This window comes from Agelaius phoeniceus, chromosome 19, assembly GCF_051311805.1.
Source record: "Agelaius phoeniceus isolate bAgePho1 chromosome 19, bAgePho1.hap1, whole genome shotgun sequence".
Taxonomy (NCBI): Eukaryota; Metazoa; Chordata; class Aves; order Passeriformes; family Icteridae; genus Agelaius; species Agelaius phoeniceus.
This window is the reverse complement of record NC_135283.1, coordinates 11,435,642-11,506,957: the sequence shown is the minus strand read 5'-3', so window position 1 is coordinate 11,506,957 and position 71,316 is coordinate 11,435,642. Positions and strand designations below refer to the sequence as shown.

At 47.6% G+C, this 71,316-nt stretch overlaps 2 protein-coding genes across 2 annotated transcripts; both read right to left on the bottom strand.

Annotated features, from left to right (window-relative positions):
- Nucleotides 1–4,785: 4,785 nt before the first annotated feature.
- KCNJ2 (potassium inwardly rectifying channel subfamily J member 2) lies at nt 4,786–13,407 on the bottom strand. Its single transcript, XM_077188298.1, has 2 exons — nt 13,270–13,407; nt 4,786–8,544 (listed from the first exon to the last, which is right to left on the bottom strand). The coding sequence occupies exon 2, from the start codon at nt 8,326–8,328 to the stop codon at nt 7,045–7,047; it is 1,284 nt and encodes a 427-aa protein (XP_077044413.1). The 5' UTR covers nt 8,329–8,544; nt 13,270–13,407; the 3' UTR covers nt 4,786–7,044.
- An 18,345-nt stretch (nt 13,408–31,752) lies between these two features.
- Nucleotides 31,753–56,451, bottom strand: KCNJ16 (potassium inwardly rectifying channel subfamily J member 16). Its single transcript, XM_054645184.2, has 3 exons — nt 56,332–56,451; nt 37,618–38,088; nt 31,753–35,797 (listed from the first exon to the last, which is right to left on the bottom strand). The coding sequence occupies exons 2-3, from the start codon at nt 38,031–38,033 to the stop codon at nt 34,933–34,935; spliced, it is 1,281 nt and encodes a 426-aa protein (XP_054501159.2). The 5' UTR covers nt 38,034–38,088; nt 56,332–56,451; the 3' UTR covers nt 31,753–34,932.
- Nucleotides 56,452–71,316: the final 14,865 nt, after the last annotated feature.

The window sequence follows — 71,316 nt, the reverse complement described above, 5'->3', positions numbered from 1 at the left end:
TATTTAGTGCCTCTTCTGCCGGTTCTGTCAAACAGGGCAGAAAAGGGAAAGCAGTGAAAATTATAGAAAAGTCAGGAATAAGATTATAGAAAGGTCAAGACTAAAATTAAATGAAAGTCTAGACTAAAATTATAGAAAAGTCAAGAATAAAAATGATAGAAAATAGCATAAAAATTCTTTTTTAAAAAATTCTTTACAAGTCTTGAAAATATGTATTTTTTCCTCCTTCCAAACTTTTCACTAAAACACAGATTATAATCCAACACCACGTTTTCAGCTTGTTTGGGTATGTAAATCCAGGGTGTCACATAAAAACAAAATGCAGCTTGGAGTTTTGGGTGGGCAGGACAAACACACCTGTTTCAGCAATTTCTGCATTTTACATTATCCTTTAAAAATAAAAATGCTGTCCTTACCTTTCCCTTCCCTACTGGCTTGGATTTCAACCCACAACAGGTTTTATTTTAAAAAAATCTCCACTGGGGCTTGTGGAAATTGATATATCATTGGATATATTGAATATATCATTGTACAAATGATAAATTCATTAAATTGAGACATCCCTGCTGAATCCCTCTGCTTGGGAAGCTGTGTCAGGATGGGGTTGGATCCCCTCCTCCTTCCACCTCCCAGCTGCAACAGATTTCAGGATACCTCAGGAACTGAGGTCTAAATGAAATTTTAGGTCTCATCTGACCAAACCTGGCCTAATTCTAAGGTTTAAATTTCATAAACCTAAATTTCATAAACCTAAAATTTCATAAACCTAAAATTTCATAAACCTAAAATATTCCTGGTTTAATATACCTGATTATTAAGCCAGGAATAACCAGGTTTAATAAAACAGCCTAATTCATATTTAATAAACCAGCCTAATTCTGGTTATTCTTTGGAGCAGGAACGACCAGATTTAATAAACCTGGCCTAATTCTGGTTATTCCTTGGTGCAGGAATAACCAGGTTTAATAAAACAGCCTAATTCATATTTAATAAACCAGCCTAATTCTGGTTATTCTTTGTAGCAAGACCAACCAGATTTAATAAACCTGGCCTAATTCTGGTTATTCTTTGTAGCAAGACCAACCAGATTTAATAAACCAGCCTAATTCTGGTTATTCCTTGGAGCAGGAATAACCAGATTTAGTAAACCTGGCCTAATTCTGGTTTGTCCAGTGTCACTGGAGAGGTGGCACTGTCACCCTCCAATCCACTGTCACTTTTGGAAATCTATGAGCGTTGGAGTCAGCAAATAAATAATTCCCTTTTTTTTTTCACCTTGAGAACAGCGGTGTGTGCACATCTTTGTGTCCTATAGTGACAGGAGAGGGTGCTCATGATTTAGGGAAGGGCAGGGAGTGGTCCCCAGCCTGTCCCTGAGGGAATCCAGGGCAGGGCACTGAGCAGCTGTGCCCCAGGATGCCTTTAGCAGCAGGGAGAAGAGGCAGATGCAGGCAGTGGCAGCTAATCTGTGCCTCTAAATCCAGCCTGTAATTATGATGATAAGCTTTCCATTGGATTCAAAAAGTAAATTTGAATGTATAAATAGAGTCCTGCTCAGCAGGGTCAGGGCTCCAGCCCAGGCGTGGATAAATGGCATTAAAGGCTGATAAAAGGGTTGGAAATCAGCAGAGGGGTCAGAGCTGCACTGAAATGTTCCCCTCAGCTGGGGCAGTAGTGTTTGATCCCAGCTGGATCAAGCTTGGCAGCTGAGTCATGGTTGTGCTGATGCCTCAGGTTTGAGCTTTTCTATTTTTCAAAAAAAAATGTTCAGGTTCTGTGCTGCTTTAGTGTGTGGGGCTGGACTCACATCAGGGGATGCTGAGCTCTGTGCACAGAGCAGGGACACAAAACAATTCCTGCTCCAGCTGGGCACCAAGGACAAATGATCCAAATCTCAGCCCAGGAGCACAAACCCCGTGGGCTGCAGAGAGAAAAACAAGGATGGGACTGCAGGGGCTAAAGCTGGGATGGGACAATGAACTGCAAGATGTGCCCCCATCACCCTCACAGCTCCTGAAAGGGGCCTGTGCTCAGCTGGGGCTGGGCTCTGACACAACCAGAGCACACAGCCCCGAGCTGCACCAAGGGAAATCCAGGTTGGAGAGCAGGGAAAAGTGTTTGACACAAAGGGGGATAAAGTTCTGGAATGTTCTGCCCGGGGAGGTGGGGGAGTCCCCATCCCTGGGGGTGTTTAACAAAGCCTGGATGTGGCACTGGGGGCCAGGGTTTGGGTGAGGGGCTGGGGCTGGGCTGGACTCGATGGCCTTGGAGGTCTCTGACAACCTGGGGATTCTGGGAATTCTGTGAAATGGAGCAGAACTGATCAAAGTGAGAGACCCCGTGCCCAGTCGTGCATTTTGGAACCATTTTGAGTTCATCTTGGGTTCATTTTGGATCCATCTTTAGTTCATTTTGTCACCATTTTGGGTTCACCTGGGGTGCAGCCCTGGCTGGGCTCTGGTGCTGCCCAAGGTGGATCCATGGAGGAGATGCTTTGAATAAATCCCTGCTTTATTCTGGGACTCTGCCCAGCCTCTGCTCCAGCTCTGCCTCCTCAAGGCATCAGTGCAGCCTCAATATCTGCCCTGGAGGCCACATAAATCAGGATTTCACAGCTCCTTGAGGCTGCTGGAGGCTGCACTCCCCTGTCCTGGTGACACAGGGCTCAGGGAAATGAGGGATGCAGATTACACCCAGCCTCGTTGGAACTGAGCGTTTCAATAAGGAGATGTTCCAGGCAGACACGAAACACAGGGATTTCAAGATGATTTTCCTGCTTAATTTTTTAATCCCTTCCTGATTCTCTGGGTGCTTTCAGCCCTCCCCCTTTCCCTGCTTTGGAGCTTTTCTTCCATTTCCACTCGGAGCAAGGAATGACCTGGGGCTCTGCAGTCCCAGGTGTGACCTCAAGAAAGCTCCTGGGGCAGATTTTCCCTGTCCAAGTCTCATCTGTGTCCTCCCCTGGGAAATAACGATGGGATCACCTTTCCTCCTGCCTTTTGTGGAGGCAGAGAAGGAGCTGTCTGTTCCTCAAGAGCTCCAGACAATGCCTGTGCTCAGACAACCATAAACACAGCTCAATATCCCCCTCCAGACCCATCTCCCTCCTCCTTTACACACGGGCTGCACACACCGAGCTCATCCTCAAATTTTTTTTTTTTTTTCATTTTTTTTAATTATTTATTTAGAAATAATAAAATAAGACATAATATATAAAAATCTGTACAATCCACAATTTGTGCAGTACATTAGGAAGACTTCGATACAAAAAGGCTGCAAAACAGGAAAATAGTCATGGACAACTGTCAGATGCCGAGATTGTTCATCTCACAAGAGCTGCAGGCCAAAAAAAGTCCTTACAAAATCAGCTTCTGATGGGCTGTGGGGTGGTAACTATGCAGCACCTTCTACTCCACAATGTGGTGAGCAGCCAGAATTAAAGACATTACAGTACTTCTCAGTTTTACCTTGTGTAATCCATCATGACAAAGGAAAACTTCGAGAACAAATTAAATATCTGAACCCTTTGTCTTTTTCCGAGGGCTTCCCCTAACACAGGAGTGTTTTCACGGCTGGGAGAGCCGTGAAATTCAATTAATTAAAGCCAGCTAATGAGGGAGGATCCCTACCCTGGCCACTTAACCCAGGAGAACTCGCACGGAAGAGACGGAGGGAGGGAAACATCCCCAACCACCTCTGCTCCTGTCACTGTACACAGAATTATGGGTCAGACAATGTGTCTCATTCAAGTATTTTCAGGGCAGGGCAGAAATAACATATTCCCCCCCAGCCCCTAAGCAAAAGACAGGATAAAAGCTTCCGTGTGAGCCGGGTCAGCCAATTTATCCTGGATAAAGAGGCTGAACCAAGGCCTGGGGGAGGCTCTGGGTAGAGCTCCGGCAGTTTAAAGTTTCAAATGTTAAGGTTTAAAATGTGAAGTTGAAAATGGAAAGTTTAAATTTCAAGGTTTAAAGTTTAAATTTCAAGGTTTAAAGTTTAAAGTTCAAGGTTTAAAGTCAGCCTGAGCTTGGCCCACGATCAACGGGAGCTGAAGGAAAGCTGTCAGTCATTGTCTAGTCCTTAATAAGAATATTTTTTTTTTTTTAATTATTACTCCAATTTGCTGGTGAGAAAGCCAAAATTGACGGGAAAAAGAGGAAAGGGACCACTTGCAGGGCTCTTCCCAGCAGCTTCCCAGAGCCAGGGCTGAAATGTGGGATTCCCTGGGCAAAGACAAAGGGTTGGGAAAGCAAGAACAAGCAGAGATTAGCAGTGGATTACACCTGCACACCCCCCTCCACACGGCTCTGGGAGCTCTGCAAAAACGCCAGGAACCAGAACGTGTTCTCAAAGGAAAAGTCCATGCTTAAAAAATAAATAAAGAGAAGTTCAGAGCATTAGGAATCCTATAAGGCTTGCAAGTAATTTGCTAAAAATCATGCTAACCTGTAGCATCTAGTCCTAGAGAGCCGAGACTGCTGAGCTGAATTGATACTTTTTTTTTTTTGTGGCCTTTTCGTTGTCTTCTCCTTGTCCTCCCTTACAGACTTCTATTTACATTTGGCTTTAAATATGAAAATACTTGATAAACTTTATAAAATGTACAATTTTTTAAAAATATTTCTGAAAAACCGACTTGAAAAACAAAACAAACGAACAAGAAAGAAAAAAAAAAAAAAAAGAAAACAAAACCCAAAACCTCTGCACCAGAAATGTTAAAGGGGAGGGGATTTTTTTTTTTTTTTCTTTTTAACTCTCTGGATTTCTTGTGTGTCAAAGAAATCCTGCATTTTCCATCCCCCCCATCTCTCATCCCTCTCTCAAATATCTCAAGTCTCATTGAGTGGGAGCGCTGTGCAGCCGGGGGATGCTGATCTGACACCAGGTCCCCTTCCTGCTGCCCAGCCTCCCTTTCCCCGTTGTGTTTCCTGCCCTCTCTGTGTCACTGAATACTCTTTGGTTTGGTTTCTCTCCTTTTGCAGGAACGTCACCCTTAGCAGCACTAGCAGCACCCTGTTGTCTCCAGCGCTGTTGACCCAGAAACTGCAACCAGACCATCTTTGAATGTCCACCCTTCCCTTCCTCGTCCATCCTCCCACCCCAGAAACAGCCTCAGGACTTGCACTTTGTCCTCTGCCCTCTCCAGGAGCCCAATCTGTGTTTACACCACGGAATTCCCCCAGTTTCCAACCCTGTAGACAGCATCTTATCAGAAACCAGTTCATTGCAGGCATTTCTTCCAGGCAGGGCTGCCAGGGCCCAGAGGCCTTCACAGATACCCACGTGCAGAAGACACCAGACCTAGAACAAGCTGTTTTTTAATGGCATACAGTGATCCAATACTGCAAGAGTCATCTGGGATTGCCATCCCCACCGCCCCCACGAGCAGGGGCCAAGCACAGCTTTGCTGTCTCCTTGAGCTTAGAGGCACAGAGAATTTGAAGCCTTCTGGGTGAAGGAGCCAAAACACCGCCAGAGCTTTGCTGAAGGTGACAAAATCTGCTTGGCCATGAGTGATGGGTGAGTGTCACCCGCTGAGCTGGGGTTTGCTGGGGAGGGAGGCAGGAGATGGAGCAGCCTCGTGCTGCCCACAGAATCCCTCTCTCTCTCCACCAGATGGAAACCCAGCTCCCTCACACCCTGCCCTGCTGAAGAGAAGCATTTTGCACAAAACATCCCTCTGCCACTCCTGAGTGCTGTGCTGCCAAGGCCCTGTCCTCCTCTTCCTTCCTCCTCAAAAAACTCCTCTGGGGGCTTCTCTGCTGCTTGGCTCATCCGTGGCCAAGCTCCAGCAGCCTCTGGCATCAGCCAGCAGCTCCACAACGTGTCCATGGCACAATTTCAGGGAGAGCTCCTCTGCTCAGAGCTGGGGAGGCCGGGGAGGACACGCAGATGACGCTGGTTTGCTTCCCCCAACTGAGTTTTTTCTCCTACAAGAAAAGGGGGATTTTATTCCCCCCACAGAAGAACAGGGGGAAAGAGGAGGAGGCCCAGCTTGCTTTAGATCCGAGCCTTAAGCCTTTAGAATAAGGTGCAAAATCAAGGTCTTAAAAAGAAAAGGAAAAAAAAAAAAAAGAAAAAAGTCAAAAACCAAAAAAGTGTCTGAGGTTTGATTTTTTTTTGTTGTTGTTGTTTAAAGCAGCCTGTTCCTTTTTTTTTTCCTTTTTTTTTTTCTTTTTTTTTTAAATAAACTCCACTGTGCAAAACTGTGCATTTTCTTTGGTATCCACTTAGGTAGTTTGAACTTAGTACTTTTTCCTATGTATACATAACTTTTGTCTCATTTTTTCCTTTAGACAGAGAATTAAATTCTCCCCCCAAAAAAATCATAATTTTGCTGGAGGCTACTGATTGGCCTGATATTACATAATGCCCCTTATGTAATTGGAAAGAGAGAAATTGATTCTAGCTATCAACTACTGGCCTCAAAAGGAGTTTAAACTTTCTGGCAACATTGGCCTCTCTGAACTGATCATGAGCTTTTCAACCCAAAAAGTTCAACACTGACTTTTTTTTTTTTTCTTTTTAAATTACACAAGAGAAAATAAAAACTACACTGCAACAAAAATAACCATTTGTGTTCATGTAGTTAGCAGCAGCTTTTTAAAAAATAATTATAATAATAATAATAAGGCAGATTCTTGCCTTTGTTATGCCATTAAAAACATTCTTGTTCCCTAGAGAGAAGCATTCTGGAAAAAGTTGAAAACAAAAAATAATAATAACCCAACCAAAGCTTGCCTGCAAGTTCAAGTTTTGTAAAAAAATATATACATAATTTATTCTACAACATATGTGCCTTCTGTTCATACTTAGACATGTTTAGTGCTTTGTGTTTAGAGTTCATTTCCTGTCGTCCCTCCTCTGAGGACAGCCCTAAAACCAGCCTGGGTTCCTCGGGTCTGCTGCCTTCACACCACTCTTCCACAGTACCGTTGTCTGCAACCTCTTCTGGGCCAACTTCTCAGGCCAAGGAGCCCTCGCCCGACGGACACGGTGGGCGTTTGTCCTTCCAGCCCCGCGGCAGAGGCAGAGCCTGGCCAGTCATATCTCCGACTCCCGCCGCAGCGGCCGCGGCTCCAGGGGCACCCCCGCCTGGTTGTGGTGCTCCATGTCCGGGTGGGTGTCCGTGCTCATGCTCTCGGGCACGCCCGTGTCGATCTCGTCCTCCTCCTTGCTGCTGAGGGCCACCTCGTTCTCGTAGCAGAAGGAGTTGGCATTGGAGAGGATGTATTTCTTCTCCGCTAAGTCCCTGGCACTGCAGATGGGTGTGTTGGGCACTTCGTACGTTTTGTGGAACCTCGAGTAGTCCACCTTGTAGTAGTTCTTCTCCTCGAAGAGCACGGGCTCGTAGCGGTGGCCCCAGAGGATCTCGTTGGCCAGATATGAGCTGCGGCACTGCGTGGTCATGGCGGTGGCCTCCACCATGCCCTCCAAGATGACCACGATCTCGAAGTCAGCATTGTCCATGTCCTGTTTGCTCAGGTCGTACAGGGGACTGTCCTCGTCGATCTCGTGCACTATGGTAATGGGGGAGACCAGGAAGATGCGGTCGATGCCGCTGTCAAAGCCCACGTTGATGTCGATCTGATCCAGGGGGATGTACTCCCCTTCCGACGTGATCCTGGATTTCAGGAGCTGCGCCCGCACGTGCGCCTCCACCAGGTGGCTTTTCCTCAGGTTCCCCACGCGCCACATCAGGCACAGCTTCCCGTCCCTCATGGCCACCACGGCGTTGTGGCTGAAGACCAGAGTTTCGTTCCTCTTTTTTGGCTTAGCCATCTTTGCCATGACGGCGCCAATGATGAAGGCATCAATGATGCAGCCCACGATGGACTGGAAAACCACCATGAACACGGCGATGGGACACTCGTCGGTGACGCACCTGAAGCCGTAGCCGATCGTGGTCTGGGTCTCGATGGAGAACAGGAAGGCTGCGGTGAAGCTGCTCACCTGAGACACGCAAGGCTTGCTGTTCTCTTGGTTCTCCAGATCCCCGTGCAACAGCGCGATCAACCAAAACACACAGCCAAAAAAAAGCCAGGAGAGGATGAAAGTCAGGCAGAAGATCACCAGCATCCACCTCCAGCGGATGTCCACGCACGTGGTGAAGATGTCGGCCAGGTAGCGCTGCCCCTTCTCGCCCACGTTGATGAACTGGACGTTGCAGTGCCCGTCCTTCTTGACGAAGCGGCTCCGGCACTGCTGCCGGGTGTGGACCTTGCCCTTGCCGTTGCCGAAGCCGTTGGCCACGGCCATGGTGGACAGCTTCATGCCGTCCTCCTCCGAGGACACGATGCTGTAGCGGTTGGTTCGCACGCTGCCCATCACTACTGCCGGGGACTGAGGTGCTTCTGCTTTAGAAAACAGTCTGAGTTTCTGCAAAACCCTTTGGAGAAACAGTTTTGAAAGTTCTACAGGAACACACACACGCGGAAAAACCGGGCGGAGGCCGGAGTCCCCAGAAGCCCTCGGATCAACCAAGGACGCTCTTCTGGCATGCAGGGTGGGCTCAGCAAGCCACCGTCATAGAGAGGGCATGGTCTGCAAGAGAAAGAGAAATTGCACTTTAGATCCTGGAGGAAAAGCATGGGGGATCAAGGAGAATGGCACCTGTGGGCCTGCAGGAAGTTTCCTCTTTCTTAATGACATTTTCAGCGATGCTCAACATTCACAGCTGTGCATGGACAGGGGTCACACGTGGTTACTGCAAGGAAGGAATTGCCCTTCCCGAAGGAAAGCACTGAAGGGAACGTGTCACACCAGCCTGAGCAATATTCACTTTAAAGCTGGGCACGCAAAGGATCTCTCTGCTATTTATAACTGTGATTTCTGCTTATTTTGAAACAAACAACTCCCTTGAACATCCTTCTGCTGTTCAAACACAAATGCTGAAGTGGTTTATAGCGACTAATGATGTGTCTCGTGGACTGTCTGACCCGTGACAAAGCAGGGAGCGAGCAAAGGGGAAGGTGGAGGCAGGGAATAAACTTGGGAAGCACAGATAGCAGTGATTACATGAAATTAAAGCACATACAATTGTTTTAATTAAGCTAACAGAATGAGCTGTGCATTCTCAGCAAATTTCAAGAACAAGGGCTGCAGTAGCTTCTCTCTAGCTCCATAAACCCATCGGGATCTCTGCAATTTTCACGCTCAAGTTTGGCCTGAGTTGACAAAAACAATTAAACCTTTCAAACCTCTCATCTGCTCCTGCTAAAGCCACCAGTAAAACCCAGCAGGATCAGCTGAGTGCCTCCCTAACACCTTTAGGAGCAAGTCCCAGCACCTTCCCCTCCGGAGCCCCTTCCATCTCCACTGGGCCACAGCCCTGAGGGTCCCATGAGTCTGAAATGCCACCAACCAAGACTCAGCAGAAAAGCTACAAAATCTCCTTCCTGCGGGGAGAAGGCACCAAAAACTTGTTTCAGGGAGGTCTGGCTTAGGCCCAGGTCTAGCTTTTAACAAGTGCGTCATCCATTAAGTCATGTACTGCATATCAGGAAATGGAATTGAAATACTGCAGAGGAGAGGAGATGCATTAAAGCAACTGCTCCAGCCACACATGGCCCACGGAGGGAATAGAGCTGAACCTGGGTGGAGAGGAATGTCTGCTGTCCCTTTGGCACGGCACGGGAGGCTCCAGAACCATTTACAGTAGCAGGAGATGAAATCACGGCGCTCTTCCCAAATTAATGTTATCAAAACTCATCTGAGTCTGTCCAAAAGCCAACAAAACTGCAGCCACTGCGGAGCACAACCCCTGCCCGGCAGGACCTCTGCTCTTCTCTGACTGGAATCTCTCAACAGCTGGAGATGTTATCTCCTTTCCCAACAACAGCAGCCCCTAAAGCCCAGCTGATGTGCTCCAAACACTCGAGAGCGATTTCAAACAACTCCTCAAGCCCTCCCACATCCTTCAGCCACATTACAGAGGCTTGAACTCAGCAAACACTTGTTAGGAAAAGAGCAGGTGACAAACAGCAACATCATCAGCTGTGTGTGCAGGCTGCTTTTCCCTCCAGGATCTCCTCAGGGTTTACTTTCACCTCCTCTTTTCCCCTCGCTCCTGTTTGTTATGCAAGAATGTGTCCCGCTGCCTCCTTGCCAAAGATTAGTCATCTGTGACTTCAGCTCAGACAAGACATTTTGGCAGCTCCTGGGTTCTGTAATGCCCCTTTGAGTGCAGCTCTCAGCACTGAACGCTTCTGGTGGAGCTGCCCTCGTGCTTCTTCTGGGCACTTGTTCTTACTTTTACAACTGTCTCGCCTCCACTGTGTAAGGATCCACTTTTTCCCCCCCCCTTACACCTTTTTTGTTCCCAGGGTTTCTCATTCCCGCCAGGATATCGTGCTCAAAAATACAAAAGAATTCTTTAAACGCTCACTTAAATGATTTGTTTTGGCCATGACCCCACTTTTATTAGAAACCTGAACACAGCAGGGAAGTGAAATTACTGTTAATACATCCCACATAAAAAAAACTTCTTGAAAAGCCATTGCACTGCTCTGCAAATCGATCACTTTCACAAACCACATCCTATAATCACAGTTATATTCGACTGCCACAGTCAAAGCCTGGAGTTTGCTCCAAACTGATGGAAACACACAGCCTAGGAAACAGTTTATTCTGGAGTTTGCTTTTTTCCCCTTTAGTTTATTCTGGAGTTTGCTTTTTTCCCCTTTTCTTTCCTGGATATAGATGAAAACTTTTGGTGGAAGGAAAGATAAGCTGCAACATTTAAAGTGTCTGAATACACAGCTTCTCCCACGAAAGTCTCAACCTGAGGACACTTGTTTGGAGCCCACAAATCCCTGAAATCCTAACACCAGCGTCCTGTGGCTGCATTTAGAAGTTTGGGACCTAAATTTGTCATATTCCTCCCCTGCAGGACTGAGCACCTCTTCCCTCCTGTCCCTTGCCTGGATCCCTCCTCGCTGGCTGTGCTGTGGGAGTGCAGCTTTGGTTCCCAGGACCCCAAAAGCCGGGGGTGAGCCTGGGGGCAGCTCTGGAGCCTGCTGGAAGTTCACAGCACAAAGTTCTGGCACAGTGCAGGGCAGCAGAGCTGTCTGCCTGCTTTTCCAACCCCAACTGCCTCTCTTCCTGTGAGTGCTGGGGCAGGGAGGATGGGATGGGTGGGATGGGAGCAGGAGCAGCACCACACACAGGGATCAGCCACGGAGGGGTTGATCTCACTCCTGCTCGTGGAAATGCAGGTCCTGTGAAATGCCCTGTGCATCCACTGGCTGTCCCAGCACCTGCTCCATGCTCACCCTGACCCTCACCACCGCTTCCACCAGAAGTTCCCCAAAAAACTCAGGAACAAAGCAGCAGGAAAACCAAATGCTATTTCTCCTTGTGCCAATCCACCTGCTGCTCAAAGGCTGCTGCTCCTCATTCCACCCCAGCATCAGCTGCTGGTGGCACCAAAAATTCCAGGCTGGTGTGGGAGCAGCCCTGCAACCCTCACTGGGCAGAGGGAGCCAAGCCAGCACCAGCCCAGGATTCCCAGTATTTGCCTAACTGGGCCCAGTGAAGTGCAGCCAGACACAGAGCTGTAAATTCAATCATCACCAGGTGCGTTGTCATGGTTATTATTACATTCATTATATTTATTATTATTATTATTAGTCCAGGTGACCTTTCCTCCTGGAAGGGAAGATAAGCAACTCAGCTTGGAATTACCAGCAGCGGCAGGGACACGGGATTACTGGGCAGGGATGAGATGGGACGGGAGAGCCTGGCTCTGCTGCGAGGGGATGCTTGCAGGAGGGAGAAAACGGGGCTGGGCTGCATCTGCAGCACTTCTGAGCCAGCATTTGGGGAAATGCCACCATGAGGAGCCCAAACCTTCCCCTGAGCATCCCGGGGGAAGGACGCTCGCATCGCAAGGCACAGCAGGAGGGGAATTCGGGAAAAGGTTAAAGACCTTCGGAGGGATAACTCCGGAGCGCAGAGGAGCGGGGGACGGGGTCGAGAGGAGCAGCAGGCAGCGCTCGGAGCGCTTATTCCCCGGCTGACGCCACCGAGCCCTGCGGAGCCAGCCGGGCACATGTTGCCAAGAGAGCACCAGCAGCACCTCGGCCAAGCACACCCGCCCTGCTGCCCTCGGAAAGCAGAACAAAGCAGCGGCCAAGCCTGCTCCCACATTCCTGCTCCCTCGCAGCCCCTCCGTAACCTTTCTCCTTAAAAGTCATTCCCCAGGGCTCCTCCGGCCGCGACTCAAGTTACGCGGAGCTGCCTTGGGGAGAAGGATCTGACCTTCAGCGACAGGCAGAGGGGGGTGAGGGGGGGAGAAAAAAATTAAAAAAGAGCACATGATGCGGGGAAATGGGTGCGAAGAAATAGGAGAAAGGGAAGGACAAGTGGCGCTCGCATCTGCTGTCCTGCCAGGGAGACGGGCGCGGGGCGTTTGGAGTGGGGACAGAAGAGCTCCGAGCGGAGCAGCCATCACCAGGGGGTGTACGCGGAGCACCGGCTGCGAGGATGGAAAAGCAAACAAGTGTAAAGGTAAGGCTGAGCCACGGAGACAAGTGCGGGGTGGGGACAGAGCTGCGGGCACAGAGCTGCGGCTCAAGCCGGGCCAGCGGCACCTGCGGGTCCCCAGCGGCCCCGCCCCGGCCACTGACCCCCCAAACCCATCTGCATTCGCTTATCAGTATTTTTTCCTTTCACTGTCATGAGCTAAGCTGAAACAATACAGCTCTTCGCTGCCTTTCCAAATGCTTTTTTTGGGTTTTTTTTTTCCTGCTTGCCATTTTTTTGGCAGGACGGTCAAAAAGAAGGAAGCCCTCCCGTTTGCACCGTGCCGATGAATGAAGCTACAGGTTCATTTCACACCCCTCCAAACCATCCCGGGCGCTCAAACCCACACAGCCGAGCCGAGACTCGCCGCTTCTGCAGGAAACAACAGGCGAGAAGAAGGCGAAGGGATGGAGCGGTGCGCTTTGTGCGACGCGGAGTTGTCATGCGAACTTCCAGCCCTTCCCCAGGATAAAATATCCCGAGGGGGGCGAAAAAAAGGGGGGGGGAGCAGCTGGTGCATGGAAAGTTATGAGCACAAACAGATGCTGCAAGCAGATGCTCGGGCGCTCCAGCCATACCTATCGAATTATTTTAGGCGCTGAGAATAGCTCCGTGAGAAACGCAGAGGAGTTCCCCCCTCTCCTCCAAGCCGACGCTTTTATCGCGGGGGTATCGCGACAGCGCGCGCGCCGCGCATCGCCTCCGCTGCTCGGGGAGAGACGCGGGGAAGGAGGCGATCCTTACCTGCGGCGGCCGCGAGGGAGGTGCCGGTGCGGAGAAGGGGTAAGAAAGATCCGTGGCGAGGCCGTGCCCGGTGCCCGCTCCGCTCGCACTGCGCTCCCGCCCGCCCGCGGCCCCTTTTTGCGGGCGGCCATGGCACGTTTAATACGGCCCCGCCGGACACGCCCCCCGCGCGGCCGCAGCCAATCACGGCACGGGGCGGGGCTCTGGGGGGCGGGGCCTCGCAGCCGGACCGGGCAGCGGGACGGGGAGCGGAGCTGGGATGCTCCGGAGCGGCGCACGGAGCTGTGGGTTCCACTGCCAGGAGGGGCTCGGGAGAAGGCGCTGGGTCCCCCGGTGCCCGCTGAGGAGGCTCCTCGGGTTCCCGGGAGAAGGCACCGGGTGCCTGGATCCCCGGGTCCCTGGATTCCCGGGATCCCCGGTGCGGAGGGTCCTGGGGAGAAGGCACCAGGTTCCCGAGTCCTCTCTGCGGAGGGTCCCGGGGAGAAGGCAACAGATCCCCGGATCCTCGGTGCAAAAGGTGCCAGGAGAAGGCGCTGGATCCCTGAATCCCGGGATCCCCGGTGCGGAGGGTCCCGGGGAGAAGGCACCGGGTCCCTGGGTCCCCTCTGCGGAGGGTCCCGGGAGAAGGCACTGGATCCCCGGGTGCCCGGTGCAGAGGGTGCCAGGAGAAGGCACCGGGCCCCCGCTGCGGAGGGTCCCGGGAGAAGGTGCCGGGTCCCTGGATCCCCGTGCGGAGCGTCTCCGCCGGGTCCCCTCCTGGCACCCTACACCCGGGACCCGCGGTGTCCGGTGTAAAGGGTCCCGGGAGAAGGCAGCGCGTTCCCCGGTGCAGAGGGGGCAGGAGGAAGCGCCAGGTCCGCGAGTTCCCGGTACGGAGACTCCCGGAGAAGCCGCGGTGCCGAACGGGCACGGCCGCGCTGCGGGGAGGCAGCGCCGCTGCGGGTTCGTTCCGCGGCTCCGGGACGCTCCGGTTGCGCTCCCGGGCAGCCGGCACCTGCCGCCGGCCTGCCCTCACCCTCCCCCGGCAGAGATAAAGGCTTTGCGGGACTTCACCGGGAGTTTGGGATGGTCCCGTGCCGGAGCCGGCTGCCCGCTCGCTCCCGTTCCCGGCTGATGGCCGAGGCCCCGGGCAATGAGAAAAAATAGCGGAGACGGAAAAGTTTCGTTCTTTTTGTCCCTTTCTTTATTTTAGAGAAGGGAAATAAAATGCTACGGTGCAGGGTTCCCATCCCAAACCCCCGACCCTAGCAGGCAGAAGCCGGGCAAGCACAGCACAGCACCGCTCCTAAACCGAAAATCCTTCTCTTTAACCAAATGAAACATCCCTTCCAAAACAAGAGCTTTGATCCCCGGACTAAGATCTTATGGAGCAAGGCTGGAAGCAAGGGAAGGACGAGCCTGGCTGCAGTGCGTGGGATCCACGGCTTTGCTCCCCGAGTCACCTGTGGCAGCTCGGTCAGGCTGGCCAGGGTTGAAATATGCAGAAATCCAAATGGTTTTTAACAGCTTGTCCTCCCTACGGTGGACGTGGCCTAAGACAAAGAAAATAAGGATGAAATGCCTGGCCGGCAGCCTCGCAGGAACAAAAACAGCCTTGTAAGCACAGCCTGAAGTTTGGCAAGCCCCGGCTCTGCTGGACAGTGCAGGGGTGTTGGGTTCCAGGGCAGGTGTCCGCAGCAGGACGCTGTCCCTGCCCTGGGGAGGGACAACAGCTGAAATCCACGGGGGAGCCCGTGCTGTGCTGGAAAAACAAGGTGACCGCTGAATGCAGCGGGGCAGAGCCCCCCAGGCTTTAGGAATTGCCACAAACGCCTTGAATTGCACCCAGCGCTGCTGCAGCAACCCCTGAAACACCCAAAAAAAAAAAAAAAGAGCTGGGGATGCTCCTGGGAAAGGCAGCGGCACCAGCAGCAGGTCAGCTGGAGCTGCTGAGGGATGGACTGCCCCGGAGAGCTCCTCACAATGTCCAGAGCAGGCTGTAAATACGATTCCTTGCTTCCTACATCAATGCCAGCGCCCTGCAGTCACTCCTCGTCGCTTAAACTCTCCTCCTCCTCCTCCTCCTCCTCGTCCTCATTTGTTTGCTAAGTTTCCAAGTCTGCCATGAGCTCTGGGTGGAAAAGCTTTGCCCAAATGCTCTCTCCTGGCCTGGCAGAGGCTCCGGAACAGCCTCCCCGCGCTGCTGCTGCTCCATCCCACCGAGTGCCGCTCCTGGCAGCGCCGGTGTTTGCCGGGTTCCCGCAGCCCCGGTGAGGAAGTGCCGCATTGTTGCAGCAATAAACACAACGGCCGAGGGCAGCTGGTTCACCAGAGCCACTTCTGTGAGCGCAGGAGGAGCAGAACTGGCGTGCTGGGGAGGGGGAAGCAGGGACAAGCGCTTCTGCTCCTTGGGCAATCCGGAGAGTTGGGCAATCACTGGTTGTGAGTTGTTCTTGGGTGATTCTGCTCGTCTGAAGGGGGAAGAGAAGTCCAAAACTTATGGGTGATGGGTATGTGTCACAGACATCTTTTAGGAAGGATTTCTCCTCCTGAGAGGCCTCAGGAACAAAATGTAACCAATGGTTATCTGCTGCTGTGGAATGCAACAGGTGCATCTGGGATTAATCTCATGTGGTTGTTTCTAATTAATGGCCAATCACAACCCAGCTGGCTCGGACTCTGTCGGAGATACAAACCTTTGTTATCATTCCTTTTCTATTCTTAGCCAGCTTTCTGATGAAATCCTTCCTTCTATTCTTTTAGTATAGTTTTAATAAAATATATATCATAAAATAATAAATCAAGCCTTCTGAAACATGGAGTCAGATCCTCATCTCTTCCCTCATCCTCGGACCCCTGTGGACACGGTCACAGGTATGGGAAGTGAAACCTATAAGGGGGATAACTGCAATTAATTTATCCATTTGGTAGACGAAGATAATTAAATCCACAGGATTTGAAAGGCACAGTCACAGTTCATGTACCTGTATCAGAGAACAAATATCCCTCATGTTTCTCTTTGTGTACTTCCCATGAACTGCTAAAACAGCAACAATGTGAAGTATTTGCCTGTTGGAATACCAGGAGCTGGAACTAGAGCTCCAACATTTGCCCATCTATGTGTCAGTGAAATAAAGAGCTGTGATGCCCTCCTGCTAAGAGATGCTCTGCTGGAGGGTGGGTGCAGCAATTCTCTGTGCAAAACCTCCGAGATATTCCAGATTGCAGCACGGCTTTGGAGCCTCTTACTCAGCCTTTACTCATGATAAAAAACCCAGCCCTACTACAGATTTATCTGCCCAGATGAGTAAGGCTTACTCAGCCATTCAGCATTTCACACCAGGCAGGGCAGAGCAGATCCATCACCGCAGTTTCACAGCTTTCTCAGAGTCGGGGCAGCTCTGCCCAGAGAGCTCTTCTTTGAATGAAATATCGATTTAAAACCTATTGCACAGATAATGAAAACCATAACGGAGCTGCCTGCCTTCCAAACTTCCAAACAGGGAAGCTGAAGTTACAAGAGAAGTTTCTAAAAAACCCTTTCCTGTTGTAACAAGCCAGGACAAAGAGGGTGAGACAGCTGAAAATTTAACCCTCAGCGCTGAGCGAGGGGTTCCTTTTCCTTCTCTCCATGAATGGTTTTCCAGTCTGACCCAGCCTTGCCTCAGAAATCTCTCACTGAAACATTAGAAAAGCCAAGTGAAGTGGTCGTGGGCTGAGAGATTTTCAAGGTCTTGCCTTGAAAATCTCTGCAGGGAAAAATGGTACTGAGGGAGAGGAAGGGATTTGGGAGGGACATTCGAGAATTTTTCTCCCCTTTTTCTGTCACAGTTCTCCCCTCACTTGTCACCACAGCGAGGGGTTCTTTTTATTTCTCTCCATGCATGGTTTTCAGGTCTGACCCAGCCTTGCCTCAGAAATCTCTCACTGAAATATTAGAAAAGCCAAGTGAAGTGGTCATGGGCTGAGAGATTTTCAAGGCAAGATCCTTTATCTGCAGGGAAAAATGGTACTGAGGGAGAGGAAGGGGTTTGGGAGGGAAGAACATTCGAGAATTTTTCTCCCCTTTTTCTGTCACCATTCTCCCCTTGTTTGTCACCACGGCCACCCCTGTCCCCCAGCCTGCAGATTCCCCCAGGAAGGAAATTTGGGAGTTGTGCTGCAGGCCCAGACCTTGGAGCAGAGGCTTCAGCCCCTGTCTCGCTCCAGGGGAGACGTTATTAAATTGCTTTTTCTGTCTTGGCGCTGAAAGGACCTAATTATCAGATTGCATTAGTCCTCATCTCCTCAAGTGGCCAAATCTGCTTTGGTTCTCAAGGATTTTATTGCCAGCTGAAAATGGCTTAATTGTATTGTGCTTGCAAAGAAAACACGGGCTGGGGGAACCAAAGCTTTCCACAAGAGGAGAAGAAATGCCATAAATAACATGCTGGGCTTTTATTTTTTTGGGTCTCACCATTTCCATGCATGTAAACTGGCATGAGTTTGCCTTTCTTCCCTAACCATGAAGTCAACTGGAAAAAATTCCTCAGGAAAAGGTGGTTTCCCCATTCCCAGTAACCTCCTGGGGCTTGGGCATGAACTGGAGCTTTATAGGTCGAATGCTGGGATCTCCAAGGGAAAATGAACCCACCTTGGGAACAGAGGGAATGGGCAAATCCAGGGGAAATTCCACAGAGAGAAGCCTGCACGTTTGATAAGGCTTGAGAGAGCAAATAAATAGATTTGCAAGCAAATGGGATCTACAGATGTGCAGTTCTGCTCCAAAAAATAAAAGAGTTTGTCCATGGGAGGGATAAATTGGACAGAGGAAATTGAATTTAGGCTTTATGTACCTGAGAAGAGTGGAATTCACACTCCCCAACCACATTTGTAAGTGTATATTTTGTGTCCAAAATCTTCATTTAAGATTTCAGGCTGGCTTAGTTGGGTTTATCCTGAAGGCAAATCACCAGCCAGTCACTGTATTTTGGAAAAAAATAAATATATTTTCATATATACATGAAATGCTTGCTGCTGCACGAGGGGGATACGGGGAGAAAGGCGAAGAAATCCCGAATTACTGAATTCCAAACAGAAATCCACTTCTAGCAGGACCTGTATCAAACTCCCAATCCAACAGCAACCCACAGATTCTGCCAAGGAAAACTCCTTTCCAAGGCTGGATTCCATGTGGCTCGCTTCTCACCAAATTAAGGTGCCTAATTTAAAGCATCTTTAGCTCCCAGCTGAACTTTCAGACCCAATAAAATGTGGTGTTGGTAAAAAGGGAGCTCTGAGCTCTCCGAGCAGGGTCAAAGGCCTTCGGATGTTCAGGAAATGTTCCTCTGATATTTAATGTACACCTGGCACATTCCCTACTTCCTCCAAGCAGGCAGGTCCAGCACCATGCAGGGACTCAGGACTGGGGATAATGTTCCAGAAATGTCAGGGACATCGATCTGGCATTGGCTGTGACACAGCAACATTCCATGGTTTCCTTCTCAAGCCATCGGGCAGCTTCGAGCTCAAAGACAGCAGCGGGGAGGAATTTCCAGATTAACGAGGAGGAATTTTCAAATTAATGAGGAGGAATTTGCAGATTAATAAAGAGGAATTTGCAGATTAATAAAGAGGAATTTTTAGATTAATGGGAAGGAATATTCAGACTAATGAGGATGAATTTTCAAATTATTGAGGAGGAATTTTCAGATTAGTGGGAAGGTATTTTCATATTAATGAGGAGGAATGTTAAGATTAATGGGAAGAAATTTTCAGATTAACAAGGAGGAATTTTCAGATTAATAACAAGAAATTTTTAAATTAATGGGGAGATGGTTTCAAATTAATGGGAAGGAATTTGCAGATTAATGAGGAGGAATTTTCAGATTAATGGGAAGGACTTTTCAGATTAATGAAGAGGAATTTTCAAATTAACGAGGAGGAATTTTCAAATTAATAAAGAGGATTTTTTAGATTAATGGGGAGGTGGTTTCAGATTAATGGGAAGGAATTTTTATAATAATGATGAGAAATTTTCAGAGTAATGGGAAGGAATATTCAGACTAATGAGGACGAATTTTCAAATTATTGAGGAGGAATTTTCAGATTAGTGGGAAGGAATTTTCAGATTAACAAGGAGGAATTTTCAAATTAATGAGGAATTTGCAGATTAATGAGGAGGAATGTTCAGATTAATGGGAAGGATTTTTCAGATTAACGAGGAGGAGTTTTCAAATTAATGAGGAGGAATTTTCAGATTAATGAGGAGGAATTTTCAAATTAATGAGGAGGAATTTTCATATTAATGAGAAGGAATTTTCATATTAATGGGAAGGAAATTTCAGATTAACAAGGAGGAATTTTCATATTAATGGGAAGAAATTTTCATCTTAACAAAGAGAAATTTTCAAATTAATGAGGAGGAATTTTCAAATTAACGAGGAGGAACTTTCAAATTAACGAGAAGGAATTAGTGTGAGTGATCAAAGTGACCAAGCAAGGACATTTTCCCAAAGCTGAAATTTTCCTATTCATCTCCCAGTTATCTGCTGCCCTCCCACAGCTCCCGTTCTTTGGCTGTCTCCAGGGAAAGGGAGTTCATGGTTAATAAAAGTTGCCAGAGGTGTGAGAACTTCAGGAGCTGCCATGGGGATGTTGACAATTCCTGGAAGGAAAAGGGTTAAGAGCCAGCAGCTCTCACACACACACACAAGTGTGGGGCTGCACTTTCATTCTCTCCCTTCCAGCTCCTGCTCTTCAGTGCCAAATTTCCCAAAATCCGGATGAACACAGCAGGGTGAGGAGATATTGGTGGTTTTAAACCAGGTTTAAAACATCTGGTTTTTTTAAACCAGGTTTAAAACCTCTGGGGTTTTTTTTAAACTTAGCTTAAAACCTTTTCTGGTTTTAAAACCTTTTCTGGTTTTAAAACCTCTGGTTATGGATCTTGCCCATGAGCAGGAGGCTCTCAAGGATGTCCTTTGGTTTTTTAGTGGGCAGTTCAGATCAGAGTGATAAAACCCCAGAATTTGGGTTGAAAGGGACCTTAAAGCCCCATCCCAGCCCTGCCATGGGACACCTTCCACATTCCCAGGCTGCTCCCAGCCCTGCCCAGCCTGGCCTTGCACATTCCAGGGATCCAGGGGCAGCCACAGCTGCTCTGGGAATTCCGTCCCAGCCCCTCCCCACCCTCACAGGGAAGGATTTTTTTCCCCAATATTCCATTTATCTCTGCCCTCTATCAGTTTTATTCCATTCCCCTTGTCCAAAATCTCCATCCCTTGTCCAAAATCTCTCTCCATCTCTCCTGTCAGCTCCCTCAGGCCCTGCAAGGCCACAACGAGGTCACCACAAAGCTTCACTTCTCCAGCCTGAACAACCCCAACTCTCTCATCTTTTCCAACCCCAATTCTTCTCTTTCGGGAGAAAAGGCAACGAGAATTGGGATTTTCCAGCTAATTTTAGGAGAAAAGGCAATGAGAATTGGGATTGTTCAGCCAATATTAAGAGAAAAGGCAACAAGAATTGGGGTTGCTCAGCCATTTTTAGGAGAAAAGGCAACAAGAATTGGTATTTTTTGGCCAAATTTAGGAGAAAAGGGAAGAGGAATTGGGATTGTTCAGCCAATATTAGGAGAAAAGGCAACGAGAATTGGGATTTTTCAGCTAATTTTAAGAGAAAAGGCAACGAGAATTGGGATTGTTCAGCCATTTTGGAAGAAAAGGCAATGGGAATTGGGATTGTTCAGCCAATTTTAAGAGAATTGAGATTTTTCAGCCAATTTTAAGAGAAAAGGCAAAGAAAATTGGGATTGCTCGGCCAATTCAAGTCACCTGCTCGCCCCAAAGCCCTCGTGGGGCTCAGAAAACTTCCAGCTTTCCCCTGCAGAGCCCAGGAGGAGGCTCAGAGAGAGGGGCTGGGCTGTGTTTTGTGTTTTTCTGGCTGCAGCAGGCAGGGATAAAGCAGAGACCTGAGAGTGGCACCACGGGCAGAGCCGTGGAAAGCTTCCAATGGGAAAGGGAGGGGCAGGAGAGAACAAGAACTCGGTGGCAGCAGAAAGAGCTGGAAGGTTCTGGAAGGTTTCTGGAAAGCTTCTGGAAGGGTTCTGGAAGGTTTCTGGAAGGTTTCTGGAAGGTTTCTGGAAAGCTTCCGGAAGGGTTCTGGAAGGTTTCTGGAAGGTTCTGGAAGGCTTCTGGAAGGTTTCTGGAAGGTTCTGGAAAGCTTCTGGAAGGTTTCTGGAAGGTTTCTGGAAGGTTTCTGGAAGGTTTCTGGAAGGTTTCTGGAAGGTTCTGAAAGGTTTCTGGAAGGTTTCTGGAAGGTTTCTGAAAGGTTCTGGAAGGTTTCTGGAAGGTTTCTGGAAGGTTCTGGAAGGTTTCTGGAAGGGTTCTGGAAGGTTTCTGGAAAGCTTCTGGAAGGTTTCTGTCTGTCCTGAGCAAAATGATTGCAAATCCCCTGCCTTTTCTGCACCTCTCCTCCCGAGCTCTTTGCATCCACACCTCGGGCTCCGTGAACTGGGCAGCTTCACCTTCCCCTTCAACCCCAAGTGGGGTTTGGTGGCTCCTGAGGGATTTGCTGTGGGATCTGTGGGCACAGGATGGAGCCTCTGGCAGACCCTGAGTGGGTTTTCCCTTCCCTCTGGGCTGGCACCCACAGTTTTGGGCAGGAATCCAGGATCCCCCTGCAGCCCTGTGGCTCCAAGGAAGCCAAGGCTGATCCCAGAGGTTCCCACCCCTCCTCAGAGCACAAACCCCTGCTCGGAGCTGTGCTTTGGTAGATATCGCAGTTTAATTTCATTTTTAATTTCATTTTGGGGGCCAAACGCCTCCTGAGGTCACCTGTGGCAGGCAGAGGGGACACCCAGCACCCTGAGTGGTTTCCCTGCTGCATTTCTGCTGCTGAGCATTTATTACCACTGTAATTTATTCCCTATCAGGGCACCCACTCCAGTGAAAACTGCATTTATAAACCTGAAAGCATCTGATTTCTGCTAACACCACATAAATGACTGCTCTCCTCTCTTTCTCACACTTTTTCTCCCACCAGATTAGCTGAGATCAAATGTCCTCAGTGTTTTCCATCACTTTGTACCAGAGCCTCAGAATCCGCCTGGAGTCTGTGGCCACAACATAAATGACAATATCAGAGTTTATTTTCTCTCCTGGAAAGCAAATAAACTGTGCTAAAACCAGAGAATTAGATCACTGGCCATTGTGGAAGGAAAACCACAGCAGCAAACAGGCTGGAGTTTCCTGAGGAGGCAGCTCTGGGCTTTTTACACCCACTGGGAACTTCCATGCCCACGGCACTGCAGAGACCCTGGCTGGGTTTGGGTGTGTTTGTGCTGCATTCTCCCATCAACCACCGCTGGATTTCTCCACCAGATGCACCAGGGATGGTCCTGGAGATGCTGGAGCTGGTGGGGAGCAGTCCCAGCTTTTTTTTGGGAGCCTTCACAGCATCTTTTCCCTGCTCAGGAAGCCAAGGAGATCCTGGCACACGTGGGGCTCAGCCCTTCCCAGAACTCCTGCAGGGCTGGGAAAGAGGAGCACAAATTAAATCAGCTGGCACCTCTCAGAATGTCCCTCCAAAATAAAACTGAACAGATGAGTACAACCAACCCAAGCTCAGGAGTGTTGCTTAAACTTCCTGAGATTGTTTTGGGCTGATTACTTGGACCAGCCCTCCAAGGCCCACCCGTTAAAACACCTCTGCCACTTGAAAAATCTGTCGTCAGAGGGGAAATTATCCTCAGCCAGTAAAGGCCACGGCTTCCTTTCCTCTGCTATCACCATCTTGTGCTGCTTATTTGCTTTTCTGGTGCCATTTTGTGCCTCCAGGCCCAGCTCTGCCCTTCACTTACGCACAGGGGAAGGATTCCCCACCCACCCCGGGCATCCTGAGCTGGAACTGGGGCCAGACTGAATGTCCCGTGCTCTGTCCCAGCCTGACCTGGTGCCAGGAGGGGAAGGATGGTGGCAGGAGGAGGCTCTCTCCTGGTTTTTCACACTGGGAAATGCTGTGCCTCAGCGTGAGCCATGAGTTCCTTGGTAATCTCCCTAATTCTTCAGGAATTGGCTTTGATCCCCTGGTTTTATTTGAGCTGATGCCCAAGCCCTATTAAACAGCCTTGTGACAGGGGCTGCAGGGGGAAAGGTTGTGCTTTTTCCCATCAGATGTTGGGCAATCAGCCTGGAAAGCTGCTCAGTGGCACTGAGGCCTGGGGACACCGTGGTGCTGTGGTGGCAGCACAGGACCCGGGGCTCTGTGGGTCCACAGGGCTGGGGTTGCTCCCCACAGGTGGGATGGGAGCTGCAGGAGCATCCTGGGCCCCTTCCCTGATCCCTTCCCTGCTTGCCTTCCTGGATCCTTTCCTTGAGTCCTTCCCTGGATCCCCTCTCTGCGTCCCTTCCCTGATTCCCTCCCTGGATCCTTTCCCTGATCCTTTCCTTGAATCTCTTCACTGGATCCCTTCCCTGGATCCCCTCCCTGGATCCCTTCTCTGGATCCCTTCCCTGGATCCTTTCCCTGGGTCCCTTTCCTGATTCCCTCCCTGGTTCCCTCCCTGGATTTTTCCCCTGAGCCTTTTCCCTGGATCCCCTCCCTGATCCCTCCCTGGGTCCTTTCCCTGATCCCTTCCCTGATCCTTCCCTGTGTCCTTCCCTTGGGTCCCTTCTCTGGATCCCCTCCTTGATCCCTCTCTGCGTCCCTTCCCTGGTTCCCTCCCTGGATCCTTTCCCTGATCCTTTCCTTGAATCTCTTCTCTGGATCCTTTCCCTGGGTCCCTTTCCTGATTCCTTCCCTGGTTCCCTCCCTGGATTTTTTCCCTGAGCCTTTTCCCTGGATCCCCTCCTTGATCCCTCTCTGGGTCCTTTCCCTGATCCCTTCCCTGGATCCCCTCCCTGGATCCCTTCCCTGATCCCTCCCTGGGTCCCTCCCTTGGATCCCTTCTCTGGATCCCCTCCCTGGATCCTTTCCCTGAATCCCTTCCCTGTTTCCCTTCCTTGGATCCCTCCCTGATCACTCCCTGGATCCCCTCTCTGGATCCCTCCTTGGGTCCCTTCCCTGGTCCCTCCCTGGATCCTTTCCCTGGATCCTTTCCCTGGATCCTTTCCCTGGATCCTTTCCCTGGATCTCCTCCCTAAATCCCTTCCCTGATCCCTCCCTGGATCCCTCCCTGTTCCCCTCCCCTGGATCCCCTCCCTGGGTCCCTCCCCATCCCCAATTTTGGGCACTCTCAGGATCCCCCTGCAGCCCTGTGGCTCCAAGGAAGCCAAGGCTGATCCCAGAGGTTCCTGTTCCTCCTCAGAGCACAAACCTCTGCTCAGAGCCGTGCTTTGATATTTGAATTTCATTTCATTTTCATTTTCAAACGCCCCCTGAGGGCACCTGTGGCAGCAGAGGGGGCACCCAGCGCCCAGCCCGGGACTGTCTTGATGTGACAAAGGGCAGGGATCACATGGAGGGACAATCAGAGGGGCAGACAAAGAGAGAAAGAGAACGAGCAGGGGCTCACCACGTCACCTGTGGCAGCACTGGAAGGTGCCTGTGGCCAAGGGTGACACAAAAACCCCTGTGCAGAACAGACCAGAGCAGGGAACAACGGGCTGGCTTTGTGCCTCTGGCCTGCTGGGGCGACCCCAGAGCTGGGGATCGAGTGCCAGCACTGCCAATCCATTCTGGCTCTTTTTGCAAAAAGAAAAAAAAAATCCAATCAACCAAACAACAACAAAAATAATTTAAAAAAACCACAAATCGAGAAAAAAAAAACACACAAAAAAAACCAAAAACAACAAAAAAAACCCAAATAACAAAAAAAACACCCAAAAAATCAAAAAAAAAACCCCAAACAAAATCTAAACAAATAAAACAACAAAAATACCCAAAAAAAAACCCCAAAAAAAACCCCAAAACCAAAATCCACGACAGCAAACCAACCCACAAATCTACCCTCCAGCTTTCCAGAACCTTCCCAGCTCAGCTTTCCCTCATCCCCAGCTGTGCTGGGCTCCAGGGAGGGCAGGGTGGGTGCTCAGGGCAGGTTTTACCCTGCCCAGAGCTGTTTGCTTTGCATTATTCACACTCCCCAAGCCCTGGCAGATTGCTTCCCCTCTGACCCTTCTCCACTGTAATTTTTTCAAGCTGAAGAAGTGTCTGTTCTGAATCTTCATCTGAAATGGCAATTGGCTTTGAATCTTTTTTGGAAGGCCCAGAAAGGAATGAGAGGTTTCCAAGCATCTTTGTGCTGTTTGGTGTCTGGAAGTGGCTCCTCTCAGGGGGGAGCAAAGAGAAGAAGCAGATCTGGGTGAGTAATTCAATCTACAGCAGGTAATTTTCTGTGGGGCAGCACCTCAGCCCTCAAAGCTTTTGGTTCCCAGCACAAAACATCCCTGAGCTGGCTCTGCCCTGCCCTCAGCTGTGCTTTGGATAACTCTGGGAAGGAGAAACCTCCCCAGGGAGCAAATCCCTGAGGAAAAACCCTGATTTCCTCTGCTCAAACCAGGCCCGGGAGGCTGGGGCAGGGTGTGGGTCCTCCCTTGATGTGGAGAGGCTGCTTTCATCATCATCATCATCATCATCATCATCATCATCATCATCTCAGGTAAAATTAGCACTGTGCTAATTACCCCAGCTGTTTCAGAGGGGTGAGACTGGAGCTGGACCATCCCCACGGTCACACAGAGGCCTCCCTGCTGGAGCTGCTCACCCCAAATCCTGAGGATTGCTACCACCAGAGCTTTGCCAAACCATTCTCCCACTTTTTTGGTCCAAATTGAAGGAATTCTGTGGGTTTGGGGCTTCTGAACTAGCTTTACCTGGGACTTCTCCAAAAAGAAGGATAAAATGGGAGGAAGGACAAAAAGCACCTTCTAGCAGAGTGGCTCCCTGTGGAAAAGGGGAGAGGAGTTTAATCAGGGCAGTGAGTAATTGCAGGAACTGCCACAAAACACTTCCCAAATTTCATTTCCCACTTCATATCCTACCACAGGTCACTCTGGAAAGCTTCCCATGGAATTGCTGAGGTCACATTTGCTTCCCATGAGTAAGGGCAGGGAAGGTTTCCCTTTGGAGGCACTCCCTGGGCTCTTTCTGATTTCCACTTGGAATTCTGAAAGCGTGGATGCAGGATTCCTACTTTTTCTGCCCCACTCAGAGCATGGCTACCCCAAGGAGGCATTTCCCAGCCAAAATTCCTGCTGGAGACACCCAGCACAGCCACTCAGAGCAGAGCAGCAGGACTGGGGGTGCTCAGCCTGGAGCAAAGGAGACTCAGGGGTGCCCCCATCACCCTCACAGCTCCTGAAAGGTGCCTGTGCTCAGCTGGGGCTGGGCTCTGACACAACCAGAGCACACAGCCCCGAGCTGCACCAAGGGAAATCCAGGTTGGAGAGCAGGGAAAAGTGTTTGACACAAAGGGGGATAAAGTTCTGGAATGTTCTGCCCGGGGAGGTGGGGGAGTCCCCATCCCTGGGGGTGTTTAACAAAGCCTGGATGTGGCACTGGGGGCCAGGGTTTGGGTGAGGGGCTGGGGCTGGGCTGGACTCGATGGCCTTGGAGGTCTCTGACAACCTGGGGATTCTGGGAATTCTGGGATTCTGTGAATTCTGGGGATTCTGTGAATTCTGTGATTGATTCTGTGATTGATTCTGTGATTCTATGGATTCTGGAATTCTGTGAATTCTGTGAATTCTGTGATTGATTCTGTGACTCTGTGAATTCTGCAATTCTGGGATTTTGTGGATTCTTTGGATTCTGTGTATTCTGTGAATTCTGTGATTCTGTGGATTCTGGGATTCTCTGACTGATTCTGCGATTCTGTGATTCTGTGATTGATTCTGTGATTGATTCTGTGATTCTGTGGTTGATTCTGTGACTCTGCGAATTCTGGGATTCTGGAATTCTGTGATTCTGTGATTGATTCTGTGGATTCTGGGACTCTGTGATTGATTCTGTGATTCTGTGATTCTGTGATTGATTCTGTGAATTCTGTGATTCTGTGGATTCTGGGATTCTCTGACTGATTCTGTAATTCTGTGGATTCTGTGATTGATTCTGTGGATTCTGGGATTCTGTGATTGATTCTGTGGATTCTGTGGATTCTGTGATTGATTCTGTGGATTCTGTGATTGATTCTGTGATTGATTCTGTGACTCTGTGGATTCTGTGCCTGGGGAGGCCCTGGGGCAGCCTCCCCCCTGCTGCTCTGCACCGCGGTCACACAGAGGCCACCAGCAGCTCCTTTTGGCACCTGGGCCAAGCCGGGATCGTGACAGACCAAAAATAGCCCCTCCTGCCCTGTCAGGCGAGGCGGGGAGACACCCTGTGATCAAAGATGGGGAAGCACGAGCAACCAAAGCACTGCCCAGTAGTCGCAGCAGAGCAGCTGCCTGACACTTGTGGAGCTTCCTAGAGCCCGGAGAAAGGATGTGAAGGAGGAGGAGGAGGAGGAGGAGGAGGAGGAGGAGGAGGAGGATGATATGGAGGGCTCAGCAGATGTTTCATTGGAGCTGCTCCCGTGCGTGAGAGAACGCACGGAGCCGCTCCACGGAAAATGTGCATCCAGAAGTGGACATGGCACTGGAGATGAGATAATTATTAAGGCATTTCTATTCTGGAGCTTTTCTGTGTGGAGTTTTACACGATAATAAATGCTGGCCTTGCCTTTCTACACGCACACACGTTCCCTGGCTCTTGGTCACTGATATGTCCCCAAGTCTGTCCCTTTGGCCACAAATAGCTCATTGCCCTATTTGAAAGGTTCCTGGTGGAGTGCAGCCAGGTTTGCCCGGCTATATTTACCTAAGCTGGCAAATTGGCCCTCCCAGCTCTGCTGCTATATATAAAGGGGAACGAAACAAAATAAACCAGCAAACTCCCAATCAATTCAAAACCAAAATGCGTTCTGCGCTGCCTGACGGTGCTGAGTGTGAGAGCCGTGCCCAGGTTTCCTGGGGATGGTCAGGAAATAAACTGGGAACACTGGGAATTCACTGGCAATACTGGGAGCTCACTGGCAATGCTGGGAGCTCACTGGCAACAGGTTGCCGGGTTATAATAGGTTATAGGGTTACTGGTTTTGGGGTGACACTTCGGGACGGGCCCCGGGAGGTGCAGAGCGGCCCCCGAGGGGCTCCAGAGCCGAGGGGAGGCGGCGGGGGCTGAGCCTGGCGCGTCCCGGAGCCGCTGTCACCGCTGTCGCCGCTGTCGCCGCTGTCGCCGCTGTCGCCGCTGTCCCGCGGATGCTCCGGTGACCGCTCGGCGCTGCCGCAGCTCCGGGCGCTGCCGCCAGGTGGCGGCCGAGGGACCGGGCCCGGGATCAGGATGGGATCGGGATCGGGATGGGGATCGGGATCCGGGATCGGGATCAGGGATCGGGATCAGGATCAGGGATCGGGATCGGGATCGGTATCATCACAGGGATCAGGATCTGCACAGGGATCAGGATCAGGATCATCACAGGGATCGGAATCGGGGATCAGGATCAGGATCAAGAACGGGATAGGGATGAGATTGGGATCAGATCGGGATCATCACGGGAATTGGGATCGGGATCAGGGATCAGCACAGGGATCAGGATCAGGATCGGGATCGGGATTGGGATCAGGATTAGGATGGGATCGGGATTGGACTGATTTGGATCAGGATAGGGATTGGGATCAGCACTGGGATCGAGATTGGGATTGGGATTGGGATCAGGACTGGAATCAGGATAGGGATTGGGACTGGGATCAGAATTGGGATTGGGATTGGAATCGGGATCAGGATCGGGATCAGGATCAGGACTGGGATCAGGACAGGGATTGGGATCGGGATCAGGATTGGAATCAGGATCAGGATCGGGATCAGGATTGGGATAGAGATGGGGATCCAGAACAGCACAGAGATAGGGACCAGGATTGGGACTGGGACTGGGATCAGGATGGTATTTGGGATTGGGGTTGGTCCAGACTCTAAAGGGAGATGGCAAAAAATAGGGAGAGTTGCTTGTAACGTGGGAAGACAGTGATAGGAAAAGGGGTAATGGTTTAAAACTGAAAGAGGGGAGATTCAGATGAGATATTTGGGACAAACCCCCCATGAGCTGCAGCTGCCCCATCCCTGGACGTGCCCAAGGCCAGGCTGGAGCAGCCAGGTCTGTGGAAGGTGTCCCTGCCCATGGCAGGGGTGGCCCTGGATGAGCTTTGAGCTCCCTTCCATCCCAAACCATCCCATGAGTCCATGACACACCTGGGTGGGGAATTCTCATGCATTTTTGACAGCCCAAGGTAACTTTGGTAGCTTGGCCTGAAGAAAACACTGAGAGGTGTCGACATCAGGGATCCAAACCCTCCTGGCTTTCCAGGGAGCAGCATGAGCCCAAAGCAGAACTGCCCAGCCTCACACTGCCTTGGCTCAGTGTCCATCCCCAGCAGCTCCTCAGCCACCAGGACCCACAAAAACCTGGAAATCCTGGGAGCAGCTCCTGTGCTGGGATTTTTAAACCCTGTGAAAATGATGCCTTGAGGAGGCTGAGCTGGAGCAGAGGCTGGGCAGAGCTACAGAATAAAGCAGGGATTTATTCAAAGCATCTCCTCCATGGATCCACCTTGGGCAGCACCAGAGCCCAGCCAGGGCTGCACCCAAGATGAACCAAAATGGTCCCAAAAAGAACACAAAATGAACCAAAATGGTCCCAAAATGAACACAAGATGAACCAAAATGGCCCCAAAATGCACGACCGGGCACGGGGTCTCTCCCTGGGATCAGTTCTGCTCCATTTGCATCTTGCAGTTCATTGTCCCATTCCAGCTTTAGCCCCTGCAGTCCCATCCTTGTTTTTCTCTCTCCAGCCCACGGGGTTTGTGCTCCTGGGCTGAGATTTGGATCATTTGTCCTTGGTGCCCAGCTGGAGCAGGAATTGTTTTGTGTCCCTGCTCTGTGCACAGAGCTCAGCATCCCCTGATGTGAGCCCAGCCCCACACACTAAAGCAGCACAGAACCTGAAAAATAGAAAAGCTCAAACCTGAGGCATCAAAAACACTGATCCACATTTTCCAGCCCAGATGAAAACTTTCAGCTTCTTGCTTCAGCCTGGTTCTGTCACACTTCCCCTTGTCTGCCTGGAAGTGACCCTGTTGTCAGATGCTTCTTCCTTTTCCCTGCTTTGGGCCTCTCCTGCCCACCACAGCCACCAATTCCTTCTGTTTGCAGGTTCCCAGCTCCAACCAGCAAAGATTTAAGAGACAAAAAAAGCTTACAAGCAATATTTTTCCCCTCCTACACGACACTTCTGCTGCCCTGAAAGGTACCTGCTCTTCCCTGAAGTGAGCTCAGACCTCCTGCACAGCGTGTGAGAAACAAGGCATAAACAAGGGGATATTTCCTGTCCCACATCTGAAACCCAACTTCACAAAAACTATGCACTCAATGACACATGATAACGGGGGAGGAGATGCCAGCTTCCCTAATGAATGGTGGTGAGCAAGGCTGGAAAAATAAATGATATTATAATCTCTTATTATACCCCCTTTGACATAAATGAATCTTGACCCGGAACAACGGTGCTGCTTTCCAAGGGAAAATAACCAGGGTGAAGTTTTAATCATGAGTCAGGAGGCCAGTGCAGGGTGGTTTGTTAGAATTTTGCTTCAGCTGGTAAATTTTGTGGAAAGTCAGGGATGGGGTGAGCAACTTTCACACAGAAACTCCAATTCCTGCCTCTCAGCAGTGGCTGGGAAGGAGCTGCTGAACCTCAGCTTCAGGAATTGGCTTTTGGAAGCTCCAGGGAGATGTTCAAGGCTCTGGAAGAGCAGGAAGGTCCTGTTGTTTCACCATGGAACTGCCCAAAATACATCCAGGTTCTTTCCTTTGGGCTGGTCCTGTTGTTTCACCATGGAACTGCCCAAAATACATCCAGGTTCTTTCCTTTCCCTGCCATTGATTGGGAGTGACTGGAGGCTCAGGCCTGTGCTCCTGCTGGGGATGCATGTGTTGTTCCTTTGGCTGGGTTTCTGGGAGTCTTCTTTTCTTTTTTTATTGCTCAGCCCTACAATGGGTGTGGAAAAAAATCCCTGGGAAATCCTCATTGAGAATGGGCAGATGGGGGAGGAAGAGCTTCCCTCTCATTCATCCTATTTATCTGTTCATCCTATTTATCTGTTTATCCTATTTTTCCTTTGTTTCCAGTGTCCTCCAGGGGCCTTTCCTTGGGAGGAAGGATTAAGAACCGGCTCTACCGGAACACAGGGCCCACCTGAAAATAAACCTGGAGAAGAAAAGGTCCCAGGGAGAGCTCAGAGCCCCTTCCAGGGCCCAGAGGGGCTCCAGGAGAGCTGGACAGGGATTTGGGACCAGGGATGGAGGGAAGGACACAGGGAATGGCTCCCAGTGCCAGAGGGCAGGGATGGATGAGGAGTTAGGGAGAAATTATTCCCTGTGAGGGCGGTGAGCTCCTGGCACAGGGTGCCCAGAGAAACTGGATATGGAAGCTTAAAACTTGTAGCTGAAGAGAAGAAAAGCCCAATGTGCTCTCACAAGGCGTGTGGCAGAGGAATGTTCTTTATTTTGGATGCCTTTATTCATAAAAAAGTAAAAGGAAGAACTGCATGCGTTGCTATTCGTCATTATTGTACACAGTGTTTGTAGTGGGATAAATGAAATTAAAGTAACAAACAGGAATAAAAGGCAAGCTGGTTGAGAGCAGTGGTTCCCCAGCATCCTGTCTCCAGCATGGGCTGGGATCAGAGGCTAAAGAGAGATAAAAAGGAGATAAAAGTAGAAGAAAATATAAAGTGGCTTTTTTATGAATTAACATGCCTGGGAGAGAAGTTTCTTCCTGACCCAGGCACACCTTACCAGCCACACTCATGTGTTGGTATTTATTATTTGTATTTCTCCGTGCCAAAACACACAGGACAAATCCCTAAATCAGGCTCCTGGTGCTTTCACTTCCAGCAAAGCCATTCCAAAGGAAGAATTTGTTTTCCAGAGGCTCACAGGGAAGAGAACTTGGGGAGGGGAAGGCAGCCGAGCTCCACAGCTTCACAGGGGGAGCTGCACCTGGAATTGGCACCCTGGGAAGGAACGGGGGCATTTTGGTCACAATTGATACTTTGGGAAGGAATGGGGGCATTTTGGTCATAATTGATACTTTGGGAAGAAATGGGGACATTTTGGTCACAGTTGATATTTTGGGAAGGAACGGGGGCATTTTGGTCACAGTTGATACTTTGGGAAGGAACGGGGGCATTTTGGTCACAATTTGCACCTTGGGAAGGAACGGGGGCATTTTGGTCACAATTGGCACCTTGGGAAGGAACGGGGGCATTTTGGTCACAATTTGCACCTTGGGAAGGAACGGGGGCATTTTGGTCACAGTTGATATTTTGGGAAGGAACGGGGGCATTTTGGTCACAGTTGATACTTTGGGAAGGAACGGGGGCATTTTGGTCATAATTGATACTTTGGGAAGGAACGGGGGCATTTTGGTCACAATTGGCTCCTTGGGAAGGAACAGGGGCATTTTGGTCACAATTGATATTTTGGGAAGGAACGGGGGCATTTTGGTCACAGTTGATACTTTGGGAAGGAACGGGGGCATTTTGGTCACAGTTGGCACCTCGGGAAGAAATGGGGGCATTTTAATCCCATCTTTTCCAGTCCCAGCCTCTCCCAGGCCCAGATTTCCCCCCCTTCCAAATGCAATTTCTGTCTTTGAGAGCTCTTTGCCTCCCAACCCTTTTTAGGACTGAAACACCATGAGCCATTTCCCTCCTTCCTCACTGGCAGCTTTTCCACACATCCAAATTGCTCCTCATCTTTCCCAAAAAGGGGAAAGCATTAAATAAAACATCCCAGGCAGGATCTGAGGGGAGTGGAAGAGTTAATTCCCATGTCTGGAAGGTGATATTCTATTTTATTCAATCCCAATGGTGTTTTTTTTCCAACACCACAGAAAAGTACTGAGACCCTTCCACATTTTCCTACATTTTCCTACATTCCTTTCCATTTTTTTTTTCTAGACTATTTCCCCCATGTCTGCCAGTGTTTAAATCCAGGATACAAGAAGATGGTTTTTACTGCACTTATAAGTGGTTGCTGCTGGTGAATCAGCACATAAAAGAGGCTAATTAATGACTTTTGGAATAACTAACACCCCCCAGGCTTCAGTTTTACCTAAAGGGATCATATTTATCCAGAGACAAGTGCTAGCAAAAGAGAAATACATTAAAATAATCCAGCAATCCTACTACTACATGGAGTAAATTGCAGGGGAAAAAAAAAAAACCAACAAAACACTTAGCAGGCTATTTTTTCTTCGTTAAACGTGATGAGCTCATAAAAACCCAATTAATTAGTCAGAATGATGTGAATGACTCGTCAGAGCTAATTTTAGCAGCCTAAAGTTAGCCAGCATTTCCACAGCAGCCGTTTCATCTCCTTCAGCAATGAATGGAGAGGGATGAACACTTCCAGGGAAAACTCATCCTGCTGCCCTCAGCTCCCCAAAAACCCCAGGATGGTGGAGTGGAGACCAAAGAGCTCCAGGAACCACAGAGAGCAGCCAAACACTGAATTTCTTGGATGTTAAGAGCAGGTGAGACCAACCCCCCAAACTCCAACAGGATTATTTTACGTTTGCAGGATAATTAAACACAATGCAAATGAACTGCAATCATCAGGGGCAAAAAGCATGATGAGGCATTGCTCACTAGATAATTACAGAGATGTGCAGAGCAGGAACTTCCACGTCACAGACACCTTCAGAACGTTTTCCTTTTTCTCCCAGTTTGAGCCCACAGAGGAGTTGTTGGATTTCTCTGTGAAGGATCATTTTTACACAGCCAACTGAGACAGGCATTTTTCATTTTGACAAAATCACCCTGTTTGTTCTCCAGATTGATCTTGATCTGTGCAAGGAAGTGCAACACGCTAAGAAGAAAAGCGAAATGAAATGAAATGAAATTAAAGAGGATTTGATATAAAATATTGCACAGCTCACTCCAGACATGATCTTCTCCTCAAGGCTCAACCTGATTTTGCTGATTTTTAAAACTGGAGGTCTTGTTTTGATTTTTTTGTTCTTTTTTGACCTCCCGCATCCCTCCAGCTGCTGAGGGAGCAGCACCTCAGGGAATGGCTCATGATTAGGGAATGAAAGCTCTCCATGATCCCACTGTGGATCCCACAGGGCTGGGCAGGGTGTGAACACGTGTCCAAAGCCACTCAGGAATATTGGGGTCACTCGTTCCCTTGTCCTACAAAGAACAGCCCCGTAGATTCCACAGGGGAGCTCTGGGATTCCTACACCTGAGGAATCATTTGTTGGGATAACGGAGCTTCAGAGCCTCCTGGAGGGACTGGGAATGGACCTTCCAAACCAATGAGGCAGCTTTGAAACACAGAGGGCCCAGGGCATGTGTGCCCTGCCGAGGTCATTCTGGGCATGGCCAAGCCCGGTCCCTGCAGGGAGGAAAGTTCACAGAGGGTTTGCTCAAGGGCTCTCTGGGCATCCCAAGTGGAAGCTGCTCCCTTGTGCCCACAGCTGTCCCTGGCAGCCCAGCAGGGTGTGCCAGGGTGTGCCAGGGTGTGCCAGAGCGTGTGACAGCGCAGGCACGCTGTCAGCAAGGTCTGGGATACAAATACTGCTGCACAAGAGTTCCTTGTTTGCATCCGAGGAGCTACGAGGGGACAATTTGTTGGGAGGGGTTCCAGTGGCAGGAAAAGTCAGATCTGGGACTCTATGGAGAGCCTGCTCAAGGTCACAGCTGCTTTCCTGTAGGAAACCTCTGCGGGAGGCTGGCTGGAAGCTGTCACCGGCTCTTCAGGCTCCTCACAGCTGGTGACGAGGGCAACAGCGCTGAGGGACCTTTGGCTGTACTTGATTTCCAGGGCTGACTTCTCCGCTTGTTTCTCCCGCGTCTTCTCGGCGCGGTTCCACTCCCGCTCCTTCTGCTCCAGCTGCATGGCGCTGCAGTGAGGGGCGTACACCTCCGTGGTCTCCTCGAACTGCAAGCAGTCCACCTTGTAGTACTTCTTCTTGACGTGCAGCACGTCGTTGAACCTGTGGCCCCACAGGATCTCTCTGGGCACGTAGGAGCTGCGCGACTGGTGGGAGGTCCCCGTGGAGTCGCCCGTGTAGACAAACGTCACCAAGATCTCAAAGTTGTCCTTGGCCAGGGCTTTGCGGTCCAGGCCGTACAAGGGGCTGTCGCTGTCGATCTCGTGGACGACTGTGACGGGTGTGACCAGGATGATCTGGTCGTTGAGGAGCTTCAGGTCACGGTACTCCATGGTCATCCTGCCCTCCTTGTCCTCCTTGTAGCGCAGCAGCTGCGCACGCACCGAGCCCTCCACCATGTGGTTGGGCCGGAAGTCCCCGATGCGCCACATCAGGCAGAATTTGTCATCCCTCAGCCCAACCACGGCGTAGTAGCTGAAACGGATGGTCTGGGCCCTCTTGCGGGCCGTGGCCATCTTGGCCAAGGCCGCCCCGATGATGAAGGTGTCGATGATGCAGCTCAGCACCGACTGCAGGATCACCATGAGGATGGCGAGCGAGCACTCCTCAGTCACGCAGCGGTAGCCGTACCTGTGGCAGCACATTTGAGTTAAATGGAAACCTTTGTAACCTTTGGAAACCAATGGAAACCTCTGTAACCTTTGGAAACCCGTGGAAACCTCTGTAACCTTTGGAAACCAGTGGAAACCTTTGTAAAGGTTTCTTTTTAAGTGAACCGAGAGGGGGAATTGTGGGAATCCATAAAATCAGAAGGGTTTGTGTCACAGACACATTTTATAAAAAATCCTTTCCTTAGGATTTTTTTCTCCTGAGAAGCTGAGAGGCCTCAGGAACAAAATGTAACCAATGGTTATCTGCTGCTGTGGAATGCAACAGGTGCATCTGGGATTGGTCTCATGTGGTTGTTTCTAATTAATGGCCAATCACAGCCCAGCTAGCTTGGACAGAGAGTCCGAGACACAAGCCTTTGTTATCATTCTTTGCTTTTCTATTCTTAGACAGCCTTCTGATGAAATCCTTTCTTCTATTCTTTTAGTATAGTTTTAATATAATATATATCATAAAATAATAAATCAGCCTTCTGAAACATGGAGCCAGATCCTCATCTTTTCCCTCTTCCTGAGACCCCTGTGAACACCACCACAGGGTGTGGGAAAGCTGCAAAAGGCAGCCTCAGAGACAGCAGAACTGTGATTAGAGCTAAGCAGCAGCCATGAGATTGGTCAGCAGAAAAATGATGTAAGAAGTAGAAAAGGACAAATAGAATAGTAGGAAAAAATATGTAAGAAGTAGAAAAGTAAGGACAAATAGTCTGTGTATTAACGCTTGTCTAGAATAACCAGACAAGTGAACCAAGAGGGGGAATGGTGGGAATCCATAAATCAGAGGGGTTTGGGAAAGCTGCAAAAGGCAGCCTCAGAGACAGCAGAACTGTGATTGGAGCTAAGCAGGAGCCAGAGATTGGTCAGCAGGAAAATTATGTAAGAAGTAGAAAAGTAAGGACAAATAGAACAATGGTCTGTGTATTAATGCTTGTCTAGAATAACTCCCTAAGCCGCAGAAAAGCATATTTTGAGATATTAGGAAGATATTAGATATTAGGAAGTTCTAAGCTTAGTAATGGAGCTCTGTGCATTGTGTTTGAAGGCTCACAAGCAGGTATTGCATTTGAAATAAGCAAGCACTGTTTTAACTGAAGGTATGTGTGCTTGTAGTGGTTAGATGGAACTACTGTCAATGTGCTTTTGCTTCGTGTGATTGGTCAAAAAACTTTTAAAGTGAGTTGTAATAGAAAATGTAGGGTTTATTCCAAGCCTGTGATCCTCCCCTGAAGTATCATGGATCTGTAATCCCATTGGCCCAAGTCTTATTCCATGCCCACTTTGAATCTCCCTGTCAAGCTGTGCAGGGGAGACCACAAGAGAGAAATAAATGCAAAGGCACTCTCTTGGTCCTTATTTCTCTTCATCCTTTCTTTCTAATCAAAAAAGGGTGAATTGTGGTGTTACATTTTATTTAAACAGTATGCTCTGTCTCACCCCTTGAAAATGCATTCCAAGGTTTACTCCAAGCCTGTGATCCTTCCCTGAAGTATCAAGGATCTGCAATCCCATTGGCCCAAGTCTTATTCTGCACTCACTTTGAATCTCCCTGTTAAGCTGTGGGAGGCAGACCAGGCTCTCTTGGCCCTCCTCCCCCTCTCTCCTCCTCCCTCCCCTTCTCCCCTTCTCCCTCAGCAGCCCCAATATTGGGGATGGGCCCCCCAATGAACCCTCCTCTAACGAGCACCCTCAGGAGCCATGTGCAGTCTCCTTGCCTGCCTGCTGCTACCAGGGAACAAACAGCTTAGGGGACGCCTTGGGGACCCTGAAACGAACAACAGCTCGTACCCGATGGTGGTCTGGGTCTCCAGGGAGAACAGGAAGGCTCCAGTGAAGCTGTGCACGTTTGCCACACAGGGGGTGACCTCCTCATCGCTGAACAGGTCCCCGTGCTGGAGAGCGATCAGCCAGAACACCAGGCCGAAGAGCAGCCACGAGAGCACGTAGGACAGGGAGAAAATCACAAACATGTGGCGCCACTTGATGTCCACCAGCGTGGTGAAAATGTCCACCACGTAGCTCTCCCACTCCCCGAAGATGTGCTTGAAGTAGACGTTGCAGCTGCCGTCCTTGTGGAGGAATCTCCTCTGCAGCCTCTTCGCCTCCTTCTCGGGGCTGTCCCCACAGGTGCCGCGGCAGCTGACTTTGTTTCCCTGGATATTCACAGGTCTGTAGCAGCCACTTTGGTCATTCATCTTCCTCATCTCTGCCTCGGCTTATAGAAGGTCCCAGGAGTTGTTTTCTTTGTTCATTGGAAGTCTGTGAAATAAAGGAGAAAGTCTGTTTTTATTTGGATTTCCAAATCTGATCCCATTTGCCCCTGGAGTTGGATGGAGCAAAAAAGAACCAGTGCAGAGCAGGGCTAAGACACAAGGAGCAATCCTTGGACCTGAGCTTGCTTGGTTTTGTTAAAACTTGGATTTTTCAGAGGCATTTGGCATTGCACAGTGGGGACTGCCCCAGGTGACTTAAAAATTACCATCATGGGTAATTTTTGGAAGGGTACAGGCTGTGACATCCACTACACAACTTTGCTCAAAACCAGACCTGGAAATACGGCACAGCTCCAAATTCAACCAGTTAGAAATGGCCTTATCAACCCTAAAATTTGGTCTGTAGAGGAAAAGAAAAATCCAAACCTTTGTGGTGACCCTATTGTGAGTAACTCCTTTAATGACCCCATGAAGCAATATTAAAAGCAGGATGAGCTCCCTTAAGAAGTCACAAATGGCACCAAAGACTTAAATTTGGCCAAATATTGGAGGTAATTAATTGCTTTTTCCAATTTTCCTTGTTTTCCTTCATTAGAAAAAAATAAAAAGGGAAAATCCCCTTATTTAGAGGTAAAGCTTCATTCACATGGGCAGGGAAATTCAGTGCTGGTGTGTTTAAACCAAAATATGTATCAAACACACCATCATCCATCATTATTTATGTTCCAGCACTGCCCAGAAAAACCTGCTCTTGAGAAGTGAACTTGACTGAGCTGGTGCTACAGTGACATGTTTGTTCAATTTGGCGAAAATTATTTACATTTCAAATGAAAAAAAGAAACCCCTCTGATGTCCTGGAAAGCTTCTGAAATCCTTCCTTAAAGCAAGCAAAAAAAAATATCCGGCTGCCAAAAATATTTAAATCTTGATTAATGAGTTTGGAACAAACAGGGAGGGTGTTAATGGAAGTTGTGGGTGACACAGATTTAGGAAGTGATGTGGATTAGGAGATTCCTCTGTCAGAGCAGAGAAGAACTGAGCAGTGCCAGTCCTGGGCCATATTTAGTGACCAAGAACAAGGATTATGTTAGAAATTGAGACCTCATCACCTGGAATCCAATAAAAACCATGACATTTAAAAAGGCAAATCCTTTTCCTGCAGGTCTCCAGCTCATTTAATGACATCCCAGCCATTAACACACAAACCAGTCACAAGTGATGGGGGCACAGCAGAAAAATTCCAATTTTTTGCTAATTTCATGCTTCTAACTCATATTCTTAAAGGGGAAAAAAAAAAAAAAGAAAAACCAAACTTAATATTTTTGTGGGAAACCTGTCACTATTCTTCCAGAAACTGCAAGTTTTTGATGGAAAAATGACAAGCTCTTTTCCCATCTTTAAGCTGGTTTCAGAGTTCGGATGTAGGTTTTCAGTGGAGCCAAGAAATCCATGGAAAATGAATTTAAGAAGAGCGAATTTCAGAAAAACCAACTTTCCTCGGGAATTCTTTCCCTCAGGTCTTCACTCCCTTTGCCTGAGCAGAAATGACTGCACACACTTCCAGGCAGAGGAGAGTCAGGCCCAGGAGTGTAAAATATATTGGATGGACTGGATTAACAGCCCAAGAACTCTCCCCTCATCCAAGGAACAATGACAAGCATGCAGAGATATTCATCCAAAAACACTTAAAAGCCAAACATAGTTTCCATTTCTTTTTTTTTTTCTCTTTTTTTCCCTTTTTTTTTTTTTTTTTCCAGTCCAGAAATGAATGTGACATATGGTGTCGTAGCCTCAGAATGTGGCCTTCATTAAAAAACACAACATTAATGTTTCCAAAAATACTTCTTGGAATAGGGTCTTTGGAAACATTCATATGACTTGCTTTGCTCAGAGTTTTAAACAAACACTGCAGCCTGCTCCGTTGAAGACGCTTGACCCAACATTTTCAAAGTTGTATTTAACAACAAACAAAAACTGGAAACTGTTGAGGGTTGGTTTTTCAATTTTTTTTTTTTTTTTTTAAGGACCTCATAATGTGAGGTGTGAAAATGAAGGGAACTGCAATCAGGAGCCGATGTGACTTTAAATAAAAACATTTGTAGGGCTTTGTGTTTGAGGTGTTGTATTGCACTAAATTGTTTATTTAGGGTGAGGGGCAGCTCCAGCCTCTCTTCTCTGACGGGGGCAGGACCCAGGGAATGCTGGAGCTGGGAGCTTTTGTTGGATTTTAGGAACAGGTTCTTCCCCCAGAGGGTGCTGGGCACTGCCCAGGCTCCCCAGGGAATGGGCACAGCCCCGAGGGTACCGGAGCTCCAGGAGGGTTTGGACAGCTCTGCCAAGGATGCCCAGGGAATGGGCACAGCCCTGAGGCTGAGGGAGCTCCAGGAGGGTTTGGACAGCTGTGCCAAGGATGCCCAGGGAATGGGCACAGCCCCGAGGGTACCAGAGCTCCAGGAGGGTTTGGACAGCTCTGCCAAGGATGCCCAGGGAATGGGCACAGCCCCGAGGGTACCGGAGCTCCAGGAATGTTTGGACAGCTCTGCCAAGGATGCCCAGGGAATGGGCACAGCCCCGAGGGTACCGGAGCTCCAGGAATGTTTGGACAGCTCTGCCAAGGATGCCCAGGGAATGGGCACAGCCCCGAGGGTACCGGAGCTCCAGGAATGTTTGGACAGCTCTGCCAAGGCTCCCCAGGGAATGGGCACAGCCCCGAGGGTACCGGAGCTCCAGGAATGTTTGGACAGCTCTGCCCAGGCTCCCCAGGGAATGGGCACAGCCCTGAGGGTACCGGAGCTCCAGGAATGTTTGGACAGCTCTGCCAAGGATGCCCAGGGAATGGGCACAGCCCTGAGGCTGACAGAGCTCCAGGAATGTTTGGACAGCTCTGCCAAGGATGCCCAGGGAATGGGCACAGCCCTGAGGCTGACAGAGCTCCAGGAGGGTTTGGACAGCTCTGCCCAGGCTCCCCAGGGAATGGGCACAGCCCTGAGGCTGACAGAGCTCCAGGAGGGTTTGGACAGCTCTGCCCAGGCTCCCCAGGGAATGGGCACAGCCCTGAGGCTGACAGAGCTCCAGGAATGTTTGGACAGCGCTCCCAGGGATGCCCAGGGTGGGATTTTGGGATGTCAGGGCCAGGAGCCTCACTGGATGATCCTTCATCCCTCCCAACTCAATATCCCATAATTTGCTTTTCTTATTGACTGCTCCAAACCAGGGTTCACTGAAAATACTCCCAAACACCCCAGACTCTACAAGAGACTCAAACTTGTGAGTCAAAGGCTCCTGAGCGGATCCCACTCTCTGCTGTCACCATCAGAAAATCTTCACATTTCCAAGATTGTGTTTCTCTGGCCCCACCTTTGGATTCTGGTGGGGAGAACCTTGGAGGATGGCACACACACAGCAACGGGGTAAAGGCCACTCTGATTTTCTGGTCATCTGCCACAGCCAGGAGACAATTTTGCCATGGAGGTGACTTGTTTGGGGAACTCTGACTCTTCCCAGGGTTTCTCCTAAGCTGCATGTACAGAAATACTCCAGTGGCTGTCTGAGATGGGTTTTTGGCTGGTACAGGAAGCCATGGAACAGGCTGGGACTTCCCAAAACCATCCAAAATAAGTCTGCAACAAGAAAGGGAACGTGATGTAGAGCTCCCTAAACCAAAACCAAAAATCCAGCCCTAGAGATGGATGGAGCAAAAAAGAACCAGTGCAGAGCAGGGCTGAGGCAAGGAGCAATCCTTGGACCTGAGTTCAGCTTTCTTGGTTTTGTTAAAAGTTGGATTTCTCAGAAGCATTTGACATTGCACAGTGGGAACTGTCCCAGGTGACTTAAAACTCCAAACTGCACAGTGGACACTGCCCCAGGTGACTTAAAACCCCAAACTGCACAGTGGACACTGTCCCACATCACCTAAAACTCCAAATTACACTGTGGAGACTGCCCCAGGTCACCCAAAATCCCAAATTACACAGTGGACACTGCCCCAGATGACCTAAAACCCCAAACTGCTCCATGGGAACTACCCCAGGTGACCTAAAACCCCAAATTACACAGTGAACACTGCCTCAGGTGACCTAAAACCCCAAATTACACAGTGAACACTGCCTCAGGTGACCTAAAACCCCAAATTACACAGTGAACACTGCCTCAGGTAGCCTAAAATCTCTGGAAAGAACCTCCTCAGCCACTCCTGCCCAGTATTTTGGGTGTGCTTAAACATAATCCAAACCTGCACTTTTCAAGGCCATCTCTTCAAGTCTTTCAAGTGCAATAATAATAGCAATAATAATAATTAATAATCATGTATCATAATTAATAACTCTCTGACACTGATGTTGCTCAGAACATTCAGGTCCAGGCCCACCCTTGGGTGCTCCTGGATGATGTAAATCAAATTATGTTCCTGGATGATGTAAATCAGTTTTAGGGTCTGTCCCTCATTCCTGAGGACACCATGGAGCAGAAACATGATTTCCCTGTCCCAGACCAGCCCAGGGAGGTTGGGAACCCGGCTGTTTGTCCCTGTTCTCTGCTGCAGAACACCCAGCAGAACCTTACCATCCCCAAATTGTTACCCAGGGCCACAGAGTCCCAACCAGGCTGATGGCCTTCAGCCTCAGGGTCATCTCAAAAGCCTGATTTTCCAAACGGGAAATATTTGACACATCCCAAAGAAAGCCCCACGGTTCCATGAGAGGCCCTGTTACCTGGTAAAGGTTAACAAAGGGGGTGGGGGAGGATTTAAAAGCATTCTCCACTCACTAAAGCTCAAGGATCTGTTGTTGCAAATGCCTCTCAGATGTTGCCAGGAAGCGTTTTCACCTTCCTCTAACACTGACACATAAACCCTCCCCCTTTTCTGTCTTGCTTTTACTTTCTGTGGGTTTTTTCCTGGATTTCTGGGCATGTTTGTGCACATCATGAGCCTCCCCTTGCATTGCAGCACAGCTGAAGTTTTTTTTTTGCTCTCTGCTCTTATAAATTTATTTTCCCCCTTCAAATGAAGGTTTGTCAGAGATAAAAATAAAGCAGCCAAGCCAGGCAGGGTGGTAGGAAGGCAGAAACAGAGAAATCTCAGAAGATTTATTTAAATGGCAGAGAGTTGTTCTAAAGAATAAATGTACCAGAGTTTTGAAACCAGAATAATTGTTAATTATCTAAGCCAAGGCCAGGACTTTACTGTGCTGGATCCTGAGGTGCTCAGGGAGATACAGAAGTGCTCCAGAGATCTGTGCTCAGGGGCCTCCACACTGAACCCCCAAACTGGTATTCTTTAAAAATTTCACCCTAATCAGACACAGGAGGAAATTCCTGTATTTCAAAGGTCATAAAGGAGTGCAGTGGCACGACCAGGAACAAACCCAGCACCGACTTTTACCCATTGAAGAGCTGCCACAAAGCAAACACCAGCAGGAGCAGATTTTCTTATCACATTTCTATTTTCATGTAGTTCCTCTTGAGCTGTGCCAGAACAACTCCAGCTCCTGATTGTCAGAACAGTCAGTCCAAGGCCTCGAGCATCAAGCTGAGCCTTTCAAAGACTTTCACTGGATGTAATTGTCAATTTAATCCCGATATTTGGAGTTCAGGGCTCAGTGTTTTGTGAGCATAATCCCTCTTGCACCATAACCTAATACCTAACAAATTGCTGCTACACCCCTTTTATGACTCCCTTTTCCCATTGTGTAAACAATAGGGGTGAATTTTTGTTCGGTGACAACTTCACTCAACAGCCTGTTTGTAAAACATTAAGCAAAACAATGTGAAGATCTGGCTTCCAGGCTAATTCTGTTCCGAGATCAAATCAAAAAGAAAACAACCCCAAACCTCCAAATTAAATTGGGTTTCTCTTAGATTGGTAATAATCCCTCTTGCCCCCAAACTCAAAGTGGTGTCCCTCTCTCTCCCTCTGCAGTGTTGCTTTAGCAATCACCTCAGTCTTCTGCTTCATTTTGGAAATGATCTGAAAGGTTTCCAGTTTTAGTCATTGTTGTGTAACCCTGGAAGGGTTTCAGCTCCGAGACCACAAATGTGACAAGTCAGAACCTTCAGGGCTGCTTTGGGATTGGCTCCAAGGCTTGTTCCTTAAAAAAAATCCACCACCCACAAAACATAAATAAATCCATTGTAGGACAGCATTAAGGCTCTTCCTTCTTTCCTTCCTTCCTTCCTCTCACTCTTTTTGTTGCAAAGGGACTTTTCCTGCTGCTCACAGCCAATCCCTCAGCTTCTGATCTGTCCCCCCACTGTCCCAGGCTGCTCCAAGCGCTGGCCTTGGGCACTCCAGGGATCCAGGGGCTGCTCTGGGCACCTGTGCCAGGGCCTGCCCTCCCCACAGCCAGGAATTCCTTCCCCATATCCCATCCAACCCTGCTCTTGGTCACTTTGAGCCAACTGATTATCCCAGGAGACTCCAACATTCCTGCGCCCCTTATCCAAGGATATTCCAAAATTCCTGTGTCTCCTATCCAGGGATATTCCAATATTCCTGTGCCAAATTATTCAGGGTTATTCCAATATTCCTGTGCCTCTTACCCAGGGATATTCCAACATCCCTGTGCCCCTTATCCAGTAATATTCCAATATTCCTGTGCCTCTTACCCAGGGATAGTCCAACATCCCTGTGCCCCTTATCCAGCAATATTCCAATATTCCTGTGCCCTTATCCATGAATATTAGAAAACTTTATCCATGCACTTTATCCAGGGATATTCCAACATTCTTGGGCCACTTATCCATGGATATTCCATTATTCCCGTGTTCCTTATACATGAATATTCCAATAATCCTGTGCCCCTTATCCAGGGATATTCCAGCATTCCTTCCATGAATATTCCAATATTCCTGTGCCACTTATCCAGGGATATACCAATATTCCTGTGCCCTATATCCAGGAATATTCCAACATCCCTGTGCCCCTTATCCAGCAATATTCCAGTATTCCTGTGCCACTTATCCAGGGATATTCTAATATTCCTGTGCCACTTATTCAGGGATATTCCAATATTCCTGTGCCCTTTATTCAAGGATATTGCAAAATTCCGGTGCCCCTTATTCATGCATATTCCAACATTCCTGGGCCCCTTATCCAGGAATATTCCAACATTCCTTTGTCCTTTATCCAGGGATATTCCAGCATCCCTGTGCCCCTTATCCAGGAGTTTTCCAATATTCCTGTGCCCCTTATCCAGGGAAATTCCAATATTGCTGTGCCCTTTATCCAGGGATATTCCTGTGCCCCTTATCCATGGATATTCCAATATTCCTGTGCCCTTTGTCCAGAGATATTCCAAGACTCCCTTATTCAGGTCTATAGATGTGAGCAATGTATATGTCTAGAAGTTGCCTCTAATTAAAAAAATTAAACGTAGGGATTGTTTTAAGCAGGATTTTCCCTCGCTGAGACTCACACAGAGGCTGATTTGTGCCCCTCAAGGCCCGGGACAGAGCTCTGAGCGTGGAACTCTGACTGGAATTCTTGGTGTGGGAGATTTCCCCAGCCCTGCTGAGGGAAGGAGCTCCTGGATGGGAATTCCGAGCTCTTTGCCATGGAATTTCGTGCTCTTTGCTCAGCCAGCCGTGTTTTTCCTGTTCTACCTCTCCAGGCAAACAGTGTGAAAGAGGGAGCAGATCTTATCAGAGCCCATGTTAACAAAAATACCTCAAATACAAACCTGCTACACTGCAAGTGTCAACACTCCACACACACACACACACACACAAAAATGATATCTAAACTGCACTCGGGTTGATTTTATTGCCAAAGCAATTCCCAAAGATTGTTTTGAGAGACAACTTCTCTGTTTGGCCTCACAGGTGCTGCGGGCCTGTGAAATAAATCTCTCTCTTATTTATTCCACAATGCCATTACAGGGGTGCTGTCACCAGAGAGAAGAGCGTGGCCAAACAGAATTTCACCCTCTGGCTTGAAATTTACTGCCCTGATTCACTCCAGATTAGCTGGGAGTTGGATAAATGATCCAAACCATCAAAATTAAATTAAATCCAAGAGTGATGTACACGGCCTCAGTGGGAGATTTATCTTATCCGGTTTTGTATCCTGTATTTTTCATGGGTTGTTTTTACTCCTGTTCTCACTGAATAAAATGGAATTACAGCATCACTCGCTCGGAGCCAGAGTCCTTCCAAATTCAAACACAAATCCAAAGGTGATTAACCAAACCCCAAATCACTCCCAAGGCCTGCCCAGCCCCAAATCATGAGCTCAGGCTGGTGGCATTCCTCTTCTGGAACATTCCCTGTGCTGCTAAGCTCCATCACCTCGGGATGAGAGGAACTTTGAGAAGTGAAGTCTTTGAAGAACACAAAGCGGTGTTTCCCACAGGGAAAAAAAAAAAAAAAAAAAAAAAGAAAAGAAAAAAAAAGGGGAAAAAGCCAAAACATCACTCGGGTGTCTTAATTTGGGAACAACCTCAAGGCTGATCACAGGAGGGAAAGAAAGTTTGGAATAAGAAGAATGAAAAAGTGATCAGGGAGGTGCTGGAACAAAGGGAAAGTGATCTGAACACAACAATGGCCCCAAAAAAGCCCTGAGGATGGGCTGATGCCTGTTTGGGACTACCTAAAACAGAGGCCAGACAAAATTAAGATAATAAAAAGTGGTTATATTTGTTGAAGGGCCTTCAGGTACATTTAGGGCAGACAAAGCCCACCCAAAATGGATGAGGGGTCACGGGTTTTGACACTTTTATCAGTTTGGTCCATTTGCATATTGGGGGTTCACCTTCCAATTACAGCTCCAGCTAATGAAGTCATTGACCCCAAGTTTGCTGCCCCAAATTCACTTTTGTGTCCATCTCAGGGCTTGAGGCAGTGAGGTGTCCTTGATTGCCAGGCCTGGACAGGAATTGTTGTGTCTGCCCCAAATGGGGAAGCAGCAGCTCCCACTGTACATGGAGTTTAGTTACACACTGAAGAACTGCAGGGTTACAAATATATAAAATATATTTTATAGATAAAATATATAAAATATATTAAATACTTAAAATACATAAAATATATTTTATATAAAAATATATTTTATATATTTTATCTATAAAATACATGAAATGTATAAAATATATTTTATCTATAAAATATATTTTATCTATAAAATACATAAAATATATAAAATATATTTTATGTATACATACATAAAATATATAAAATATATTTTATATATACATCTATAAAATATATAAAATACATAAAATATATGAAATATATAAAATACATAAAATATATAAAATATATAAAATATACAAAATACATAAAATATAGAAAAGCCAAAATCCTGAGGCATCAGAGCCTCCAGCCCATCCCAGAGCTGCAGGGATGCAGGGATGTCCCCGCTGCTGTCCTGCACTCACCCAGGACTCGGTTCCTGGCTCAGCCAGGGGCTCAGCCCCACCATGACGTGTGTTGATAATGATGATCTTGTGCCATGGGTTTGCTCTGGGGGTGTTTTCCCAATCAGGCTCGGAGATCTCTTTGTTCTGCCGTGTGAAACCCGGCTCTGAGGTCACTGCTCACCCTCCACACCCTTTTGGCTGTTTATGGACAGAGCTCCGGGCCCGTTTCCCGCAGGGGAGGACACCAAGCAGGTCGTGTCATTGTCTGCACCAATTGTTCTCCAATTCCAAGGAGAGGAGCAGCTCGCCAGCCCGGGGCTCTATTGTGGTCAAAGCCTCCTATCAAGGATGAAAGGATGTGCAGGGTACCAGGCATGGGGATGAGGAAAAAAAATCTGCTTTTTGTGTTAAAGCATGAATGGGAACCACCTCCATTGATTCAAAAGGAAAACTGGTTAAAGGTTCAGGGTCACCAGCTTAAAATGAGTGTGCCTCATATCCATGAATATTCCAATATTCCTGTGCCCCTTACCCAGGAATATTCCAACATTCCCATGCCTCTTATCCAGGAATATTCCAATATTCCTGTGCTCTTTATCCAGGAATATCCCAATATTCCTGTGTCTCTTATGCAGGGATATTCCAATATTCCTGTGCCCCCTAACAATGAATATTCCAATATTCCTGTGTCCCTTATCCAGGGATATTCCAAAATTCCTGTGTCCCTTATCCATAAATATTCCAATATTCTGTGCCTCCTATCCATGGATATTCCAATATTTCTGTGCTCCTTATCCAGGAATATTCCAATATTCCTGTGCCCCCTAACAATGAATATTCCAAAATTCCTGTGTCCCTTATCCATAAATATTCCAATATTCTGTGCCTCCTATCCAGAGATATTCCAGCATTCCTGTGCCCCCATATCCAGAATATTCCAATATTCCTGTGTCCCTTATCCATGGATATTCCAATATTCCCATGTTCCTTATACATGAATATTCCAATATTCCTGTGTCTCTTATCCAGGGATATTCCAAAATTCCTGTGTCCCTTATCCATAAATATTCCAATATTTCTGTGCCCCTTATCCATGGATATTCCAATATTCCTGTGCCTCTTATCCAGGTATATTCCAACATTCCTGTGTCCCTTATCCAGGAATATTCCAGCATTCCTGTGCCCCTTATCCAGAAATATTCCAATATTCTGTGCCTCCTATCCAGGGATATTCCAGCATTCCTGTGCCCCATATCCAGGAATATTCCAATATTCCTGTGTCCCTTATCCATGAATATTCCAGTTCTAAAGGCCATTTCTGATGCCACCAAAACAGGTGGCTCTGGATTTCTGTGTGTGACAGAGGTCAGTAGGGACATCCCAAGGGATGCCAACCTTTCAGTATGTTTATTTTAGAAGACTGAATTATTTAAAATCGAAATTTTCAGATAATCTCCACTTAATAATTGAAAATTGAATTATTTAAAACCTGTGCTTTAGGTTCAGGGCAGATTTTGGCACCCTAATCTGCATTTCCTTAGAGCTGCAGGCAGCACATCCTCCCGTCCCAGTCCTGGGCATTTTATCTGTTTAGACAGAACTCTGGCATCTTCCAGAATAAAAGGATCCTTATTGCAGGAGCTGGAAAAATATCCAGGAGGAGGGATGAAATATTGCCCCTCCACACTGAACAGGGAAACTTTTCTTCCTGTGCTGCTCCAGGACTTGCTCCTGCAAGGTCTCATCTGTCAGCAGCTGCAATCAGCTCTAAGAGCCTGAATTGCCATCCTGGAAATCACTGGGGATTGTTTTGGTGACACAAAACCCAGCCAGGGTGGAAGTTCTCCGGCAGATTTGGGCCAGCACCCTGCAGAAAGGAGTGAGGGAACGGCAGATTTGTGTTTCCAAACCTGCTGTGGGTCTGCTGGGAGATAAAACCAGCACCGGGAGATAAATAAACAGTGGGAAGGATTCCACTGATTGATGGATGGGAAAGGAGATTTGCCTTTACAAACAAACTGTAGGTTGGCTGATAAATGAAATTGGGCATTGAAAGACGAAAGAAACAATGGGGAAAACTCATAAATTCCATAAGAAAAAATTAAAGGGAGGGTTGTACATTAGAGGGGAGTCTCTGGTATCAGGTGTTTTGGGAAGTCTGTACCCCTCAAGTACCTCAGAAATGGGGAAAGAGAGAGGAAAACTGAGATAAAAAGGAGGTGATCATCATCATCATCACCATCCTCATCAGCAGACCCTCTTGCATTTGAGAGGAATGGCAGATTTGTCTTTCCAAACCAGCTGTGGAGATAAAACCAGCACTGAGAGATAAACAATGGGAAGGATTCCACTGACTGATGAATGGAAAAAAAGATATTTGCTTTTACAAATAAACTTTAGGTTTATAATAAACTAGGTTTCCTGATAAATGAAATCAGGTATTGAAAGATCAAAGAAACAATGAGGAAGAAAAACCCGTAAGTTCTGTAAGAATTAAAAATGAAAAGGGAGGGTTGTGCATTAGAGGGGAATCTCTGGGATCAGGTGTTCTGGGAAGTCTGAACCTCTCAAGTACCTCAGAAATGGGGAAAGAGAGAAGGGAAATGTGGCTGAAATTGGGATAAAAAGGAGGCTGCATCCTCCAAAAATTGGAGAGACCCCAGGGAAATGCCCCATGGCCTCTGCCTTTATTGGAATAAAGTTCCAGGACTCCTCTGCCTCATTTTTGGACAGAAGCCTCTGCTGTTTGTGGATTTGTTTTCCTAGCAGGAGCCTTTGGTTCTCGGAACCATTCCTGGTGCCCAGCTCAGCCTCTCCTTAGGGCTCCGTGCGGGGAGCTTGGGTTTCCCTCTGTTCCTCCCGACCCCTGGCACACACAGGCTCGGCCTGATTTGGAGAACAAAACCATTTAACGGCGTTTCCCGAGTTTTTCCACTGATTTCAGCGAGGTCTGTGACAAGCTGAAGAATTTGCAGGAATAGTGTTAATCTGATGTCACAGCGGCAATAAATCCTATTGTGCCGGATTGCACTCTGCCCATTAAAACGCTGTGACCCATTGTCATCCGAGTGGAACCACATTCCACTGCCTGCTCCAAAGGTTCTGATTTCACTCCCGATTGTTGCCAGGGCAACTGCACCTCCATCCAAAACTGCCTCACCAATCACTGAACTCCGTCTGAACGGGCTGGAGATAAAGCAAAGCACTAATTACTTATTCCCATTGAAAAAAAAATCCAAATCGAGCCTTTCTGTAATTACTTATTCCCGCTGAAAAAGTCCAAATCAAACCTTTTTTTTTTTGAGGCCTGAATACCAGAAACTCAAAGGAGCTCTTGGAGGGTCACTTGGGTTGTTGGTTTTTTTTTTTTTTTTTTTGGTTTTTTTTTGCCTCATTTCTTTGTGGAATAACTGGTTGTGGTGACAAAACACCATGAAAAGATTAATATTCTAAGTCTGTCCAGAGCAGGAGTGCACTGGAAATCTCACCACAGGCTGCTCCTGCAGAGTCCTCACTCAGCTGTGGAAAACTGAAAGGATTTTCATGAATAGTCAAGCAGCTGCTGAAGGCTTGTGAGTGGAAATAAAAAATATTCGAATTTCCCCGTTGAGATTTCTGGTGGAAAGCGACCTGTGCTTTATGGCCTCTGCTTTTATGAAGTGAATATCATCCCTGTGGCTCAGATTCGTCCTAATCTATACTTGAGAGGGACAAAGCCAGGTGGGAAATTGCTCTTTCCCCCAGGGCTGCTGGGGATCAGAATTTCCTGGAGAGCAAAAGGGGCAACCCGGCCAAACAAAATGGGGTCTGGGGGTCAGGAGTGAGCAGGGCCAGGTGCTGCAGGTTCTGCCCTGCTGCACAACATTTGGTGCCAATTTCAGACCAGTTTGGGAGAGAATATTTTCAAAGGAACCGGATGGAGATGCCTTTATTAAACATGGGAATTTTCCAGCTGTTTTCCGGTAAAATTTTACTCTTTGATCCAGGTGAGTCCTTTCGCACAGCTCTGTGAGCCCATCTTGGTGTTCTCTTGAAGAAAACTTGTCTGAAAAGATGGTTTTTCGCCAAAATTACCTTTCTTTTTCAGTTTGTTTGCCAGGCAAACGGAAATGTCAGCCCTTAGATCTTCTGTGGGACGTGCTGACCCACTCTCCTAGCAAGGAGAAACCCAGATTTCAATGGTTCTACTGCTGAGTCTTTCCACAGGTTCCAATTCTCCCAATTCTCCCAATTCTCCAGCTCATCAAGTCACCACAAAGCTGAGAAGTTGGAGATTATCCTCTCCTGGATGCCCCCTCAGAACATGAATTTATCTGCTTTAAAAAGGGGAACCAACGATGGGATCCTGACTGGAAAACCCAAGAATTGAAACGGTTCCTTGTGAAATGCAGCACGGCCACTTCTTGAGTTCCAGCTTTGCCTCCTGCCAGGCAGGACAGACAAGCTCTCTTCTACAACTGAAGATGAAAAATGAAGAATCTAATCAAGGCCTCATCCCCTGGTTTGAAAGCAAACAGAAATGGGAGGTGGTGTTTGCACGTTGGGCTCGTTTGCATTTATCGCGCAGTGGTTTAATTGCACAATGAATTACTGGGAAGTGGTGTTCTCTTACCAAACTTTCTCACCAGAAGCTCAGGGTGAGAATATTGGGCAAGAAAGGTGACTAAGAGCAGAAAAAGGGGCAGAGAATCAGTCTCCAGAATTTCAGTCAGGCCAGGGAACACTGGGGTGAGGGAGCAGCATCCTGGTGAAAGGTTTGTGCTATCTCAAAAAACCAAAACCACCTCTAAAACACATCCCATAAACCCATCTAAGGGAAAACACTTTAAGATAAAAAGATGTCACACCATTATTCAAGTCTCTCATTAGAGCACCTTTGTTAAATATGCTAATTTGCAAGGTCTACAAAATCATATATGCAATCTACCTACACGTGCATTTCAGTGTATTCCACTGTAGCAAATTGTTGTACCATAAAAATCCTTATCAAGAACTGAAATGAAAGCCCTTTATCCCTTAACTATGTCTAGATGTTAATTCTGAAACTGCAACCAATTGTTGCACCATAAAATTCCTTATCAAACACTGAAATAAAAGCCCTTTATCCCTTAACTGTGGCTAGATGTTAATTTTCAAACTGAGGTGAGGGAGCAGCAGAAACTTCCTCCGTGTGGAGTGTTTCCCACCTGACCTTTCCAGGAGCTGCTCAGAGCCTCTGCTGGCAGAGGGGCTGCTCAGATTTCAACCTTTTTCTCTGAGAACCCACCCTTTGCTGAAGTTTTCAGTTTTTTTGGGAGAATTTCCCTGAGCTAATGACCCATCCATCAGTCCCTGAGTGACAGGTACAGAAATCCTGGCGAGGACTCGGCTGCTCATTCCAACACTTCCAGCAGAGCTGTTGCTGTACTTTTGGAGCCCATCTAAAATATGGATCGCCTGGGTATCACCTGAATTTAGAGAATTTGCTGCTGGTTAATTCTGATCAGCTGACATTTGCTCGGTGCTGCCAAACCATCCATCAGCAAGAGCTGAACAATTCTGGTTTTGTCAGAAATGGCTCGAGTGCCCCAGCTCTGCGGGGCTTGGCTGATTTAGCAGCACCCATCCCCTTATCTCACTGCATTCACACCTTATCAGAGCAGGAATTGGGAGAGAGCAGCAGAATGTGAGTCCAGAAAAACATCCTGGAGTTTGGCATGGAGGTGGGAGAGGAGAAGGGAAGGGAAGGGAGAAGGGAGAAGGGAGAAGGGAGAAGGGAGAAGGGAGAAGGGAGAAGGGAGAAGGGAGAAGGGAGAAGGGAGAAGAGAAGAGAAGAGAAGAGAAGAGAAGAGAAGAGAAGAGAAGAGAAGAGAAGAGAAGAGAAGAGAAGAGAAGAGAAGAGAAGAGACAAAAAGATGCAAAACTGCTGTGAAGTTCATTAGTCTTTGCAGATCAGGAAAGTTCATTTTCCTCCTTTCCTTCTTTCAGTGACTAATTTCTGTTACTGTAACAAGGAGTAAAAAAGTTGATCTCCACCAAAACTTAAATATTCACTTCCTCTTCTCCACCCACTGTGTTCACTTGATAAAGCACTTCCCTCTCCATTCCAGCTCTGGCGAGAAAGCTCACAACGATATTACAGAAAACACTCTAAAAAAAGGTTTTTCTGTCAATTAAATGTTTATAACCACACTCTGCATCACCATCCCCAGAGAATGAGTCAGGGCCCCCAGGAGAACACGATCCCAGAAGGAAGGAAAATGATGTAACACCAGGACTTTGCAAAAGTTTTTACCCAGACAGAGCAGCTCTCACAGCCTGGATCCCCTCTGGATTTCAGCTCTCCCATCCTGGATCCTCTCTGGATTTCAGCTCTCCCATCCTGGATCCCCTCTGGATTCCAGGCTCTCCCATCTTGGATCCTCTCTGCATTTCAGCTCTCCCAGCCTGGATCCTTCCTGGGTTTCAGGCTCTCACAGCCTGGATCCCCTCTGGATTTCAGCCCTCCCAGCAAAGGTTTTTATCCAGACAGAGCAGCTCTCCCAAAGTGGATCCCCTCTGGGTTTCCAGCCTTCCCAGCCTGGATCCCCTCTGAATTTCAGGTTCTCCCACCCTGGATCCCCTCAGCATTTCCAGCCCTCCCTGTCTGGATCCTTGCTGCATTTCCAGCCCTCCCTGTCTGGATCCCCTCAGCATTTCCAGCCCTCTCTCTCTGGATCCTCTCTGGATTTCAGGCTCTCCCAACCTGGATCCCCTTTGCATTTCCAGCCCTCCCATCCTGGGTCCCCTCTGGATTCCAGCTCTCCCATCCTGGATCCACTCTGGATTTCAGCTCTCCCAGCCTGGATCCTTCCTGGGTTTCAGGCTCTCCCATCCTCAATCCACTCTGGATTTCAGCCCTCCCAGCAAAGGTTTTTATCCAGACAGAGCAGCTCTCCCAGCCTGGATCCTCTCTGGGTTTCCAGCCTTCCCAGCCTGGATCCCCTCTGAATTTCAGGTTCTCCCACCCTGGATCCCCTCAGCATTTCCAGCCCTCCCTGTCTGGATCCTCTCTGCATTTTCAGCTCTCCCATCCTGGTCCCCTCTGGACTTCAACCCTCCCAACCTGGATCTCCTTTGCATTTCAACCTTCCCAGCCTGGATCCTCTCTGAATTTCCAGCCCTCTCACCCTGGATCCCCTCTGGATTCCAGGCTCTCCCATCTTGGATCCTCTCTGAATTTCCAGCTCTCCCAGCCTGGATCCTCCCTGGGTTTCAGGCTCTCACAGCCTGGATCCCCTCAGCATTTCCAGCCCTCCCTGCCTGGATCCCCTCAGCATTTCCAGCCCTCCCACCCTGGATCCCCTCTGGGTTTCCAGCCTTGTGGTGGCCCCTGCCTGGAGAAGAGCTTCGATCCCACCACAGCACAAGGATTTGGGGAAGTTTGGCAGCAAGGAAGGTGCAGAAGCCAGGAATGTGTAAGCAAAGCCTGGCAGAGGCATCCCAAGCCTTGCAGGGACACTGCATTGTCCCTGCCACCTCTCAGCTTGCCCTGCCTGCCAGGTGAGCTGCTCTGCACAGGTACCTGCACCTTGCTGCAGCAGTGAAAGCCCAGAGACGGCAAGGAGAGGAAATCCTGCCCCCACTCCGCCTCTGGTGTGACATTCCCAGATCCTCAGCCTGCTCAGAAAGGGATCTCACAGTTTTCAGGCCAGCTTAAAATGTCTGTTCGGGGTTTAGAAGTAGAGGAATAGAGGGGTTTCTAAGGGGGGTGAGCAGGATTCTTGCTTTCTCACCTTTTTTTTGTGGATTTTCATGGTGTAAGAGGGGGGGAAATCTCTCAGCAGGCTCCTTGCACAGGTAGGGGTCACACAGGTGCTCATGCACACTCAGACCCAACAAATTGTGAATATTCCTGTTTATTCCTCAGCCCACACTCACCCAATCACCCCCACAAACCCTGAGCAGAGTTTTCAAAACTTTTATTCCATTTTCAGTCTCATGAGAAGGGTGAGACAACACAGCTGTTATCATTCACAACATCACAATCAGAAGCCAATTATTTCTTAATTACAATACACTATAAGTGTTTCTTGGCCTATCAGCTTTACCCCATGCTGTAAATGCTTTAAAGCTAATAATCTAAATTAATTGATGCAGGTCCTACTACAGTGCATCTTTCACAGTTCTATTTCCCTAAAGTATCCAGTCTTTTTTGTAAGGCCATCCTCTGAAACTTGTTTCTGGTTTCATTTCTCTCCCACCAACGTTTGTCCTATTCCATGGCATTTCTAAGTCAGCATTCCTTATCTCAAAGTTTACACACAGACGCACGCGGTGTGAACCTTCTGTCAAGCTTTAAAAATTTCCTACAGTTCCATTTCCCCCATTCTCCCTACAGTTCCATCTCCCACATCCTCCCTACAGTTCCATTTCCCACATTCTCCCTACAATTCCATCTCCCACATTCTCCCTACAATTCCATTTCCCACATCCTCCCTACAGTTCCATTTCCCCCATTCTCCCTACAATTCCATCTCCCACATCCTCCCTACAATTCCATTCCCCACATTCTCCTTACAATTGCATTTCCCACATTCTCCCTACAGTTCCATCTCCCACATTCTCCCTACAGTTCCATCTCCCACATTCCCCTGACAGGTTCTCACCCTGACCCGCGGTGTTTAGAGCCTGGCTCAGCCCTGCAATTACACAGCTTAGCACCCTCCCTAAACATGGGCTCGAACAAGCTCTGCCTCTCTTTAATATTCAAATTAACGCGAATTCCAGCCACTCAAACCGTGTTTCCAAACAGCAGCCATCGAGCTGCCAGGTTACGCTCAAAACTGAACCATAAGCTGGTTATTCCCACCCGGGGTTGTTTAGTTAGTTCAGAGCTCTCTGAGGCAACAGAATTTCTGTTTATGTGAACAAACACGGGGAAAAGAGTAATTAAGGAAGTGAGAAATGGGCTTTACCTGAATGTCCTGCTGAGGTTTCAAAGAATCTCCGCTTCACTCCTTCCTTTCCCTTGCTGTGTCTCTCTCCCTGGCTCCTTGCATGGCTGGACTGACAGGTTGGCAGAGCTGAGAACGACAGGTTGGGTTTGTTTTTATAGACACAACTCCTCCCCCTCTCAAAGAAAAGCTAAAAAAAAAAAAAAAAAAAGGAGAAGAAGAAAAAAAAAAAAGAAGGCGAGACTGCTTGGGAAAAGTTCACAGAAAATCCCGTCCTTTCAGCACATTCAAACTGGTGAGAAAAATGCGGCTTTGGGGAGCCCAGCAGTTCTCCGAGTGTTTTTCTCAAAAAGGCTCAAGGTTTGCCTTGCAAGAAGTGTGAAGCAACCAAAGGATTTACACCAGGAGCCGACCTGACCCCAAACCTTCCCCATTTCCCTGAGAGCTGATCCAGAGGTGGCTGCAGCCCTGCCAAGGGGGTGTTGAGCAGTGCAAAGGGCTTTCTGCAGGCACCACAGATATCCTCGGGCCTTGGGTTTCATCCTTGCATCCCAGCAAGGGATCCCCATTATTTCTGGGGAATAAATGTCACCCAGAAGGGTCTGAAAATCTGATTTTTTCCCTCAGAAGCCAGTGCTGCTGAGCTGCCCTCACTGCAGGTTATTTTAAATTCCCGCTTTGCTCTGTATTGGCTGCACAGAGAGCAGCTCAGGTTCTGTCCCTGTCCCCTGAGGGGTGAGAGGGTCCCAGAGAGCTGGGGGAGGATTTCACCAGGTCCCAGTGAGCACAGAGATGGGGTCAGTGTGAAAAGCTTCCCCTTGCACAGGCCTTTCCAGGTGTTCCTGCCTCAGGTGGGCAAAACTCATCCCAGGGAATGCTCTACCACGATTCCTTTAAAAACAAGATGCAGACACTGGTTTTCCCCCAGGTTTATCAATAAATTCTTAATTAGGGCTGTGTCAAACTAATTCAGGGCTTGGTGCCTGTGTCCTCCTGGCCATGGAGCTTTGGTCCTTTTTCTGCTAATAAATAAATAAATGCCAGCACAGAGCAGCCAAGGGGTTGGTGAAACAACTTCCACACTCCCACTCCCCTGCCATCTCCAAAAGAGCTGACAGTCAGTCTCCTTCAGTCTCTAAAGCTTTTTTAAGTTGGCAGTTTGGGCACAAATCTGCAATTTCCAGGCCTGTTCTCTGCAGAGTCGCTGGCTCTTCCTTCCCCAGCAAGCAGAAAAACAAATGGACGGTAGACTAATGACTGTCATCTGCATAAATTTGCATCACAGACCCCTTGAATAGAGCCCCATCTCCTCTGGGTCAGATTTGCACCTGAGTTGGAACAATGAGGATTCAGAGGCTTCCTTTACCTGCCTCGCTGGTGTCACAGCTCTGCAGAACCAAAAGGGTTCCAAAACTTGGAAAAAATCCCCTGCCAGTTTAATTTAACATTATAACAAGCTGGATTAGTGGTGAAACCAGCAGATCTCATGATGCCTTGAGAAGGCTGAGCTGGAGCAGAGGCTGGGCAGAGCTACAGAATAAAGCAGGGATTTATTCAAAGCATCTCCTCCATGGATCCACCTTGGGCAGCACCAGAGCCCAGCCAGGGCTGCACCCAAGATGAACCAAAATGGTCCCAAAAGGAACACAAAATGAACCAAAATGGTCACAAAATGAAACCAAAATGGTCCCAAAATGAACCCAAGATGAACCAAAATGGCCCCAAAATGCACGGCCAGGCACGGGGTCTCTCCCTGGGATCAGTTCTGCTCCATTTGCATCTTGCAGTTCATTGTCCCATTCCAGCTTTAGCCCCTGCAGTCCCATCCTTGTTTTTCTCTCTCCAGCCCACGGGGTTTGTGCTCCTGGGCTGAGATTTGGATCATTTGTCCTTGGTGCCCAGCTGGAGCAGGAATTGTTTTGTGTCCCTGCTCTGTGCACAGAGCTCAGCACACCCTGATGTGAGCCCAGAGCCACACACTAAAGCAGCACAGAACCTCAAAAATAGAAAAGCTCAAACCTGAAGCATCATTTACATGAAGTCAGGGTGACATCACATCTAAAAATGTCTCCTTGCACTTCTTGTAAGCTCAGCTCCATCTCCTGCACCAGGGGAGAGCCACATCCCTGGACTCCATCAATTCCTTCTCTTCCAGGCCTGCTTTGTATCCCTCCTGCATTCACCCCCTGCCTCTTTCATCAGGAAACTGTTCTCAGCTCCCCTCTTCAGATGGACACAGAGATAACACAAACAGCTCAGAAATCCCTCCTGCCAGTGGAACCAGTTCCTGGAACCCAGACAAAACCAAAACCGGGCAAAGTTCAGAGCTCATGGGTGGTGGCTGAGGGCAGCGCTGCCTGCGGAGGGAGGGAGGTGAGGAGCTGCTCCTCAGGTCACAGCAGGGTCACAGCTGCAGCTTTCTGCATCTCCAGCCCGAATTCCCAGGGCAGATGGATGGGGATAAGGATCTAGCAGCATTCAGCACATGCCAGAGCTGTATCAAGGGGAGATTGCCCAGCAGAGATCCAACTGCAGCTCCCTTGGGCACTGATTTAGGTTTTTCTCAGTCCTCCCTTCTCAGCATTATGAGGTTGGGGCTCCAGACTCCTCAAAAGATTTGCAGCTTGAAGAATCTTTAGCAAAGGGGTTTATTCTCTTTATTGGTTGCCCTGGCACCAAGAAATCACCAAAACCACGCCCAGCACGATGCTCTTGCTTTAGCTCTGGCATTTCCATCCCTCATGGGACTCCTGGAGAGGGAGAGAAGCTGAACAGCACCACAAGGAGAGGGAAATCTCCAATCTCCAGCTGCAGCTTCCATCCCAATCCCAGCCCAGCCCTCGAGTGTGACAGGTTTTTTTCTGCTAAGGGTGAATTAAAGCCAAGGGCCCTCATTTCTCAGCAAACACAGTTGCTAGAAGAGCTTCAAAGCCCTCAATAAATGCACTTCAATTAAGTGCTGCACTGAGGTCGGATTTCTTGTTTTTCCTGTTTCACCAGCAAGTTTCGAGACAGCCCCATAATGAACCCTGGGAGCACAGCTTGTTACAGCATCAGAAAAGTTGCAAAATTGCAGCCAACTTTGGGTTGTTATGTTCTCTGGTGTTGTTGGGTTCCCAGGATGAGGTCAGAGATGAGAATCTGACTCCAAGTTTTCAGAAGGCTGATATGATATATTATATTGTGTTATATTATATTGTGTTATATTATATTGTGTTATATTATATTATATTATGTTATATTATATTATATTGTGTTATATTATATTATATTATATTATATTATATTATATTATATTATATTATATTATATTATATCATATCATATCATATCATATATCATATCATATATTGTATTGTATTATATATTGTGCTGTATTGTGTTGTATTATATTATATTGTATTATATATATATTACATTACATTATATTATATTCTAAAACTATACTAAACTATAGAGAAAGGATACATCTGAAGGCTAGAAAAGAAGAAAATAAAAACTCATGACAGACTCAGAGAGTCTGACACAGCTGGGCTGGGATTGGTCATTAATTAAAAATAATTCACATGGAACCAATCAAAGATGCATCTGTTGGTGAGCAACCTCCAGACCACATTCCAAGCCATCAGATAATTCTTGTTTACATTTCTTTTCTGAGGCTTCTCAGCTCCTCAGGAGAAAAATCCTGGCAAAGGGATTTTTCAGAAAATATCATGGTGACAATGTTCTGGTGGCTACACTCCGTAAAGGAAAAAAAAAATCAGAGAGGAAGGAACATGTCTCAAAATGTAGGAATTTCACCCCAAATGCCTTGGTGCCAGTGACAGGATTCCCATGGTTTCAGAGGGCTGTGGATCAATATTAAGATGTGGGAATTTAAATGACTCAAACTGCTGTCTGCAAATAGATGACAGTGGAAAAGAGGTGAAACAAATCTTCCTTTGTGAGGAAGGCACCTGGCGGAGTCGAGACCTCCCTGAAGAAACAGAGATAAACAAACTAGAAAAATCCCCAGAGAGAAAAAAAAACAAGAAAAAGAAGAGAAAGAAAACCCTCAAAAATCCCTAGAGACTCGTAAAACTAAAACCAAAACTGGTGACTACAAGTCAGTCACAGAGGGACTGGAGAAGAGAAACCAACACCAAAAGTCGAATACACTTCAGAGTTAATCAAATATAGTTATAAGAAATGCAATATCCAGACCACAAAGAGACACCTTAGATCTCAGTGATCAAGAATATCCCATGACTGTCCCAAAAGACCAACTAAAAACTCTTTTACACTAAGTACACAAACAATTCCCAAATACAGAGCCAAGGACTCTTTTCAATCCCTTTCTCTGAGCCTCTGTGAATCTAAGATTATTTTATAAATATATATATATATATTTTAAATATATTTATATAAATAAATATATATTATATATAATATATATTTCTAACATATAATACATATAATATAACCAGATATTATATATATTATATATTTATAATATATTATATATATTTAGTTTTATATATTTTTATTTATTTATTTATTTATATATATATGTATATATGTATATATCTATACATATCTATGTGTGTGTATATATATATATACATATACATATATATGTGTATATATATATACACATATATATAAAGAATTTCCAAATACAGAGCCAAGGATTCTTTTCAATCTAAGATTATTTTTTATATATATATATATATGTATATATATGTATATATGTATATATATGTATATCTATATATATACATATAGATATATATTATATATATCAGATATTATATATATGTCTATATCCATACATATCTTTGTATATCTATTTATATATATGTATATATATATAAACAATTTCCAAATACAGAGCCAAGGACTCTTTTCCTCTTTTCAGTCTCTTTTCTGAGATTCTGTGAGTCTATTTATATATATATATATATGTATATCAAGGACTCTTTTCAATCCCTTTCTCAGAGACTCTGTGAATCTAAGATTATATAAAGCTTCTACACTTAAAAACACAACCACCACAAAACTTCTTCCTACACACAGAGTAGTTGATGCAGTAATAACCAATAAATACAATACACAAAAACATACAGAAAATACCAATAAATAATCACTGCATTACAGAGCCCACAGCCTCAACGCAGGGAATAAAAAGTTAGCTCATGTACCAGTCTGAATGTGGAAGAGATGAGAATGGGGCACTTTTTTGTGGTTACCTGGGTTAAATGAGGTTTTTTTCTCATATTTGCTGTAGCAATTCTCATCTTTTCACCATGCAGGATCCCTTGCTTAGTGCAATTTATCAAGATGTGATTGAGGGGATGCAGGTGGTAGCCATGCCTGCAGGCCCAGAAATGGCTACAAAATCACCCTTCCCCACCTCAATTGTTCTTCTTTGGGGTCACTCCAGCACCCCAATGTGTGCTGGTGTTCACAGGGGTCCCAGGATGAGGGGAGATGAGAATCTTGACTCCATGTTTCAGGAGGCTGATTTATTATTTTATTATATATATGATATTAAAAGAAAATGACACACCAAAACTATACCAAAAGAATAGAAGAAAGGGTTTCATCAGAAGGCTAGCAAGGAAAAAGAATGGAATGATAATAAAATCTTGTGGTTGAGCAGAGAGTCCGAGACAGTCGGACTGTGATTGGCCATTAATTAAAAACAACCACATGAGCCCAATCACAGATGCACCTGTTGTATTCCACAGCAGCAGATAAAAAATTATTGTTTACATTTTGTTTCTGAAGCCTCTCAGCTTCTCAAGAGAAAAATCCTAACAAAAGAATTTTTCATAAAACATGTCCGTGACACCTTTCCTCCAGGCTGAGCCCCTTTCCCAGCTCCCTCAGCCTCTCCTGGGGCTCCAGACCCTTCTCCACCTCAATTATTCTTTTTTGGGGTCACTCCAGCACCCCAGTGTCCATGGATAATATCCACTACACTCCATGGAGCTCAGTTTCTCCTCCCTTGTGAAAAACACGGATTTTAAACACCAGGAGTTCCTCATGCCCCCAGCACTGGGCTCTTGAGCTGCTTTGCCAGCACAGGGCCAGGAATTCATCTCCAGCCTGAAGTGCCTCAGTTAATGAGGTGGGCACAGGTTAGCCCTGGTGCTGAGCTGCTGCAGGAGGGTTTTTGATGTTGTTGAACAGCTCCTGGATGCTGCCCCTGAGGGAAATCCACCCCCGGGTTGTGTTTGGGGTTGTAAAGTTCCCAACGGTGCTGGGGGAACAGCAGAGCCGCGGAGCTGCTCTGAATTATTCACAATGTTCAGTCACACAGAACAAGGACATAAAGGCAGGGGTCAGGTGCTGGCTGGGCAGGGACAGGGGCACAGGGCACCCCCAGGGCAAGGGCTGCTGCTGAGACCTTCATTAGCATTTTATTAATTAGCAACTGCCCTCTGGCATGTGCAACCACCTGCATCCAGACAGCTCAAAAATCGTGTAACCCCTGCAGAGGCTGGGCACAGGCAGTGGGAGGTTCTGGGAGAGATCTGCAAGGAATACAGGACCTGGAATTATGGATGTTGGGGAAAATTCAGAATTTTTCTTACTCAAATACTTTTGGAAAAATCCCCAACATTCTGTTCCTCAGTAACACCTGAGAATGGGGACCAGGGGTTCAGTAGGACCAAGGGGTCAGCTCTGAGGTAGGCAAGGGCTGGGCTATTTCTATTTATCAATATCCCATCTCAACCTCCTGTTGAATATTTAGGATTTCCATGGCAACATATTTGTTGGTGAAAATTCAGAATTTTTCTTACTCAAATACTTTTGGAAAAAATCTAACTTTCTGATTCTAACACCTGTAGGACCAAGGGGTCAGCTCTGAGGTAGGCAAGGGCTGGGCTATTTCTATTTATCAATATCCCATCTCAACCCCCTGTTGAATATTTAGGATTTCCGTGGTAACATATTTGTTGGTAAAAATTCAGAATTTTTCTTGCTCAAACACTTTTCAAAAACCCCTCAACTTTCTATGCCTCAGTAACACCTGTAGGACCAAGAGCTCAGCTGTGAGGCTGGCAAGGGCTGGGCTATTTATTAAATAACCCATCTGAACCACCTGTTGAGGGCTGAAGATTTAGGATTTCTGTGGTAACATATTTGTTGGTAAAAATTCAGAATTTTTCTTGCTCACACACTTTTCAAAAAAACCCCAACTTTCTGTTCTTCATATCACCTGTAGGACCAAGGGCTCAGCAAGGGCTGGGCTATTTTTATTTATCAAGAACCCATCTGAACTCCCCACTGAGGGCTGAATATTTAGGATTTGCGTGCTAACGTATTTCTGAGCCCCTCTTCCAGCCAGGCTGAGGCTTGTCAGCTGATCCAGGGGTGCTGGAGGTGGCAGCTGAATTTATTCAAGCAATCACATTCTCCTTGCCAAGGCTAATGCCCATGAATAGGGAGCCAGAGTTGACAGGGATTCCATCCCCATGAACATGGATAATGTTCCAGCCCTGGAGAGCAGCATTTAATTGATGAGTGGGATTATATTTACACAGCAATTATAACAAAGTCAAGGTTGGCTTTCTGGGAAAGGCTGTTTGCTTTGTCCTCGCTGCCTGGTTGTCCAGGAAAGCTTTTCCTTTATGAAGGAGCAAAAAAAAACAAGAAAAGAAAAATGAGAGCAAATGCACTCAGCTCTTTTCATAGCCTGCAAATAGCCCATGAAGGCACCCCAGGAGCCACGCTGGGGTTGCCTTGGCTACCTCCATTAATTTACCCCATTCTAACAGGGATGCTGATTGTTTACCCACTGAGGAATTAATAGTCAGGCCCTGCTATCCTCAGATGGCTGCTCAGGGCCAATGTAAAATGAATTAGGGCTCATTGTAAATCCCTAAAATGGATAAGGGCTCATTGTAAATCCCACATGAGTCAATGGGCAGCTCTGTCCCTGTTCCCTGCAGAGCTGGAATTAGCCAGCCCCGCTGCCCTGCTCTGAAATATGGATTTTTTTTGTCCTCAAGGCACCTCTGCAAGGCAAGGTAAAGGCACAGACTCAGGTCAGGGGTGGAAAGCTGGGGAGGTGACCTCAGAATCACCCAGAACTCCTGGTCCTTGCTGTCCCTGCAGTCTGGATTTGTCTCCATGGGTAGTGGGATGTGCAGAGGGGGAAGGACCCTGCCTGGGGTTGGTCCAGCTTGGAGCTGGGTGCAGGGAAGCAGCTGGAGCTGGAAACTGGGAGGTGATTTCACATCTTGTGTAGTCACACAGACCAACAGCCGCATTCAGGTGCCTTTTGATGGGGCCTAGCTGGAATTAAGGAATGGAATTAAAAGGCTTTGGAAATAGGAGGAGCTCAGAGCATCCCTGGCCTCTGGCAAGGCAGGCAGAAATGTGCAGGAGATGCCCAGAGAGCACCTGCAGAGCCTGGGGGGAGAAAAGCTGGGGTCAGCAGCCCAAAGCCCAGTGCCACACTCACCCTTCCTCAGGGACAGACAGCGGGAATCCTGACATCCCAAATGGCCAGGAACGTTTATCCTGACATCCCAAATGGTCAGGAATGTTTATCCTGACATTCCCAAATGGTCAGGAACGTTTATCCTGACATTCCCAAATATAACCATTTACCCTGACATCCCAAATGGTCAGGAACATTTACCCTGACTTCCCAAATGGTCAGGAACATTTATCCTGACATTCCCAAATGGTCAGGAATGTTTACCCTGACATCCCAAATGGTCAGGAACGTTTACCCTGACATTCCCAAATATAACCATTTACCCTGACTTCCCAAATGGTCAGGAACGTTTACCCTGACATCCCAAATGGTCAGGAGCATTTATCCTGACATCCCAAATGGTCAGGAAAATTTATCCTGACATTCCCAAATGGTCAGGAACGTTTATCCTGACATCCCCAAATGGTCAGGAACATTTACCCTGACATCCCAAATGGTCAGGAACATTTATTCTGATGTTCCCAAATGGTCAGGAACATTTCTCCTTCTCTTCAAGTCTGAATTCAGTGTGGTTTAGGTCCATTTCGTTGCTGCAGAGGGGGAATATCCCTACATGGCTTATCCTGTGCCAGACACAGGGAAAACCACCTGGGTGTCTTGAGCTTTTTACCACAAAAAGAGCTTTTTACCACAAAAAGAGCTTTTTTTTTTCTCCCCTCATAGCCCAAACTGAGTCCTGACATGGAAATTTTCTCCTCAGCTGCCATTAGAATTAACTTGTTGACATCATTAGCAGAGCACATAACAGATAGCTGAACTGCTCTGATATTTATCTTTAGGTCAACAGCCCTTGAGACTCCAGAGGCAAATTAGAAAAAAGCAAAGGCTCTTTATTAGTAGAACTTAATTTAACAGTATTCAAACTTCATTTAGGAGTTAAAAAAAAAATGACCCTTCTTAATGCAGTCTTGCTTTATAAAGTATGGAGTAAGAATATTAGATTAGTTTGATCCTGGTTCCTATTAGGCACCACAGTAGATGAGAATGCACAAATTCCCTCCCTGAGCTGGGACTCTGGGATGTCAAATCAAAGCCCAGGTGCTCCACAACCCATTTCCTTTCCTCAGTGTTTTATGTTTCCTAGCCCTGTAATTCTCCCCAGGAAACCAGCAGAAATCTTAATTTCTTCTCCCCCCTCCCTGCCCCAAGTAACAGCTCTGGTGATTTAAACAATCAAGCACATGTTCTTACACTGTCTGCACCTCCTGCTCGCCAGAAACGGGGATGTGGGGAGGAAAAGCATGGAGGAAAGGAAAGGAAATGGCATTAACCTTTTCCAGCTGATAAATAAGGGCTCTATTCAGCTGCAGTAATCCACATCCTTCCCTAGAGATCCTCTTAATGTAATACCTAAGGGTTCAGGTAATTTCACATTATTTCCACGCTGGCCAGCTGATTTCTTGGTGAATTATTCAGTCCCTGTGCACATGGAACAGGACTGGAGCCCTCCTGTCATTCCCAACCCCTCTCAGATGTGCCAGAGGCTCTGTGACACCCCCAGGGCTTTTCTGTCCCCCCCAAAGAGGGGATTTTGTGCTGATTGTTGTGGGACCACCACTCTGTGAGCCCTGAATGTCCCAGAAGCTGCTGTTCTCTGCAGGGAGCTCTCCCTGCCCAGTCCAACATTCAGCACCTGCAGATTTTATGGGATTAAAAGGCAGTTTGAGCTTGGAATGGGTGGAAATTCAGAGCAGCAGCCTCAGCCAGGTCACACAAAGGGTTCTGCAGGTGTTTGCTGGGGTTTGAGGTGATGGCTCGGGATCAGTGGCCACTGCAGGGTGGGTTGAGGGATCCACGCTCTAAAGGATAAAATCTGGGGAATGAATTGTGTTTTTTTCCCCTTTGTCCCTTTGCAGTACACAGATGGCTCCAGTGCCTGCCCAGCTGGAGCAGCCCAAGGAGCCTGTGCAGACCAGGGATGTGTGCAGGCATTGAGGGAGGGAGCCAGGGAACGCAGATCCCCTTGGAAACACGGGGTTTATCTTAGTGTCAGCAACATTAATCCACAAACCCCAGAGGGTTCTGTCCAAAAAGGGGACAGAGGAGTCCTGGAACTTCATGCAAATAAAGGGAGAGGCCATGGGGCATTTCCCTGGGGTCTCTCAAAATTTTTAGAGGATGCAGCCTCCTGTTTATCCCCATTTCCAGCCACATTTCCCTCTCTCTTTCCCCATTTCTGAGGTACTTGAGAGGTTCAGACTTTCCAAAACACCCAACACCCCATCTAATATGTACCCTCCTGGTTTTCTTTGTGTCTCTGTTCTTTTTCCCTAAATCCAGAGATGTGGCACAGTCTTGAGTAACAGTCTGTGACAATTCCTATGAATTCCAGTCAGTGGAATTCCTGTGGAATTTATTTTTCCCCACATTGCTCCTTTCACCTCTCAGTATCTGGCCTTATCTACCATCACAGATCGTTTGTAAGGACATCTCCTTCTCATTCCTTTCAACCCCTCCTCTTCTTATTTTCTCGATAATTGTATTTACAAACCTTCATTCTCATTAACTTCACCTTTTTGTTCCTTTAAAATTTTTTGCTTTTTCTGTTCCTTTTTTAACTTTTTATTCCTGGGTCCTTTTTTGGTTTTGAAATTATTCACAGTGACATCATTTCAATGGACGTTGATGGGCATAGATGGACACGGGATTGACATGGATGGACAGGGATGGACATGGGATGGACACGGGATAGACACAGGATGGACATAGGATGGACACAGGATGAACACGGGTCAGATATGGGATGGGACACAGATGGATACGGGATGGACACAGATGGACATGGATGGATATGGGATGGACACAGATGGACATGGATGGACACAGATGGACATGGGATGGGACACAGATGGACATGGATGGACACAGATGGACATGGATGGATATGGGATGGGACACAGATGGACACAGATGGATATGGGATGGGACACAGATGGACATGGATGGGCACAGATGGACATGGATGGATATGGGATGGACACAGATGGACATGGATGGACACAGATGGACATGGATGGATATGGGACGGACACAGATGGACACAGATGGACATGGATGGATATGGGATGGGACACAGATGGACATGGATGGGCACAGATGGACATGGATGGATATGGGATGGACACAGATGGACACAGATGGACATGGATGGATGTGGGATGGACACAGATGGACATGGATGGACACAGGTGGACACAGATGGACACAGATGGACACAAATGGACATAGATGGACATGGGATGGACACAGATGGACATGGGATGGACACGAATGGACATGGATGGATATGGGATGGACACAGGATGGGCACAGATGGGCACAGATGGACACAGATGGACACGGGATGGACACAGATGGACATGGTGGATATGGGACGGACACAGATGGATACAGGATGGACCCAGATGGACACAGATGGACACAGATGGACATGGGATGGACACAGATGGACACGGGATGGACACGAATGGACATGGATGGGAACAGATAGACATGGATGGATATGGGATGGACATGGATGGACACGGGATGGACACGAATGGACACGGGATGGACACGGGATGGACACGGGATGGACACGAATGGACATGGGTGGGAACAGATAGACATGGATGGATATGGGATGGACACAGATGGACACGGGATGGACACGAATGGACACGGGATGGACACGGGATGGACACGGGATGGACACGGATGGACATGGATGGGAACAGATAGACATGGATGGATATGGGATGGACACAGATGGACATGGATGGGCACAGATGGACATGGATGGATATGGGATGGACATGGATGGACACGGGAAAGGTGCGGGATGGACTCGGGACAGACTTGGATGGACATGGATGGACACGGGATGGACACGAATGGACACGGGATGGACACGGGATGGACACGGACGGACAGAGATGGACCCAGATGGACACGGACGGACCCAGATGGACCCAGATGGACACGGATGGACAGAGATGGACCCAGATAGACACGGACGGACAGAGATGGACCCAGATGGACACGGACGGACAGAGATGGACCCAGATGGACGCGGACGGACGCGGACAGACGCGGACAGACGCGGGACGGGCACGGGCGCTCCGGCGCTATCCCTTCAGCACCACGGCGGCTCCGCAGCCCCGAGCGGGAGCGGCTCCGGCAGCGCCGCAGGGAAAGCCCCGACACCCCCCGGCCCCGGCGGGAGCAGCTCAAGCGAAATAATTGAAAAAAAAAAAAAAAAAACCTTCTCGCGGTTCGGGTTTCGTGTGGGTTTGTGCTGGAAAACAAATTAACCTAAGAGGATTTGGGGAATTCGAGCCGGCAACAAAAGACAAGGTGGAAGTGTCTGAGTTCTGAAAATGTGCCCAAGGCCCCGACTGGCAAATCCTTTCTCTGAATGCTCTCGCTAAGCCCTTTCATCAGCACTAAAAGAATGCAGAGAAAAGGTAGAAAAGGTGCTTTTTTTGCTGCAGAAAAGATTACCTGGAAATTATTTTCAGTAAAATATTGGTTGTGCTTTCTCCTTAAAAAAATGCTTCTGTTCATAGAATTATATCAGAAGAAAACTTAGAAGCCACTTATCTGTGGATCTGATCTGGTATTTCAATAAAACCGTCATTTGGTTTAATGAAGGTTGGAATTAATTTGTTCAAGACATATCTCTTGAACATTAATCATTAATTTTGGGCTGAGACTATTTCTTAAAATCATGGAATGGTTTGGGTTGGAAGGGACCCTAAAGTTCATCCCAAGAGAGAGGGAATTTCTAAACACTGTTAGAGATGTTTGCTTAAAGACCTGGATTTCTCTTCCTCTGCTAGTTTGTCATTTACTTTTGGCAACTTTCAAGTCTTTGTGCTGAACAAAGCAAAGAATTGTGCAGAGTAGATTAAGAATTAAAAAAAAAAAATTCTCCATCAAGAAGGGCTGAGAAACAGGAGCAGGGAAATGTTCTTGCCACACAAAGCACCCTCACATCATGAGCACAAAAACTCAACATTTCATGTGCTCCAATCCCATCTTGGTGCACTTTAAAAATCCTAATTTTTAAGATCTCTAAATGATATTTCAGTGTATTCTGTGTGATATTTTGTGTGTTCTGTGTATTGCAGCGGCTTCCAAAAGGGTGTGAGACAATCTTATCTGCATCAATAATCTGCATTTTATTCATTCTGTGTCTCAAAACATAAGAATAATTTAATGCTCTGTTGGTTTGGTGATGGGGTCTGATTTGGGCTATCAGATGAAGTGCTGTGAAAGCCTCAGGTGCCCTTCCTGAGCACTCCAACAATCACTCTCTGCTCACCCTGGCGTTCTGAGAACTCCTGGGCCAGGTGTCCTGGGACCAAGGGCGGCCTGTCCTTGGTTCCACAGCCACAAAATCAGACACAGACACGGCTCAGGCTGCTCAATCCCTCCCTAAATATTTTAATTCTCCTGCTTTTCCACCACCCCAGAGGTGCCTCGGGTGCTTCACCCTCGGATGGAGCAGGGAGTGTTCCTGGCTTTGGGATTCCTGCGGGAATTTTTTGGAGCTCTGCCAGCAGAGGGGGAGAGCCAGAGACACAGAGCTGAGATTTCATCCAGCACTCACCCAACTCAGTGGGAATATCCTCAAAAAAAAAGAAGGAAAACCTTCCCAGTGATATTTTCCAGCTCCACAACCCCACCTCTCCTTGCTCTCTGTTGTAAAGCATTTATCACTTTTTCTGAACAATTAAAAAAAAACCAAAAACAACCCAACCTGCAAAAGGCCACGTGTGGCATGAGGAATCACAATGAGGGTGGGAAAAAGCCCTCCTGGAGCAGAACAAAAAGGCCCTGAGCAGCTCTGAGCAGAGGCTGCCTCATGCCCATAATAAATCTGCATTTGATCGTGAGTTCTAAGTCCTTAAGCACATTGTGGAAATGGGGCAAATCCTCTTTGGGAATTTACTGACTTTAAAAAAAAAAAAAAGGAAAAGCAACATAATTCCATTTATTTTAACATCATTAGATGCTGAAAAATAAACCCTGATCATGTCATGGGGTGTGTTTCTGTTGTTATCTGTGTGTTTTAAGGCCTGGTTGCTGGGACAAAAAGGAGTCTTGTGCCATGGAATTATGTGGGAAATCAGCTGGAGTGAGGAATAAAAACCAGCTCCTACTTTGCATTTTTTTCCCCAAGAAAGTCTAAGTTAATTATTGTCAGGATAAGGGCACCGAGCTTGGATGGGGCAGTGCTGCTGGAAAATGAGGTTTTTCTGCTCTCTGTTCCTGTGTCCATGAAGGAAAATAAAGTAAAATCTGATATATCCTGTCATTCAGTGTCAGCAGCATGGTTTGGGCACTAGCTTCCCCAAAAACCAACCCAAAAAGTCCCCAAAAACCCAACCAAACCCCAACCAACCAACAAACCAAAACCCCTCCACATCTCCAGCTCCTGCTGGATGGGGAATTTTGCTGCTGGATCTCACACACAACCCAAAAAATCCCCAAAAACTCAACCAAACCCCAAACAACCAATAAACCAA

Coding starts and splice junctions, on each gene's coding strand:
- KCNJ2 (XM_077188298.1), bottom strand. CDS start 8,328: ATGGGCAGCGTGCGAACCAACCGCTACAGCATCGTGTCCTCGGAGGAG.
- KCNJ16 (XM_054645184.2), bottom strand. CDS start 38,033: ATGAGGAAGATGAATGACCAAAGTGGCTGCTACAGACCTGTGAATATC. Junction 35,798..37,617: donor GAGACCCAGACCACCATCGG/GTACGAGCTGTT, acceptor GTGCTGCCACAG/GTACGGCTACCGCTGCGTGA.